At 33.0% G+C, this 72,089-nt stretch overlaps 6 protein-coding genes across 9 annotated transcripts; 3 read left to right on the top strand and 3 right to left on the bottom strand.

The window, feature by feature from the left end:
- Positions 1 to 1,168: 1,168 nt before the first annotated feature.
- LOC112803499 (uncharacterized) lies at positions 1,169 to 1,900 on the bottom strand. Its single transcript, XM_025846989.1, has one exon. It carries the CDS (start codon positions 1,898 to 1,900, stop codon positions 1,169 to 1,171), a length of 732 nt encoding a protein of 243 aa, XP_025702774.1.
- A 12,994-nt stretch (positions 1,901 to 14,894) lies between these two features.
- On the bottom strand, positions 14,895 to 17,791 carry LOC140184908 (uncharacterized). The gene is made up of 3 exons (XM_072238108.1): positions 17,677 to 17,791; positions 15,478 to 15,641; positions 14,895 to 15,425 (listed from the first exon to the last, which is right to left on the bottom strand). Exons 1-3 carry the CDS (start codon positions 17,789 to 17,791, stop codon positions 14,895 to 14,897), a joined length of 810 nt encoding a protein of 269 aa, XP_072094209.1.
- Positions 17,792 to 29,305: 11,514 nt separating this feature from the next.
- LOC112803500 (uncharacterized) lies at positions 29,306 to 30,547 on the top strand. Its single transcript, XM_025846991.1, has one exon. It carries the CDS (start codon positions 29,306 to 29,308, stop codon positions 30,545 to 30,547), a length of 1,242 nt encoding a protein of 413 aa, XP_025702776.1.
- A 5-nt stretch (positions 30,548 to 30,552) lies between these two features.
- LOC112803501 (uncharacterized) lies at positions 30,553 to 31,278 on the top strand. The gene has a single exon (XM_025846992.1). The coding sequence runs from the start codon at positions 30,553 to 30,555 to the stop codon at positions 31,276 to 31,278; it is 726 nt and encodes a 241-aa protein (XP_025702777.1).
- Positions 31,279 to 35,557: 4,279 nt separating this feature from the next.
- Positions 35,558 to 40,683, top strand: LOC112801414 (uncharacterized). Its single transcript, XM_025844123.3, has 6 exons — positions 35,558 to 35,808; positions 36,009 to 36,139; positions 37,866 to 38,024; positions 38,694 to 38,954; positions 39,351 to 40,178; positions 40,262 to 40,683. The coding sequence occupies exons 2-6, from the start codon at positions 36,059 to 36,061 to the stop codon at positions 40,349 to 40,351; spliced, it is 1,419 nt and encodes a 472-aa protein (XP_025699908.1). The 5' UTR covers positions 35,558 to 35,808; positions 36,009 to 36,058; the 3' UTR covers positions 40,352 to 40,683.
- Positions 40,684 to 49,143: 8,460 nt separating this feature from the next.
- On the bottom strand, positions 49,144 to 54,108 carry LOC112801415 (uncharacterized). 4 transcript variants are annotated; one of them, XM_072237202.1, is made up of 5 exons: positions 53,609 to 54,108; positions 53,432 to 53,536; positions 53,170 to 53,269; positions 52,982 to 53,071; positions 49,144 to 49,551 (listed from the first exon to the last, which is right to left on the bottom strand). In XM_072237202.1, exons 1-4 carry the CDS (start codon positions 53,761 to 53,763, stop codon positions 53,060 to 53,062), a joined length of 372 nt encoding a protein of 123 aa, XP_072093303.1. In that variant the 5' UTR covers positions 53,764 to 54,108; the 3' UTR covers positions 49,144 to 49,551; positions 52,982 to 53,059. The 4 variants fall into 4 exon arrangements, 2 of the variants coding, with proteins under 2 accessions (XP_072093303.1, XP_072093302.1); XM_072237201.1 differs by having other exon boundaries at positions 49,144 to 52,817; XR_003201904.3 differs by lacking the exon at positions 49,144 to 49,551 and having other exon boundaries at positions 52,991 to 53,071; positions 53,343 to 53,536; positions 53,609 to 54,105.
- Between the last annotated feature and the right edge of the window lie 17,981 nt (positions 54,109 to 72,089).

Here is a 72,089-nt window from a genome sequence, read left to right on the forward strand (position 1 = left end):
CGAATATTTTTTGACAAACGTAGATAACATAGAGGGGATGTGACTTGAATTTGACCTACAAAGCTCCTTAGAAACAATTGTCTAATAAAAAAAGAATAACAGATTAGAAAAAAATTGCTTTGATTCTTAGATTTAGACTCACTAACCACAAAGAAACACTATATATAGCCTTTAGTAATACAAAAATAATTATACAAATTAATTATTGCAATAACAATTTACCACTATGAACGTTAGTATCATATTTATAGCAATTAGAATTATAAATTTATGTTTAACTTTTTATATAATTATAATTAAGATATTTTTTAAATCAGTATAATTAGGCATTATTCATTAAATGCTAATTGTAATATAATTCTAATAAAGATATTTTTTAAAATAAATTTAGAAGAGAGAATAGTGCCTTTATTTTGAAAAGAAAATAAATTCATGAGAAATTGACACCTTACTTTCATTAGTTGGGGGAAAATCCAATTTTAGTATATTAAATAGATTATTTTATATAATTATAATAAAGATATTTTTCTAAATTGGTATAATCATGCATTATTCATTAAATACTAATTGTAATATAATTATAATAAAGATATTTTTCTAAAAATAATTTTAGAAGAGAGAATAGTGCTTTCATTACATGAGAATAGTACTTTTTAAAAATAAAGATATTTTTCTAAATTAGTATAATCATGCATTATTCATTAAATGCTAATTTTAATATAATTATAATAAATATATTTTTCTAAAAATAATTTTAGAAGAGATAAGAGTGCTTTCATTACATGAAAATAGTACTTTCTAAAAATAAAGATATGTTCCTAAATTAGTATAAGTATGTATTATTCATTAAATATTAATTATAATATAATTATAATAAATATATTTTTTATAAAATAATTTAGAATAGAGAATACGAAAGTTCATTTTGGAGGGAAAACGGAGTCATGAGAGATCAACACGTCACCTTCATTAGTTGGGAGAAAACCCAATTTTAGTATATTAAGTAGATTCCTTTTTAGACGTTTCCTGCAGAATTATTAAAAAAATGTATTATGCTTCAACCTTCATGTAAATAATTTAAATCACAACCATAACTTATGCAATAAAAAAATTAGTAACAATATTATTAGAACTGAAATAAATTAAAATTTACAACTTACATAGACAATTAAGCTCGACATTTTTTCCTTGATTCAAAGTCATCTATTATTGAATTTGTACTGAAAGTAGCTGCAATTTCTTTCTCAATGTAAATGACTAAATTATCTGCAAGAAATTCGTGTGCCATTTTACTCTGAAGTCTTGTTTTAACAATTTTCATTGCCGAGAAAGCTCTTTCTGTTGTTGCTGTAGATACTGGAAGAGTCAAGACATTGCGAATCAATCTATCAACCAAATGATAAGTTCTTGATTTTCCTGTTTCCTTCAATCTTGGACATAACTCATAAAGTGTCCCAACATCTTTTAGATGATTCGATATATCAAATGCATAATGTTGCAATTCAGCATTCAAAAAAATCATTTCATGATCAGAAAAATCTGAAGGATAAAACTTTTCAGCTAACTTGCATATATTCTGAATATTAAACAACTTAAAATTATCTTTAGGGTCCAAAGCAGTACTTAAAGTCAAAAGCTCCATGGTTTCCTCATTGAATCTACCATTTAACTCTTGAATTTGAGAGTCAATTGCTGCCAAAAACACATCAACTCGATAATGATGCTCGATTGTTATCTTTGGTTGACGAGATCGACCTCTTCCAACAGTGTATTGTGTACTCATATCAGGGATGTCAATTTTATGTTTCTCACAAAACTTCTTAACAATCTCAAGTAAATTACACCAACCATTATCCCTCAATTTTTGAAGAAGTAGTTTTGATGTGGAAACAACATGCATTGCATTCAAAATATCTTGAGATTTTTGTTGTAATTCTTGGCACAAAATATTAATCCCTATACTTTCCTTCATCAAATGTAACGAAAAAAACAAATTCAAACGAGGATAGCACTTTGTTAATACCATAAGCCTCACTTCTTTGAGCAGAAGTTGTACCATCATCAATAATGTTATTAAGAACGGTTTGAGTAGCTGCAAACATTCTTATCAAGCTACAAACAGAATGAAAGTGAGAACTCCATCTTGTATCTCCAGCTCTTTGTAAAGTGTCCATTTGATTTGCACATTGACCTGTTTCTAGCTCATCATTGGCAATCAATTTTGCATTTTCAATTTCTTGAGTTTCTTGTAGTTGATCATGTCATTTGCAAGATGCACCAACAATATTGACAATAGCAGTCAATTGTATGAAAAACTCATGAATTTGAAGTACTTCCCTTGAAGTAGCTGACGAGCGGATAATTTATACGCTTTTTGGCATTATTTTTAGGTAGTTTTTAGTATGATCTAGTTATTTTTAGGGATGTTTTCATTAGTTTTTATGCTAAATTCTCATTTCTGGACTTTACTATGAGTTTGTGTGTTTTTCTGTGATTTCAGGTATTTTCTTGCTGAAATTGAAGGACCTGAGCAAAACTCTGATAGGAGGCTGACAAAGGACTGCTAATGCTGTTAGAATCTAACCTCCCTGCACTCGAAATAGATTTTATGGAGCTACAAAACTCCAAATGGCGCGCTCTCAATGGCGTTGGAAATTAGACATCCAGAGCTTTCCAGTAATATATAATAGTCCATAATTTATTCGGAATTTGACAACGTAAACTGGCGCTCAACGCCAGTTCCATGCTGCATTCTAGAGTCAAACACCAGAAACACGTCACGAACCAGAGTTGAACGCCCAAAACACGTTACAACTTGGCATTCAACTCCAAGAGAAGCCTCAACTCGTGGATAGATCAAGCTCAGCCCAAGCACGCACCAAGTGGGCCCCGGAAGTGGATTTATGCATCAATTACTTACCTCTATAAACCCTAGTAGCTAGTTTAGTATAAATAGAACTTTTTACTAGTCTATTAGATATCTTGGTTCCATATTTGGATTTTGACATCCTGGTTTTCGTTTTGGGGGCTGGCCATTCGGCTATGCCTGAACCTTGATCACTTATGTATTTTCAACGGTGGAGTTTCTACACACCAAAGATTAAGGGTGTGGAGCTCTGCTGTACCTTAAGTTTCAATGCAATTACTACTATCTTCTATCCAATTCGATTTATTCCTGTTCTAAGATATTCGTTGCACTTCAACTTGATGAATGTGATGATCCGTGACACTTATCATCATTCTCACTTATGAACGCGCGTGACTGACAACCACTTCCGTTCTACCTTAGGCCGGGCGCATATCTCTTGGATTTCTTAATCAGAATCTTCGTGATATAAGCTAGAATTGATGGCGGAATTCATGGGAATCCGGAAAGTCTAACCTTGTCTGTGGTATTCCGAGTAGGATTCCGGGATTGAATGACTGTGACGAGCTTCAAACTCCTGAAGGCTGGGCGTTAGTGGCAGACGCAAAAGAATCACTGGATTCTATTCCAACTTGATTAAGAACCGACAGATGATTAGCCGTTCTGTGACAGAGCATTTGGATCTTTTTCACTGAGAGGATGGGATGTAGCCATTGACAATGGTGATGCCCCACATACAGCTTGCCATGGAAAGGAATAAGAAGGATTGAATGGATGCAGTAGGAAAGCAGAGATTCAGAAGGAACATAGCATCTCCATATACCTATCTGAATTCCCACCATTGAATTACATAAGTAACTTTATCTTTATTTTATGTTTATTCACTATTATTTGATTTTCAAAATTCCATAATCAATTATTATCCGCCTGACTGAGATTTACAAGGTGACCATAGCTTGCTTCATACCAACAATCTCTGTGGGATCTACCCTTACTCACGTAAGGTTTATTACTTGTACGACCCAGTGCACTTGCTGGTTAGTTGAACGAAGTTGTGGAAAGAAAGTGCTGAGTTAATAGATGCACATACCAAAGAGCCATTATTGATGAACACAATTTCGTCCACCAGTAGCCACTAGTGCTAACTGCAATCTATGAGCAAAATAATGGACATAATATGCTTGTCAGCAATCATTGAGAAATAAATCTTGTAAACCATTCCATTCCCCAATCATATTGCTAGCACCATTATACCCCTGGCCTCGAATATTTTCAATTTGGAGATTATAAATAGAAAGCACAGACACCAACTCTTTTTTCAAAGTCAAGGCACTAGTATCACTAACATGTACATGATCAAAGAAGCGTTCACGAACAAAACCATCCACATCAACAAATCTCAAAACAATAGCCATTTATTCTTTTTTAGATTCATCACGAGCTTCATCAATGATAATACAAAATTTGGCATCTCCAATATCCTTTCTAATTGAGTTTCTTACCATTGTAGCAAGAACATGTATAATTTCTTTCTGAACATCACTTGAAGTATATTTACCATTTTTCAAATTTCTTTCTATTTGACTTTTTGTTTGTTTCTTATCTTTTTCAAAACCACCTAACTACTTTTTTCTCTTTAATTTTCGAAAATATCTCATCTCTTTTTCAAAAATTCTTTTTAATTGTTTTAAGAGTAAAGTATCGTTTTTGTCCCCAACGTTTGGGGTAAGTCTCAAAGTTGTCCCTAACGTTTCAATCGTCCTATTTAAGTCCCTAACGTTTTAAAATAGACTCAATGTTGTCCTGCCGTTAGGGATCCGTTAATAAAATTGACGGCGGGACAAAATTGAGACGATTTTGAAACGTTAGGGACTTAAACAGGACGAAAACGTTGGAGACAAAAACGATAGATAGAAATAAATTTTAATTTTATTCTTCAATAATATCAATTTTTTACTGTACATAATATTCAATTATTTTAATCACATTTACACTTAATCACGTTACTTTCATTCTAAATAAATAATGTAATGTGATTAGAATGAAATAAAGTGTAAAATTAATATATATATATATATATATATATATATATATATATATATATATATAAGTAATGTGATTAAGTAATGAAAGTAAAATTACATTATTTATTTAGAATAAAAGTATAAAATTTATTTATTGATAAAAAATTGTTAAAAAAGTTATAAGTAATGTGATTAAGTAATGAAAGTAAAATTATATTATTTAGAATGAAAATGTAAAATTTATTTATTTATAAAAAATTTCATTACTTAAAATTTATTTATTTATAAAAATTACATTACTTTAAGAATAAAATTATAAAAAAATTAATTTATTTAGAATGAAAGTAATGTGATTAACTGTAATTTAAAAAATAATTGAATATTATGTACAGTAAAAATTAATATTATTGAAGGATAAAATTAAAATTTATTTTTATGTATCGTTTTTGTCCCCAACGTTTTCGTTCTATTTAAGTCCCTAACGTTTCGAAAGCGTCTCAATTTTGTCCCGCCGTCAATTCTATTAACGGATCCCTAACGGCAGGACAACATTATGTCAATTTTGAAACGTTAGGGACTTAAATAGGATGATTGAAACGTTAGGGACAACTTTGGGACTTACCCCAAACGTTGGGGACAAAAATGATACTTTACTCTTGTTTTAAATTTTAATTTTAATTATATCTTATCTTTAATTTTCGAAAATCATTAACTACTTTTTCAAAATTATTTTCGAATTCTCCCTCTCTTCTCTTCTTTTATTTATTTATTTATTTACTAACACTTCTCTTCACCTCTCTTCATCTCAATCACTGCCTCTATCCTCACCCTTGTGATTGGATTCTCCATTCTTTATTCCCTTTCTTCTTCTACTAACAATAAGGAACCTCTTTACTGTGACATAGAGGATTCCTCTTTCTTTTCTTGTTCTCTTCTTCCCTATATGAGCAGGAACAAGGAAAAAGGCATTCTTGTTGAAGCTAACCCTGAACCTGAAAGGACTCTGAAGAGGAAATTAAGAGAAGCTAAATTACAACAATCCAGAGACAACCTTACTGAAATTTTTGAGCAGGAAAAAGACATGGCAGCTGAACCTAACAACAATAATGCAAGGAGGATGCTTGGTGATTATAATACACTTACTTCCAAGTTTGATGGAAGAAGCATCTCAATCCCTACCATTGGGGCAAACAATTTTGAGCTGAAACCTCAACTAGTTGCTCTAATGCAACAAAACTGCAAGTTTTATGGACTTCCATCAGAAGATCCCTATCAGTTTTTAACTGAGTTCTTGCAGATCTGTGAGACTGTAAAGATGAATGGAGTAGATTCTGAAGTCTACAGGCTCATGCTTTTCCCTTTTGCTGTAAGAGACAGAGCTAGAACATGGTTGGATTCACAACCTAAAGATAGCCTGGACTCCTGGGATAAGCTGGTCACGGCCTTCTTGGCTAAGTTCTTTCCTCCTCAAAAGCTGAGCAAGCTTAGAGTGGATGTTCAGACCTTCAAACAAAAAAATGGTGAATCCCTCTATGAAGCTTTGGAAAGATACAAACAGATGACCAAAAGATGTCCTTCTGACATATTTTCAGAATGGACCATGATAGATATATTCTATTATGGTCTATCTGAGTTTTCTAAGATGTCATTGGACTATTCTGCAGGTGGATCCATTCACCTAAAGAAAACGCCTGCAGAAGCTCAAGAACTTATTGACATGGTTGCAAATAACCAATTCATGTACATTTCTGAGAGGAATTCCGTGAATAATGGGATGCCTCAGAGGAAGGAAGTTCTTGAAATTGATGCTCTGAATGCCATATTGGCTCAGAACAAAGTGTTGACTCAGCAAGTCAACATGATCTCTCAAAGTCTGAATAGATGGCAAAATGCATCCAACAGTACTAAAAAGGCAGCTTCTGAAGAAGCTTATGATCCTGAGAACCCTGCAATAGCAGAGGTAAATTACATGGGTGAACTTTATGGGAACACCTATAATTCATCATGGAGAAATCATCCAAATTTCTCATGGAAGGATCAACAAAAGCCTCAACAAGGCTTTAATAATGGTGGAAGAAACAGGCTAAGCAATAACAAGCCTTTTCCATCATCTTCTCAGCAACAGACAGAGAATTCTAAACAGAGCCCCTCTAACCTATCAAACATAGTCTCTGATCTGTCTAAGGCCACTTTAAGTTTCATGAGTGAAACAAGATCCTCCATTAGAAATTTGGAGGCACAAGTGGGCCAGCTGAGTAAGAAAATCATTGAAACTCCTCCCAGTTTTCTCCCAAGTAATACAAAAGAGAATCCAAAAGGAGAGTGCAAGGCCATTAATGTAATCAATATGGCCGAACGCACAAGGGAGGAGAGGACGAAAATCCTAGTGAGGAAGACCTCCTGGGACGTCTCTCAAATAAGAAGGAGTTCCCTATTGAGGACCTAAAGGAATCTGAGGCTCATATAGAGACCATAGAGATTCCACTAAATCTCCTTCTGCCATTCATGAGCTCCGAAAACTATTCTTCCTCAGAAGAGGATGAAGATGTAACTGGAGAGCAAGTTGCTCAATATCTAGGAGCCATCATGAAGCTGAATGCCAAGTTGTTTGGTAATGAGACTTGGGAAAGTGAACCTCCCTTGCTCATTAGTGAACTAGATACATGGATTCAGAAAATTTTACCTCAAAAGAGACAAGATCCTGGCAAATTCTCAATACCCTGTACCATAGGCACCATGACCTTTAACAAGGCTCTGTGTGACCTAGGGTCAGGCATAAATCTTATGCCACTCTCTGTAATGGAGAAACTAGGGATCATTGAGATACAGCCTGCCTTATTCTCATTACAATTGGCAGACAAGTCAGTAAGACAAGCTTATGGATTAGTAGAGGACGTGTTAGTAAAGGTTGAAGGCCTTTACATCCCTGCTGATTTCATAATCTTAGATACTAGGAAGGAAGAGGGTGAATGCATCATCCTTGGAAGACCTTTCCTAGCCACAGCAGATGCTGTGATTGATGTTAACAGAGGAGAATTAGTCCTTCAATTGAATGGGGACTACCTTGTGTTTAAGGCACACGGCCATCCCTCTGTAACATTGGAGAGAAAGCATGCATAGCTTCTCTCAGTACAGATTCAAACAGAGCCCCCTGATGAGCGGATATTTTATACGCTTTTTGGGAATAATTTCATGTAGATTTTAGCATGTTTCAGTTAGTTTTTAGTAGAATCATATTAGTTTTTAGGCAAAAATCATATTTCTGGACTTTACTATGAGTGTGTGTATTTTTCTGTGATTTCAGGTATTTTTTGGCTGAAATTGAGGGAGTTGAGCAAAAATCTGACTTAGGCTGAAAAAGGACTGCTGATGCTGTTGGATCCTGACCTCCCTGCACTCGGAATGGATTTTCTGGAGCTAAAGGAGTCCAATTGGCGCGCTCTCAACGGCGTTGGAAAGTAGACATCCAGGGCTTTTCAGCAATATATAATAGTCCATACTTTGCGCGAAGATAGATGACGTAACTTGGCGTTGAACGCCAAGTTCATGCTGCTGTCTGGAGTTAAACGCCAGAAAAACGTCATGATCCGGAGTTGAACGCCCAAAACACGTCATAACCTGGAGTTTAACGCCAAGAAAGGCCTCTACTCGTGGATAGCTTTAGTCTCAGCCCCAGCACACACCAAGTGGGCCCCAGAATTGGATTTCTGCACCAATTATCTTAGTTTACTCATTTTCTGTAAACCTAGGTTACTAGTTTACTATTTAAACAACTTTTAGAGACTTATCTTGTACCTCATGACATTTTCAGATCTGAATTACATACTTTTTGACGGCATGAGTCTCTAAACTCCATTGTTGGGGGTTGAGGAGCTCTGCAGCGTCTCGATGATTTAATACAATTCCTTTATTTTCCATTCAAACACGCTTGTTCTTATCTAAGATGTTCATTTGCGCTTAATTATGGAGAAGGTGATGATCCGTGACACTCATCACCTTCCTCAATCCATGAACGTGTGTCTGACAATCACCTCCGTTCTACATCAGATTGAATGAATATCTCTTAGATTCCTTAATCAGAATCTTCGTGGTATAAGCCGGATTGATGGCGGCATTCATGAGAATCCGGAAAGTCTAAACCTTGTCTGTGGTATTCCGAGTAGGATTCTGGGATTGAATGACTGTGACGAGCTTTAAACTCCTGAAGGCTGGGCGTTAGTGACAGACGCAAAAGAATCAATGGATTCTACTCCAACCTGATTGAGAACCGACAGATGATTAGCCGTGCTGTGACAGAGCATAGGAACGTTTTCACTGAGAGGATGGGAAGTAGCCACTGACAACGGTGACACCCTACATAGAGCTTGCCATGGAAGGAGCCTTGCGTGTGTTGAAGGATTTCAAGGAAGAGTTGAAGTCAGAGGACAAAGCATCTCCAAAACTCCAACATATTTCCCATTACTTCACAACAAGTAACGATTTGATTCTCTTTTATTCTTCTTACAATTTTAAATACTTTGACTTCTTACAATTAAATCCAAATAACCTTATTGGCCTCCTGACTAAGATTAATAAAATAAACATTGATTGCTTCAAACCAATAATCTCCGTGGGATCGACCCTTACTCACGTAAGGTATTACTTGGACGACCCAGTGCACTTGCTGGTTAATTGTGCGAAGCTGTGTTAAATAGTCCATTAATATTGGCCACACAATTTCGTGCACCACCCCTACAATCAAACTTTAAGTTTGGTGTTAGGAGGCCACAACTAAACTCTAAGTTTGGTGTTGAACCCCCATATCCAAACTCTAAGTTTGGTGTTGGGAGTTCACAACATTGACCTGATCACTTTTGTGGCTTTAAGAGAGCCTACTGTCAAGCTATTGACATTAAAGAAGCGCTTGTTGGGAGGCAACCCAATTTTTATTTATCTAATTTTATTTTTATTTTATTGTTATTTTGTGTTTTATTAGGTTCATGATCATGTGGAGTCACGAAAAAAAAATACTAAAATTAAAAATAGAATAAAAAATAGCAAAAGAAAAATCACACCCTGGAGGAAGGACTTACTAGCATTCAAACGCCAGTAAGGAGCATCTGGCTGGCGTTCAACGCCAGAACAAAGCATGGATCTGGCGCCGAACGCCAGAAGCCAGCAACACCCTGGCGTTTGGACACCAGGAATGTGCCCTGAGGAAAGCTGGCGCTGAACGCCAGTAACAAGCATGGAACTGGCGTTCAACGCCAGAAACATGCTACACATGGGCGTTGAATGCCCAGAACGTGCACCACTTCGGCGTTTAAACGCCAGAATGGTATGCTAAGGCATTTTACATGCCTAATTGGTGCAGGAATGTAAATTCTTGACACCTCAGGATCTGTGGACCCCACAGGATCATCTCAGGATCTGTGGACCCCACAGGATCCCTACCTAACATATTCCCACCTTACCTCCTAATTAATCATATAACACACTTTTCCAAAAACCCTTCACCAATCACCTCAATCTCTCTTTCCAATTACCCCCTTCACCACTCACATCCATCAACTCTTCCCCAAAAACCCCACCTACCTTCAAAATTCAAAAATCTTTTCCACCCAAACCCACCCTAAATGGCTGAACCTACCCTCTCTCACTTCCCTATATAAACCCCTCCATTCTCCTTAATTTTCACACAACACAAACCTCTCTTCTCCTTCTTGGCCGACTACACCTCTCCCCCTCTCCTCCATATTTTCTTCTTCTTCTTCTTCTTTTCTTTCTTCTCTTGCTCGAGGGCGAGCAATATTTTAAGTTTGGTGTGGTAAAAGTATAAGATTTTTGTTTTTCCATTACCATTGATGGCACCTAAGGCCGGAGAATCCTCTAGAAAAGGAAAAAGGAAGACAAAAGCTTCCACCTCCGAGTCATGGGAGATGGAAAGATTCATCTCCAAAGCCCATCAAGACCACTTCTATGATGTTGTGGCCAAGATGAAGGTGATCCCTGAGGTCCCTTTCAAGCTCAACAAAAATGAGTATCCGGAGATCCGACATGAGATCTAAAGAAGAGGTTAGGAAGTTCTAACCAACCCCATTCAACAAGTCGGAATCTTAATGGTTCAAGAGTTCTATGCCAATGCATGGATCACTAGGAACCATGATCAAAGTGTGAACCCGAATCCAAAGAATTATCTTACAATGGTTCGGGGAAAATACTTAGATTTTAGTCCGGAAAATGTGAGGTTGGCATTCAACTTACCCATGATGCAAGGAGATGCACGCCCCTACACTAGAAGGGTCAACTTTAATCAAAGGTTGGACCAAGTCTTTATGAACATATGTGTGGAAGGAGCTCAATGGAAAAGGAACTCCAAAGGCAAGCCGGTTCAACTGAGAAGACTGGACCTCAAGCCTGTGGCTAGAGAATGGTTAGAGTTCATTCAACGCTCCATCATCCCCACTAGCAACCGATCTGAAGTTACTGTGGATCGGGTCATCATGATTCATAGCATCATGATTGGAGAGGAAGTAGAAGTTCATGAAGTCATCTCCCATGAATTCTACAAAATAGCCGATAAGTCCTCTACTTTGGCAAGGCTAGCTTTTCCTCATCTTATTTGCCATCTATGTTACTCAGCTGGAGTTATCATAAAAGGAGACATCCTCATTGAGGAGGACAAGCCCATCACTAAGAAAAGGATGGAGCAAACAAGAGAGCCCACTCATGGAACCCAAGAGACGCATGAGGAAGCTCATCACCAAGAAATCCTGGAGATGCCTCAAGGGATGCACTTTCCTCCCAACAACTATTGGGAACAACTCAACACTTCCCTAGAAGATTTGAGTTACAATGTGGAACAATTAAGGGTGGAACATCAAGAGCACTCCATTATTCTCCATGAAATAAGAGAAGATCAAAGAGCAATGAGGGAGAAGCAACAAAGGCAAGGAAGGGACATAGAAGAGCTTAAGGACATCATTGGTCCTTCAAGAAGAAGATGCCACTAAGGTGGACTCATTCCTTGTTCTTATTTTTTTCTGTTTTTCGGTTTTTATGCTTATTATGTCATCTATATTTGTGTCTATACTTCATGATCATTAGTGTTTAATAACTATGTCTTAAGGTTATAAATAAATTCCATGAATCCTTCACCTCTCTTAAAAGAAAAATGTTTCTAATTCAAAAGAACAAGAAGTACATGAATTTCGAATTTATCCTTGAATTTAGTTCAATTATATTGATGTGGTGACAATACTTTCTGTTTTTTGAATAAATGCTTGAACAGTGCATATTTTTTATCTTGTTGTTTATGAATGTTAAAATTGTTGGCTCTTGAAAGAATGATGAACAAAGAGAAATGTTATTGATAATCTGAAAAATCATGAAATTGATTCTTGAAGCAAGAAAAAGCAGTGAAAAAGTAAAAGCTCGAAAAAAAATATATTTAGAAAGAAAAAGAAAAAGCAAGCAGAAAAAGCCAATAGCCCTTAAAACCAAAAGGCAAGGGTAAAAAGGATCCAAGGCTTTGAGCATCAATGGATAGGAAGGCCCAAGAAAATAAAATCCAGGCCTAAGCGGCTAAATCAAGCTGTCCCTAACCATGTGTTTGTGGCATGCAGGTCCAAGTGAAAAGCTTGAGACTGAGTGGTTAAAGTCTGATCCAAAACAAAAAGAGTGTGCTTAATAGTTCTGGACACCTCTAACTAGGGACTCTAGCAAAGCTGAGTCACAATCTGAAAAGGTTCACCCAGTCATGTGTCTGTGGCATTTATGTATCCGGTGGTAATACTGGAAAACAAAATGCTTAGGGCCACGGCCAAGACTCATAAAAGTAGCTGTGTTCAAGAATCAACAAACTTAACTAGGAGTATCAATAACACTATCTGAAATTCTAAGTTCCAATAGAAGCCAATCATTCTAAACTTCAAAGGAAAAAGTGAGATGCCAAAACTGTTCAGAAGCAAAAAGCTACAAGTCCTGCTCATCTAATTAGAATTAATATTCATTGATATTTTGGAATTTATAGTATGTTCTCTTCTTTTTATCCTAATCAATTTTCAGTTGCTTGGGGACAAGCAACAATTTAAGTTTGGTGTTGTGATGAGCGGATAATTTATACGCTTTTTGGCATTGTTTTTAGGTAGTTTTTAATATGATCTAGTTACTTTTAGGGATGTTTTCATTAGTTTTTATGCTAAATTCACATTTCTGGACTTTACTATGAGTTTGTGTTTTTTTCTGTGATTTCAGGTATTTTCTGGCTGAAATTGAGGGACCTGAGCAAAACTCTGATAGGAGGCTGACAAAGGACTGCTGATGCTGTTGGAATCTGACCTTCCTGCACTCAAAATAGATTTTCTGGAGCTACAGATCTCCAAATGGCGCAATCTCAACGGTGTTGGAAATTAGACATCCAGAGCTTTTCAGCAATATATAATAGTTTATACTTTATTCGGAATTTGACAATGTAAACTGGCGCTCAACGCCAGTTACATGCTGCATTCTGGAGTCAAACACCAGAAACACGTCACGAACCAGAGTTGAACGCCCAAAACACGTTACAACTTGGCATTCAACTCCAAGAGAAGCCTCAGCTCATGGATAGATCAAGCTCAACCCAAGCACACACCAAGTGGGCCCCGGAAGTGGATTTATGCATCAATTACTTACCTTTGTAAACCCTAGTAGCTAGTTTAGTATAAATAGAACTTTTTACTAGTCTATTAGATATCTTGGTTCCATATTTGGATTTTGACATCCTGGTTTTTGTTTTGGGAGCTGGCCATTCGGCCATGCCTGAACCTTGATCACTTATGTATTTTTAACGGTGGAGTTTCTACACACCAAAGATTAAGGGTGTGGAGCTCTGCTGTACCTCAAGTTTCAATGCAATTACTACTATCTTCTATCCAATTCAATTTATTCCTATTCTAAGATATTCGTTGCACTTCAACTTGATGAATGTGATGATCCATGACACTTTCATCATTCTCACTTATGAACGCGCGTGATTGACAACCACTTCCGTTCTACCTTAGGCCGGGCGCATATCTCTTGGATTCCTTAATCAGAATCTTCGTGGTATAAGCTAGAATTGATGGCGGCATTCATGGGAATCCGAAAAGTCTAACCTTGTCTGTGGTATTCCGGGATTGAATGACTGTGACGAGCTTCAAACTCCTGAAGACTGGGCGTTAGTGACAGACGCAAAAGAATCACTGGATTCTATTCCAACCTGATTGAGAACCGACAAATGATTAGTCGTGCTGTGACAGAGCATTTGGACCTTTTTCACTGAGAGGATGGGATGTAGCCATTGACAACAGTGATGCCCTACATACAGCTTACCATGGAAAGGAATAAGAAGGATTGAATGGATGCAGTAGGAAAGCAGAGATTCAGAAGGAACATAGCATCTCCATATACCTATCTGAAATTCCCACCATTGAATTACATGAGTAACTTTATCTTTATTTTATGTTTATTTACTATTATTTGATTTTCGAAATTCCATAATCAATTATTATTCGCCTGACTGAGATTTACAAGGTGACCATAGCTTGCTTCATACCAACAATCTCTGTGGGATTGACCCTTACTCACGTAAGGTTTATTACTTGTACGACCCAGTGCACTTACTGGTTAGTTGAACGAAGTTGTGGAAAGAAAGTGCTGAGTTAATAGATGCACATACCAAAGAGCCATTATTGATGAACACAATTTCGTCCACCAGTAGCCACTAGTGCTAACAGCAATCTATGAGCAAAACAATGGACATAATATGCTTGTCAGCAATCATTGAGAAATAAATCTTGTAAACCATTCCATTCCCCTCTCATATTGCTAGCACCATTATACCCCTGGCCTCGAATATTTTCAATTTGGAGATTATAAATAGAAAGCACAGACACCAACTCTTTTTTCAAAGTCAAGGCACTAGTATCACTAACATGTACATGATCAAAGAAGTGTTCACGAACAAAACCATCCACATCAACAAATCTCAAAACAATAGCCATTTATTCTTTTTTAGATTCATCACGAGCTTCATCAATGATAATACAAAATTTGGCATCTCCAATATCCTTTCTAATTGAGTTTCTTACCATTGTAGCAAGAACATGTATAATTTCTTTCTGAACATCACTTGAAGTATATTTAGCAAATCTAGGAGCATTTTTCAAAACAAGCTTCTGAACACTACTATTGTAAGAACTCAAAAACTTTAACAATTCAATAAAGTTACCTCGATTATCTGAACTCGAGCTTTCATCATGACCTCTATAAGCGCAACCTTGAAAAGTCAACCATCTAATACAATCAATAGATGCTCCAAGTCTACATCGATTATTCTCAGTTTCTTCTGATGTTTGTTGTTTCATAAGTGTATCAACATGTTGTGATTGCTTCATCAAATCATCACATGATTTCGTTGCTCTATGATGGAATGAATTGGGGCCTTTGCCAATGTGATTCAAAAGAGGACAATCTTTTTCACTATTTACCTTCTTCCAATTCCTGAAGTCGTTTTCAGTGAAAGCATTTTGAACCTGTATTGATTGAAGATTCCATAGCAAATAGGTAGCATGGTAAACAATATACAGTATCATCTTTAATAGAATACTCTAACCATGAAGGATATAATTCAAACCAAGAACCTTGAAAACGACGACGATGACTTGTATCGCTTGAGAATGGATACTTATCAAGTATTGGTTGATTTGGTCCAGCTTTAAGATAAGCTCGACGAATTTCATCTCTTTTACCTAGATGAAACTTCCAAATCATTAGTCAAATTTCTGGATCTCTTACCAAATGACATACTTGCATTTGTTCAGGATTAAGTCGTGGGCGCTTTGACTTTGAACTATCTTGTTGAGGAGTTAAAGTGTTCATGTTTGATGCCTCAAGTATTGAAGAGGTTGGTGTTGATGTAACAACATTAGAAACATTTTCACTCTTTTGGCTAGTCTTTTTGAAAAAAGTATCTATTGTTTTCATCTTACTCATGATTCAACTAAATTCATACAATTAAGAATTTATATAGATAATAAGATAAACATTATGCAACTTTACTAAACTCAATTTATTTTATTTTTTGCAAATCAATAATATCACTGTCACAAATAATTAATAATGAGAAAAAAAATTAAAAACAATACAAGGATAACATTATAGTTACATGATTATCATCTTCAATTTTTTTCAAAAACCTAAATTATTATTACAATATTATAAACTAGATAAATAAATAAATATATAAATTATTCATAAAAACAAATAAAATAAATAACTTACAAAAGAAAGAAGAGTGAAAGATGATAATGGAAGACCAAAGACTAGTTGCTATCTTCTAAGTTGTAATGATAATGGAAATATGGAGTGATGTTTTGTTTTCTAATTGAAAGAAGAAGGAAGAATAGAAAAAGTGATTTGTTGATTTTTTGTTATTGCCTTTTCAAATTCTTCACTTTTAATATGGATTGGGACTTTTTTTTAACTAAGTATATGACACACTATTCATAGCCCAAATAACACACTACTTTTTAAACTATTCTTTTAATGGAATTATGGACATCATATATTTTTCAAAGGGGGGAGGCCTACTTTTTTTTTTAGGGGGGCCACTCTTTAATTTTTTATTATTTTTGTAAACAAATTTTTTTGAGGGGAGCCACCGCCTCCCCTACAACCTAAGAAGTTTCGCCCTGAATGCAACTATATATCAAATTCAAAACACATTATTTTTAAAAAATATCTAATAACATCCATAAAACACATCATGTTCTCCTATTAATATCAGTTGAATTCACAACACTATAAGTTAGGAATTTTTTCATTAAGAATTCTCACATGTTTGTTTATACACCCCATTTAAAACACTAATAAATTTACTCCTGAAAAAACGAAAATAACTTTATATCCATGAAAAATAAATTTTATTTAACAAAATTATTCAAACCTTAAAAAATATCTAAAATTCATAAAATACCAATCTTAATTTAACCTGTCTTATCACTAATTTCTAACCCTTTTCACTTCCACTACTACTACCACCACCTAGATCATTCTTCGTCCAACTCTCATCCTAACTACCACTGCCATCGCAGCCAACACTACTGCCACTACCCAAATACCCCAACGTCACTAATAAATTACAATAAAAGCAAACCAAAGTTCAAATATAAATAGAAATAGAAAAGAGAATACAAAAGCAATAGTTTCTAAGCATTTTTCTTTAAATCATATGCATCCACAATTCTTTTTCATTGTTTGCGTGCTTAGTTAGTTCTCTATAGTAGCTCGCATCAGAGACGTACAATTTGGGGATTGGAATTTTTGGAGGCCAAGTTAAGGATTCATGTGAAGTTGGAAATAAAGCAAATTATGGAAGTCAAACATGGCAGTGACGAGGCACGATGATAATGGTGAAGACGGTAGAGGTGATAGCTCGTTTGCTTACTGTCCATGTCTATCAAAGATATGAACACGGTGATACACAAAAATACATGAAATACGTATATTTTGTGTCTCTCCCAAGTGATAAGACACAGATTTCTAACTTGAGACACAAATTGTACTATAATTTTGGACAAGTTTACCCTTAGTATTTTCTGAAAATTTCATATTTATCCTAAGCCATTTGGCCTTTTCATTTTCCTCCTCCTCTTCTTATTCTTCTTCTCCCCCCCCTCTCTCTCTCTCTCTCTCTCTCTCTCTCTCTCTCTCTCTCTCTCTCTCTCCCTCTCTCGGAAGTTTGAACACTGTCCCGCCTTCAGCCTCCCTCAACGTCGTCACTACCATTGCTAGCCGCATCCCTAACTTGGAACTCAGCCGTCTCAACCCCTCCTCTCAACATTGTGTTATCTCTCCTCTGCCTCTTGCCTCTACGCCTTTGCATCTCATCATACCTCATTTTCTCGTTGTCACGGGTCTCACTGTGTCGCTCCTCCCTTACCGTTGTATACTTGCTATTAATATGGTTACTACAGGTCAGCAAGTGTCCATTGCTTTGACTATTTCACACTTTACGTCAAGTTTTTTTTTGAATAATAATATTTTGAACACATATTTAGGTATTTGGGTTTAGTTTGACTATTGTTTTATGACACTAAATTTGTTGTAATTGGATTGGTGTTAATGTGTATATCTTTATTTTTGTCGTTGCTTTGTTTCTATCTCATTGTGCTTCTTTGCTTATTTATTTTCATTTTAAAATTTTTCAGAATATATTTTATAAATCTTATTTTGTTATGAGATTATGTAGATGAATATTCTAGTTTTGTAATTAATTTTGTTTTTAACTTTTTTAAAAAATGATTTAGGTCTGGAAGTTGCTATGAGGAAGAAGATTGAAAGAGTTGAGAGGGATGAAGATGATAATGACACTATTTTTTATTATATGAAGGAGAAAATAGACATTTCAAAAATCTATATATTCTGTCCATCATAATTACCAAATGCAATTTTTTGTATCACGTCTTTGTGTATAAGTCCATGTCTTTATGTCTTTGACTTTGTGTTTATGTCTTAATTTATGAGAGACATCAAACAAACACATCCTGAAGGACGCCAAAAACGATAGATGCAAGGCACAACGGAGATGGAAAAGGCGACATTGGTTAGTCATAACGGCGACAGTGGTAACATACTCTCTCACCTTGACTACTCCAAGGTGTTTTCTACATGGCCTACTTCTGGAAGTATTTGAGCGGTGGTAGTGGTGATAACGGCGGCAGTAGCTAGGATGAGAGTTGAATGAAGAATGACTTAGGTGGTAGTAGTAGAAGGGTTGGGAATTAAGGATAGAATAGGTTAAGTTTTTTTTTAAAGGTAATAGATATATTTCATTCAATGAGAAAGAAATAAGTATCCAAACTATAGGATTACAGCATATCAAAAGTGGGGGACTCCCAAAGCCATTACTAGAACTAATAGTTTCAATTGAGATAAACATAATTGCTAATAGAAAAAGAAAGAAATATAAGTAGAAAAGAGAAAGAGCTTAAGAATCACAGGCGCACTTCATCCTCTGGTACGATACCGATGCGACAAAGATGGTCAGCTCTCTCACTACCTCCATAGGATTTAGTTTAGTGTTCTAAAAAACAAAGCAGTTCTTCAGTTTTTACACACTCCAACAAAGATTAGCCAGTAATTATTTATCCCTCTCCCCCATCCGTTGTTACTTTAGGTAGGAGATAATTGATTCCCATCCTTGAATGAAAATATTGAATTAATAATTGCTAAAATCTAGTTTAGTGGCTACTTTTTCAAATCTTCTTTGAATCTAAGTATGTGTAAATACAATGGTTAATAGTTTTAACATTTGATTGGCATCTAGGGCAGGTTGGATTCGTGTTTGAAAAACGGTAGTGGAGTAATTTTATCACTGGGAGATGTTCATGGAGGAATTTTCATATGAAGATCTGAACTTTGTGTGGCACTTAAATTTTCCAAATACTCTTCCATACTTCAGGATGTTAGACTGTGTTTGGATTTAGCTTAGAGGGCACATGGAAAAACTGATATGCAATCCTGTATCTTGAAACTACATCATGCTGTTTTGACTTGTTGAGAGCCTATTGCAATTCATCTTCCCTTCTATCTAGTTTAGTTAAAAGTACTCTGTTATTGGTTTCAGGGGAGAACAAATCTTCAAGCAGATTTTGATTCCAACTTAAATCATCTCTAAGAAGATTTTTAACTTTGTGCACAATCAGACCTAAAAAGATGAATCAGAAAAAGAAGCATTAATTTTGAAAAGGTAAAATGTGGCAGCAACCAGGGATCTTCGAAGATACGGGTTGAAACACCATTCCCAATTTTTCAAACCAGCCCCTTCTCCAGAACACGATGTCCCTCCAACTAACTCCATCAGTTCCAAGATGGTAAGTGACCTATTTCAGCATTCATCAATTCACCATATCTAAAATATTTACCTTTTAAAATTCTGGCAAGAATTGAGTTTGTCTATTTGATGATTTTCCAACACTGTTTGCTTAGTAGAGCTAGGTTTTGAGCCCTTAAGTTTCTAAACCACCTTCTTTCTTAGGCCGCATAATCTGATTCCAACTTATCTATGCCATTCGTCTTTCTAAGCCCTTCAGACTCACCACCAGTTATTTAGAATGTTGTGAATTTCCAAAATAATGAATCAGGTAATCAAAAACATGATAGAAAATAGATAGGAATTGCTTCTCTCACCGCTTTGAGTATAATTTGTCTTTTCCCAGCTGATAAATAGTTTCTTTGCCAGCTTTGGACTTTCTTTCAAACTTTTTCTTTGACTTCACTAAAAGTAGTCTTCTTTGACTTATGAACCAGGGATGGAAATTCTAAGTATTTATCTTGAGCTCCAATATGAGTAACATTAAGTCTGTGTGCAATATTTGACCAAACTTGCTGGGACGTGTTCCTGTTGAAAAATAAGGTTGATTTGTTGAGATTGACTTGCTGACCACTAAAGCTCTCATAAGTCTCTAATACAGCCATTATCTAATCACAGCTATTGTCAGAAGTCTTACTAAATAAGATTGAGTTGTAAAAAAATGGTTTATCTTAGGACTTCTTCTATGAATTTGAATTCCAAGAACTTGACCGTTTTGCTCTTACTTGTGTAGTAAAAATGATAAAACTTCTACAAAAAATATAAATTGGTATGAGGATAGGGATTTCTTTGTTGGATTCTCCTACTTGGTTTAAAGAAACCAAAACATTGACCTTCCATAATGATAGAGTAAGAAATAGTGGTCACTAGTTCCCGAACCCAATTAATCAATCTCAAACCAAAATCTAATTTCTCCATAATGAACCACAGAAAATGCCATTCCACTCTATTATGTATTTTACTCATATCTAATTTCAAAATCATTTCAATAATGCATACATTCATGGGTAATAAGAATGTTATCCAAAATAAGTCTCTCCTCAATAAAAATACTCTGATTAAAGGTCACAAGTTTACTCGTACATAGTTAGAGTCTATGAACTAGAACTTTAGATATAATCTTGTACATAACTAAAGATAAGCTGATAAGTCGTCTTACCTGCGTCATATTGCTAGTGTTTGGTATCTTATGGTAGTTCAAGAATTTTGAATAATTTTGTAGGGTTTGGATATTTTTATCAACCAAAATCTATCTTTCATGGCTCTAAATTCTAGATGCGTCTAATCAGGAAATTGGGGTGTTTCTTCAAATTCTTGTTGTTGTTCGAAACATCAATAACCGCCTTGGAATCACACTCTACTATCACTTTCTTAAATCCCATAATCCATGCCATGTTGAGACCTTGATTTATCCCCCATAGTTTTGCTTTAAAAGCTAAGCAATTTCCTATCTGATGAGAGAATCCCTCATCCATTTGTTATTCTTGTTTCTGAGAAGACTCCCACAACCTGGTTTTCTTGTACTTCTATTCAAAGAGCCATTAGTGTTGAGGGTGACCCATCCACAAGGGAGAGGGTGCCATTTAATTTGTTGTCCATCTTTTTGATTAACATATTTTTTCCCCTCTATCAAAAGCATTTCTAATCTCCTTATTACTTTTTAGAATTTTCAATTGGGGATTTGGGGATCTGCTATACCCTTGCTCATGGCCTTCTCGGTTTCTCCAGCTCCAAGTTTTTCGACAAGCAATGAAGAAGGGTTCTTTCTATGTCTTTTGGTTCATTGTCACTTTATTTTCATGCCTATAATCCACTTTTCTCTCTCAGGTTTTATTTAGTTCTTCCTTTGTTGATTTTTCCTTCCTTTGTAACTACTATTTTTCTTCTTTTTACATGTGTGGTCGATTTATTTATTTTTAGAAATTTCTGGATGGTCAAATTTTCCTTTCTTCTTGTTTTTTACTTTTTGAAAGAAAAAAAGGTTTGTGGCCTATATTGAGTCTACGACATTGGAAAAATAAATTAATCTTGGCCAGATCATGCTTTTGGGCTAAAGGCCCAGATTAATTAAGTGGTATACTTAATAGGCTTACAAAAATAAGTTTTATTGATTAAAAAATAAAAAAATAAATTTTGTTTTTGAAAAAAAAAACTTTATATTAAATTAAAATGCAATATTACTTAGTTTATTCAGAAAGATAGCCTTACAAATATCTGAAAATCGAATAGTTTATTTGAAAAGATAGCCTTATGAAAATCTGAAAATCAAATATCAAAGATCAATTGGATAAGAAGCATGAGTTAATTCATTATTAAAAAATAAAAAGTCCACGAGATATAAAACCATAGTAAGTAAGGGGAGAATGTTATCATGCAAGATACGTGTTCCATGGTTGTTTTGGGCTTGAACATGGGGAGGAGGGGGTTCCAAATGCCTTTGGGTGGTTTGTCTGACGTCTTCTGCCATTGTGGTGTCGCCGTCTAACGTCTTGATGAAGGTGGGGGATAGTACCTGCAAGGGACTCTAATGCTTAAATTAGCAAAGGTTTAAGTAGGTTTTTAGTAGATTGGATTCAAAGAATACCTTATGGTGTTCGGGTATTTATAATTATAGGTGTAGAATCTGTAACCACCTTTTTGAGTAGCTCTACCTTTGATTGTGGATAACCATCCCCTTTGTTGGGGAGGTTGTTAAGATCTCTCTTCTAGATGAATGGGAGAGATTGTAAGAGTTTGTTTGTTGATTCGAGTAGGTAGAGCCAAAGTTGGCGTTGTTGAGCCTGATCTCCACAAGGTTGGGTAGGTGCCGTTGAAGCCCTTATATGTTGATTGGACTTTACTTATTTTGGGTCTCGCTGAACTTTGGGTCAGGGTATGAACAGTACCCCTGCTTGAGATCGAACTTCATTAGATTGGACTCGAGCATTTTTAGGTCGATTTTGTCCTTTTATGGCGTCGATTTATTACGTCGGGTACACTGCCTTTCTTGGGATCGGGTCAGGTATTCGACGTGTTTATGAATATTAAACATTGTGTATTTTCGTAATCATTCGCACGTTTTCTTACAATCACTTTGGTAACTGTACGTGTCATAAATGAGAGAGGGTGAATTTTCCACTCTGCCCCTAAAGTCTTATAAATACTCAACCCTTTTCTTTTTCTTCATTTTGCTTCTTCGTCTTGGACTTTTGTTTTCTTCATTCTCTCTTAAGGTTTTACTATAACCCTATTTTTCCTTTCAAGATTTCTCTATCTTGAGTTTCTGCTTTTAGTTTTTGTTTGCGTTTGCTTTCAAAAGCTTTTGGAACGTTTGTGTTTTTGCCATCACGTGCATTCCATCGTTTGATCTTCCATCAAGGTTGGTCTCGCCTTTCTTGTTTTATTTTCTGTACGTATACTTCTTGGATAATGCATTGATGCTGTTTACTTTTTTATGTTTGTGAAAAAATGATTTCTTGGTGGTGTTTTGTTGATGTTCGTTAAATATATCTATTTGTAGTAACCTTTTTAGTTACTCTGTAGTAGTATTATGTGTTTTTTTACTTTCTTTAGGAGTCATTTCCTTATTCTGAACTTATGTTGAGTGTGGGGCTTTGCTTTTTGCCCCTCAAATGGTGTCGTTTTCTCTTTAGATGACAGCACTATTTCAAGTTCTAGTAACATTGATTGATTGCTATAGCTGCGAGAGGGTTTAATGGCTATGGCGGTTTCCTTCAGTTTGTTGAAGAAGGCCTGGCTTCCTGTAGTTTGTTTGAATATTTGTGTTGTTGTACCTGACTTTCTGACATGTAGACATGATTTTCTTTGTTGTTTTATATATCTTTCTATGTCTCGCTCAGTAATACTCAACATGTCTTCTAAAATTCCATCCGACCTAGACTAGGTAGATATTATCGTGCTTTCTGTTGTCCTTGTAATCGATAATTAGTATGTCAAAACTTTCGTAGACAACATAGGCTGTGTAAAGATCGGAGGAAAGAGGATAAATATGAGATTTTGGTTGTTGAACCCGAGGAGAGAGTTTGTTTTTCCCGACTTGACAAGTCAGAACGTTACTTCATTTACATGTATGAGTGCTTTTTTACTAGGTTGGGGGTGAGACTCCCTTTTTTTATTTTGAAACTGAAATTCTCCATCTTTGTAAAGTTGCCTCTTCTCAACTTCACTCCAATTCTTGAGGTTTTATGAAAATTTACCAATTAATATGTCGATAGCTTGATCTTCCATTATTCTTCGAAGTCTTTTTTTTTTACCTTTTCCAACTTACCAACCTTTTAGTTCCAAAAAACAAGGTTGGATTTCTTTTCGAGCTGTTTAGGGAAGAAAAGTTTTCCCATTTTTGATGATTCTTTTCATGATTTCAATTTTTCATAGTTTGATTTGATTGACTTTTAATATAGTTGTAGCCTAATCATTGCTTTCCATTCATGCTTGCTTAGCTAATTATTTTGCATACTTATTAATTCTATCTCTTTGTCATTTAATTATTTTTAGCTCATTGAACTTCCATCTCTTCAATTTCCATCTTTATGCGTGAAACCCCCCGAATTCACAACCAATAATATGTACTTAATTTCTAGTCCAAGAGAGAACGACCCGAGATCAACACTCCTGGTTAATTGTTTTGTAACTTTGTGACATACTTGTTTAAACTTTGATTCGTGTCGTTTGTTGGTTTGGAGCTATACTTATAACAAATAAATCCTTTTAATTAGCGAAATTCCAAACCGAAATTTGGCTCGCATCAATAAGTCTAAGCCTCATTTTGCAAACGGCCAAGGTGAGGTGATACTAATAAGCTCTTCAGGTGGTGCCACATGAAAATTAGCATATTTTTGGCAAGGCTGGTATCTTTTAACTAAGTCGGCTGCTTCCTTTTGCAAGGTCGACCAATAAAAACATGCTCGCAAGACTTTCTTATCTAGAGATCTTGCTCCCAAGTGATTTTCACAAATGCCATTATGGACTTCTTGTAAGACTTCTTTTGTTAACGAGGTCGGAACACACTTTAGCAAGAGTGTGGAGATTTCTCTTCTATAGAGTACATTGTGAACTAAAGTAAAGTTCTGTGCATCCCTTATAAGTCTACTCACCTCTTTTTCCTTTTCAGGGAGGACATCGAATTTGAGGTATTCGATGATGGAGTCATCCATCCTAGATTTACGTTTGTGACTGTCAGTGTGTCTGACTTGTCGACTTTAATTACTGATGGGGTGTGGAGAGTTTCTTGAATTAGACTTTATTATTTTCCCTGACTTGTTGCTGCCTTGCTGGCCAATTTTCTGAGGGTATTAGCTCGGTTGTTCAATTTCTGAGTTATGTGTCTTACTTCTACTTTTTGAAATTGAGCTAATTGTCCTAGTATTTCCTCCAAGTATTTTTTTATGTTAGAGTCTTTGGCTTGGTAGATCTCATTTATTTGAGAAGTTATTACTTGGGAGTCATTAAACACTACTATTTTTTCTGCTCTGACTTTTTTGGCTAGCCTCAAGCCAGCAAGCATGGCCTCATACTCTGCTTGATTATTGGAAGATGAAAACTTAATTTTTTGTGAGAGCTCTATCTGGGTTTCTTCTTCATTTTCAAGAATGATTCCTGGTCCACTTTTTGCTTTGTTTGATGATCTGTCTACCTACAGATGTCAAGTAGTAGGGTCTCCTTGAACTCTGCATACTCGGCCAAGAAGTCGGCCAGGTATTGTGATTCGATCACTATACGAGTTTCGTATTTCAGATCGAACTTGGACAACTCCACATCCCATTGTAGCATCTGACTCGTGATGTTTGTTTTTTGGAGGATATGCTTCATGGATTACTTAGTTCAGACTTTGATGGTATGAGCTTGAAAATAAGGTTAGAGCCTTCTGGAGGCGAGGATTAAGGCATAGGTGAAATTTTCTATTTTTTGATAGTTGAGTTCTGCCTCTTGCAAGGCTTTGCTGGCAAAGTAGACAAGTTGTTGCCCGTTCTTGTCTTCTCGGATGAGAGCAGAGGCTATGGCCTTGCTTGCTACTACCAAGTATAATATGAGTTCCTCTCTTTCTTCAGGTCGGATAAGGATCAGTGGTTGACCCAAGAAATTTTTGAAGTCTTGAAAAGTTTGTTCGCATTCCTGAGTCCACTCAAATTGGCATCCCTTCTTAAGTATTAAGAACAAAGGTAAAGATTTTAGAGCCAACCCTGCTAGGAATCTGGATATGACTGCCAATTTTTTGTTTAATTGTTAAACTTCTTTCAAACAAGTCAGGCTTTTATCTCAAGTATTGCCTTGCATTTATCCGGGTTGGCTTCGATTTCCCGTTGGGTAAGCATAAATCTTAGAAATTTTCTGGCTTCTACTGTGAAGATGCACATTGAGGGATTCAGTCTTATCCTGTGTTGCCTTATTATGTTAAACACTTTTATTAATCGGTCAATAGATTGATTTCTTCCTTGGTATTGATGAGCATGTCATCCACGTAGACCTCTATCAACTTCCCGAAGTATGGTGAAAACACCTTGTTCATCAACTGTTAATACGTGGTTCTTGCATTTTTTAGTCCGAAAGGCATGGCCACGTAACAATAATTTGCTCCAGGAGTGATGAAATAAGTCTTTTCTTGATCCGGCTTATACATTGAGATTTGGTCGTATCCTGGATTAGCATCTATAAAGGATAAGTACTTGTAGCCTGAAGCCGAATCTAACCAGGGCGTCGATGCTAGGGAGAGGGTAAGGATACTTGGGATAAGCTTTATTGAGGTCAGTGTAATCGACATACATTCTCCATTTTCCATTTTGTTTCTTCATGAGTACTACATTGGCTAGCCATAAGGGGTACTTTACTTTCCTTATGAATCCAACTTCTAACAAGGCTTGGACCTATTCTTCAATGACTTGTGCTCTTTCAAGATCGAGCTTTCATCGTTTTTGTTGGATAGGTCGTGAGTCCAGGTAAACAGCAAGCTTATGGCTTATGAGGTCGAGATGTATTCGAGGCATATCAGAAGGCCTTCCATGCGAAGAGGTCGGAGTTGGCCCATCGGAGCTTGACGAGATCTACTTTTAACTCTTTATCCAAGTTGGCTCCTACGTTTGTTGTTTTTCTGACTTGATCCCCGATAGGAACTTTCTCAGTCTTTCTGTCGGGTTGTGGCCTCAACTCTTCTCAGATTCGGACACTGCCGAGTTTAATGGTATTAACCTCTTTTTCCTTTGTGTAGCCTCATAGATTCAAGCTTTTGTTGTAGCAAATTCTTGCGAAATTTTGATCTCCTCTGACGATAGCTATTCCCTCTGACGTTGGAAACTTCATACAAAGATCAGGAGTAGAGACAATTGCAGCAATTCAGTTGAGCATTGTCTAACATATTAGGACGTTGTAGGCCGATGTTACGTCGACCACTATGTAGTCTATACTCAAGGTTCTTGACTTTATTCCTTTACCAAAAATAGTGGGTAATGGAATGAAGCCAAGAGGTCGGATTGGTGTGTCTCTCAACCCAAAAAGAGTGTCTCGACATGCCCTAAGTTCTTTTTCTTCTAACCCCAGATTGTCAAAAGCGGGTTTAAATAGGATATCTTTCGAACTTCCTTGATCCACCAGAGTTCTGTAGAGGTTTGCATTGGCAAGTATTATTGTAATCACGATAGGGTCGTCGTTCCCTGGTGTTACCCTTGTGCATCTTCTTTTGTGAAGGAAATAGTAGGCAAGTTGGGGGGTTTCAGCCTCTTCTCCGACTTGATAGACTTCTTTCAAATGCCTTTTGCGGGAGGACTTAGTCATGCCACCTCCTGCAAATCCTCCAGGTATCATGTGAATGTGTTTATTGGGAGTTCAAGGTGGCCAATTTCTTTTACTCGTATCTTTTTCATCTCTTTTCCTTTTTTCTTGATCATTCGATCTTTTTGCCAAGTATCTTTCTAACCGACCTTCTCTGGCTAGTTTTCTATTATATTTTTCAAGTCATAAAAATTATTGATAGAATGTCTGTATATTTTATGATATTCACAATATTCTGTTCGACTCCCACCTTTTTTGTTTTTGATGGCCGAGGAAGTGAAAATTTCTCGGCATGGCAAATCTCTCTATAAATGTCAACAAGGGAAACTCTTAGCAAAGTGTAGTTGTGATACCTTCGAGACTTATCCGAGTTGTATTCATCTTTTTTCTTCGCTTTTTTCTCTTTATCCCGAGCCTGATAAGGAGGGTTTTGCCTAAGAATGAGTTCTCTTAGTTGGGCATTCTCTTTCATGTTGATTTACTTTTTCGGTCGCTCTTGTACTTCATATAAGAAGGTTACATGCCTTTTTGAAATGGACTAGGGGAATGGGCCTTCTTTGAGGCCAGGGACGAAGCTTCTTAGGTTGTAAGGAGGCAGTGGCCCCCCAAAAAAAATTTGTTTACAAGAATAATAAAAAATTAAAGAATGGCCTCCCTAAAAAAGAGTAGGCCTCCCCCCTTTGGAAAATATGTGATGTCCATAATTCCTTTCAAAAAATGGTTTAGAAAGCAGTGTGTTATTTGGGCTATGAATAGTGGGTCATATACTTAGTTAAAAAAAAACCCCAATCCATATTAAAAGTGAAGAATCTGAAAAGGCAATAACAAAAAGTCAACAAATCACTTTTGTCATTCTTCCATCTTCTTTCAATTAGAAAATAAAACAGCACTCTATATTTTCATTATCATTACAACTTAGAAGATAGCAACTAGTCTTTGGTCTTTCATTATCATCTTTCATTCTTCTTTCTTTTGTAAGTTATTTATTTTATTTGTTTTTATGAATAATTTATATATATATATATTATTTATTTATCTAGTTTATAATATTGTAATAATAATTTAGGTTTTTGAAAAAAATTGAAGATGATAATCATGTAATTATAATGTTATCCTTGTATTATTTTTAATTTTTTTCTCATTATTAATTGTTTGTGACAGTGATATTATTGATTTGCAAAAAATAAAATAAATTGAGTTTAGTTAAGTTGCATAATGTTTATCTTATTAATTATGTAAATTCTTAATTGTAGGAATTTAGTTGAATCATGAGCAAGATGAAAACAATAGATACTTTTTTCAAAAAGACTAGCGAGAAGAGTGAAAATATTTTTAATGTTGTTACATCAACACCAACCTTTTCAATACTTGAGGCATCAAACATGAACACTTTAGCTCGTCAACAAGATAGTTCAAAGTCAAAGCGCCCACGACTTAATCCTGAACAAATGGAAGTATGTCATTTGGTAAGAGATCCAGAAATTCGACCAATGATTTGGAAGTTTCATCCAAGTAAAAGAGATGAAATTCGTTGAGCTTATCTTAAAGCTGGACCAAATCAACCAATACTTGATAAGTATCCATTCTCAAGTGATACAAGTCATTGTCATCGTTTTCAAGCTTCTTGATTTGAATTATATCCTTCATGAGTAGAGTATTCTATTGAAGATAATGCTGTATATTGTTTACCATGCTACCTATTTGCTATGGAATCTTCAATCAATACAGGTTCAAATGCTTTCATTGAAAACGGCTTCAGGAATTGGAAGAAGGTAAATAATGGAAAAGATTGTCCTCTTTTTGTTGAGTTTTCCCAACAAAGTTTCAAAACTTTTGAATCACATTGGCAAAGGCCCCAATTCGTTCCATCATAGGGCAACGAAATCATGTGATGATTTGATGAAGCAATCACAACATGTTGATACACTTATGAAACGACAAACATCAGAAGAAATTAAGAATAATCGACGTAGACTTGGAGCATCTATTGATTGTATTAGATGGTTGACTTTTCAAGGTTGCGCTTATAGAGGCCATGATGAAAGCTCGAGTTCATATAATCGAGGTAACTTTATTGAATTATTAAAGTTTTTGGGTTCTTACAATAGTAGTGTTCAGAAGCTTGTTTTGGAAAATGCTCCTAGATTTGCTAAATATACTTCAAGTGATGTTCAGAAAGAAATTCTACATGTTCTTGCTACAATGGTAAGAAACTCAATTAGAAAGGATATTGGAGATGCCAAATTTTGTATTATCATTGATGAAGCTCGTGATGAATCTAAAGAAGAACAAATGGCTATTGTTTTGAGATTTGTTGATGTGGATGGTTTTGTTCGTGAACGCTTCTTTGATCTTGTACATGTTAGTGATACTACTGCTTTGACTTTGAAAAAAGAGTTGGTGTCTGTGCTTTCTATTTATAATCTCCAAATTGAAAATATTCGAGGTCAGGGGTATGATGGTGCTAGCAATATGAGAGGGGAATGGAATGGTTTACAAGCTTTATTTCTTAATGATTGCCGACAAGCATATTATGTCCATTGTTTTGCTCATAGATTGCAGTTAGCACTAGTGGCTACTTCAAGGGAAGTACTTCAAATTCATGAGTTTTTCACACAATTGATTGCTATTGTCAATATTGTTGGTGCATCTTGCAAACGACATGATCAACTACAAGAAGCTCAAGAAATTGAAAATGCAAAATTGATTGCCAATGATGAGCTAGAAACAGGTCAAGGTGCAAATCAAATGGGCACTTTACAAAGAGATGGAGATACAAGATGGAGTTCTCACTTTCATTCTGTTTGTAGCTTGATAAGAATGTTTGCAGCTACTCAAACCGTTCTTAATAACATTATTGACGATGGTATAACTTCTGCTCAAAGAAGTGAGGCTTATGGCGTCAACAAAGTGTTATTCTCGTTTAAATTTGTTTTTTCGTTACATTTGATGAAGGAAATTATGGGGATTACTAATATTTTGTGCCAAGCATTACAACAAAAATCTCAAAAGATATTTTGAATGCAATGCATGTTATTTCCACATCAAAACTACTTCTTCAAAAATTGAGGGATAATGGTTGGTGCAATTTACTTAAGATTGTTAAGAAGTTTTGTAAGAAACATGAAATTGACATTCCTGATATGAGAACACAATACACGGTTGGAAGAGGTCGATCTCGTCAACCAAAGATAACAATCGAGCATCATTATCGAGTTGATGTGTTTTTTACAGCAATTGACTCTCAAATTCAAGAGTTAAATAGTAGATTCAATGAGAAAATCATGGAGCTTTTGACTTTAAGTACTGCTTTGGACCCTAAAGACAATTTTAAGTTGTTTAATATTCAGAATATATGCAAGTTAGTTGAAAAGTTTTATCCTTTAGATTTTTCTGATCATGAAATGATTCTCTTGAATGCTCAATTGCAACATTATACATCTGATATACCGAATCATCTAAAAGATGTTGGGACACTTTCCGAGTTATGTCAAAGATGGAAGGAAACAGAAAAATCAAGAACTTATCATTTGATTGATAGACTGATTTGCAATGTCTTGACTCTTTCAGTATCTACAGCAACAATAGAAAGAGTTTTCTCGGCAATGAAAATTGTTAAAACAAGACTTCGAAGTAAAATAGCAGACGAATTTCTTGCAGATAATTTAGTTATTTACATTGAGAAAGAAATTGCAGCTACTTTCAGTACATATTCAATAATAGATGACTTTGAATTAAGGAAAAAACGTTGAGCTCAATTGTCTATGTAAATTATAAATTTTAATTTATTTCAGTTCTAATAATATTGTTACTAATTTTTTTATTACATAAGTTATGGTTGTGATTTAAATTATTTACATGAAGGTTGAAGTATAATACATTTTTTTAATAATTTTGCTGAAAACGTCTAAAAAGGAATTGAATAGTATTTGAAGATTTTAAAAATAAGTATGTAACAACTTATATTTACAATATTTGAAATTAGTTTTGAGATATTTATGTTTACTTATTTTAATATAAAATATGTTCAATTATCTTATAAAAAGTAAATTTTAAGTTTTAGTTGTTATTTTTAATTAAAATTATATATAGAATTACTTTTAACTTTTTTTATTAAAATAAAAAGTTAAAAAGAATATTGGCTCCTAATAAATATTGTCTATCTTTACTCGTGGTTGCTTTCTTCGTTAAGATGTTAAGACAATGTCTTTTTTTTAATATTCAAATATTAATTTTTGTATTGAGAGATATTTTGTTTTTCTTGTGATCCTAGTTAAAGGATAAGTGTTTGGAATATTTTGTAAGCATTTGTTGCTTGTTTTCTCTAAAAAAAAAAAATACTCCAAAACTTTGGCCTTTATGAATAAGAATATTTCAATACTAAAGTATTGAATTAAATAGTATTATTTTTGTAAAATACTTGGTCTTTGCGATTAATTTGTATTTGTAGTGCATTGTTGTATGACCAATTTTATTATTGTATTTATGACAACTCTTTACTTAACAAAATAAAGAAAATAAAAAAAAGAAAAAGAGATAAAAGAGGTCAACATAATGAAATAGAAATATTAAAAAAATTTTAAAATTTATTATTTTTAACCATTATTTTTAACTATCAACTCAATTTTTTTAATCTAATAATCCAACAATGTACTTAACTTATATTTTTAAACAATAATAACAAAGTCTTGTCCTACTAGGTGGGATCAAACGACGTCGTTAAGTTCTATCACATGTCATATATGCACAGAGACCGTTTACATGTAGATCTCGTTTGATCACCTCATGTATGATCTTCTTAGGTCTTCTTCTTCCTTTCACCCATTGTCCATCTTTCATCCCATCCATCCTCCTGACTGGGTGTTCTGTTGGTCTTCTTCTCACATGTCCAAACCACCTGAGACGCGATTCTACCATTTTTTTCATAATAGGTACTATTCCAACTCTCTCTATTATATTTTCGTTCCTTATTCTATCCAATCGTATACGATCAATCATTCATCTCAACATCTTCATCTCTATCACGCTTAACTTATGTTCGTGCTCTCCTTTGGACGTCCAACACTATGTACCATAAAGTATAGCCGATCTGATAGCAATATGATAAAATTTACCTTTTTAAATTTTAAAGGCATTTTTTGTCACATATAAAACCAGACGTACTCTATCATTTTGATCAATCTGCTTGAATCCTATAATTTATATCCTGCTCAATCTCTCTATTATCCTATATGATGCACCCACACTTTTAATTAATTAATAAACAAAAATAATAAATTCTCATATTTTTAAACATTCTTCTTACCGAAAATAGTCTGGCGCATCACTCAGCAAATACCAATTGGCAACTGCACTACTGCACTTAGTCTCTTACCCATTCTAATTTTCAGGCTTCCACAGTCATCCCAACTGTTCTCCACTTTCAATCTAATTTCTTCTCCTAAATATTTCTTCTAGCCAAACTAATGGTACTATATAATATATATTTTATTTTTATATGTAGTACAACACTAAGTTCTTGAGAAATATATACATCCGTGAGCCAAAAGACAAACAGAAGCACCTGGTTTGTTTGTCATTTTCAAAATCAAATTAAAATCAAGAACTTATCATTTAGTTGATAAACTGATTCGCAATGTCTTGCTTCTTTCAGTATCTACAGCAACAACAGAAAGAGCTTTCTCGGCAATGAAAATTGTTAAAACAAGACTTCAGAGTAAAATAGCAGACGAATTTCTTGCAGATGTTTTAGTCATTTACATTGAAAAAGAAATTGCAGCTACTTTCAGTACATATTCAATAATAGATGACTTTGAATCAAAGAAAAAATGTCGAGCTCAATTGTCTATGTAAGTTGTAAATTTTAATTTATTTCAGTTCTAATAATATTGTTACTAATTTTTTTATTGCATAAGTTATGGTTGTGATTTAAATTATTTACATGAAGGTTGAATCATAATACATTTTTTTAATAATTTTGCAGGAAACGTTTAAAAAGAAATTGAATAGTATCTGAAGATTCTAAAAACAAGTATGTAACAACTTATATTTACAATATTTGAAATTAGTTTTGAGATATTTGTGTTTAATTATTTTAATATACAATATGTTCAGTTATCTTATAAAAAGTAAATTTTAAGTTTTAGTTGTTATTTTTAATTAAAATTATATATAGAGTTACTTTTAACTTTTTTTGTTAAAATAAAAAGTTAAAAAGAATATTGACCCCCTAGTAAATATTGTCTAGCTTCGCCCTGTTTGAGGCCATTAACTGGCCCATTATGACTGCTTCTGTAGGCAAGTTTTGAATCTCCAGGCAGGTTTTGTTGAATCTTTTCATATAAGCTCGGAGAGTTTCTTCGACTTCTTGCTTGACCCCGAGAAAACTTAGAGCGTATTTGATCTTGTCTTTTTGGATAGAGAATCAGGTAAGGAAACTCCTTGCAAGGTCGTCGAAACAAGTTATAGACCTGGGTGGTAGACTATCAAACCATTTCATTGTTGCCTTGGTTAATGTCGTCGGAAAAGCTTTGCAATAAGTTTCATCTGACACGTCAGCCAAGTACATTCGCCTTTTAAAGTTACTTAGATGGTGTCTTGGTTCGGTCGTTCTATCGTAGAGGTCCATATCACGGCTTCTAAATGTTTTGGAAACCCTAGCTTGCATGATCTCTTCGATGAACAGATCTTCTCCTCCAAAAGGGGTTTCTTCTCGATCTGCATGGTTACTCCAACCTCGAAGGTTGGCTTCCAATTTCAAAAGCTTTTCTTCTAATTTCTTTCGTCATTGTACTTCTTTTCTTATGTCTATTTCAGATTCTCATTGCCTCTCTTGCTCTTACTCGAGCTGTTCAAGTCGGCCTTGATGTCTGTAAACGAGACCTATTAGTTCTGTAGGATCTCTTCTTCTTGATCCTTCAGGCCAGTGTACTTCCGAGCTTACTCCGTGTCGTTGCGGGTTTGATGGGTCTCTGGCCACACCTTTTCCTCTATAGGGTCTGGGAAGTATGACCAGTGCACGATCATCGTTGTGTTGTTCTTGTTCGTGGGTTTTAGAATCGGAAGCTGTATGTCCATTTTCTGGGATGTCATCTACCAACTACAATATTGACTTTTAGGTCCTCAGTAACGGCATCAATATTCTGTGGGTTATTTGAAACTAGGTTGGTTTGGGCTTGAACGTGAGATCCAAACGCCTTTGAGTGATTTGTCTGATGTCTTCTGTTGCTGTGGTGCCGCCATCTGACATCTTGATGAAGGTGGGGGGTAGTACCTGCAAGAGACTCCGATGCTTAAGTTAGTAAATGTTTAAGTAGGTTTTTAGTAGATTGGTTCAAAGAATACCTGAGAATGTTCGGGTATTTATAATTATAGGTGTAGAATCTCTAACCACCTTTTGAGTAGCTCCATCTTTGATAGTAGATAACTGTCTTTTTATTGGGGAGGTTGTTGAAATCTCCCGTCTAAATGAAGGAGATAGATTGTAAGAGTTAGTTTATTGATCCCAGTAGGTAGAGCCAAGGTTGGCGTTGTTGAGTCTAAGCTCCACAAAGTCGAATAGGTGCAGGTGAAGCCCTTATATGTTGATTGGGCTTTACTTACTTTAGGCCTAGCTGAACTTTAAGCCAGAATACAAAACATTACACATAATTTTTTATATCATTCATCATAATTCTAAATGAAAGGGTATATACTGTATACTTTGTTAGATATATACATACAAAATAATACTTATACTACGTTTATACTTAACGTACAAAAAAATAGTCACCAATAAACTATTACACATAAAAATACATATTTAGCATATAATAGTTTTTATTATTATATTATTATAAATAAATTTAATTATTCTATTATAAACAATTTATTTTTTGATAGTCGATTATTTAAAAAATGTGTGATATAAATATAATAAATGATCTTAATGTATATGTAAATTTAAAAAAAAAAAATATATATATATATATATATATAGGGATAATGGGTGGAAATGGTAATTTGGAGGGAAGAAGATAATTTAGCATTTGATTTTGCAAACAAAATCCACTCCGAACACGTGCAAGTTGCAACCCTTGGATATCTGGCGGGAAAATGTCCTTATGGTCCTTAGTCCTTCCTTAGCTCCACCTTAGCCCACTATATAATAACCCTAACTCCATTTTTCGCAAAACCAAAACTCACGGCTCTTCTCTGCTTCGCATTTCTACTGCTACCTTCTGCTGCTTCAAAATGTCACCTAATTGATCCAATCAAATTCTAGCTCCCACTCTCAAGATTAGGTCAGACTTCAGATTATTCTTCGCTTCTTTATTTTGTTTACCTTCATTTTCAGTTTCACCATTTGCTTTCGTGGAATCTAGGGTTTCGTAATTCAGTAGTATACGTCTATGTTCTTCACCAATTGAACTCGTGCCCTATTCGTACGCTTTATTTTATCTCTTTGTTAGCGGTAGTTCATGGATTCACTTTCATAATTTAGGAACTGATCGTGAAATTCCGAAGCCAGAAGTAACGGATTTGTAAGTGAAAATGGACGCTACTTTTGAGGAAGAAGCTGAGCAGGCTGTTACTCTCAACGAGTACCTTGAGGAAGTTGAGGAACGTGAACTGGTTAGTCATTCTCCAAATACTTTAATACCTATGTGATGTGAGGTGTTATGTGTTTCTCATGCTTGAATTAATTCTCCGATTTTCCTTGACTTTGTTTGGTTTATGTTATCAATCATCTTTATACTGTGATTACGAGCTATATGTTATATGGATTTTTTTTTATCGTTATCCTTTTTGAAAATTATATGGCTGGCTCTGGGTATTATGGTATGTTTGAAACACATGGTAGCAGAGGAGGATAGTAGGTCAAACTTCTTGCTCAATTACTACAAGTCATTTTGATGGTTAAGATTTGAAAGGGAGCTGGAGCTTCATGCCCTTTATGCGCTGTAAAGGGGATTTGGGTAAAGATACAGTGAGTTTATGAAATATATTCGGGGTTGTTGGTACCGGGCACTGCTATGAGAAAGAATCTTCATACTTGGCTTACTTGCCATCTAATTCAAGTAACGGTTGCCAAAAATAAATTATTGCCTTTATAATGTTAAACTGATTTAATGACGGCTACCATAAATAAATTGTTGCCTTTACGACGTTATGTTTAATATGGGTTATGTTTAATGTGAATATCTGGAATTACATTGTGTGGCTTAATAATACTTTGACTACGGTGGGGTTGCTTTTGCCGTTCTTGCGACTTACAACCTAGTGTCATTGCCTATGGTCCTTTAACCTGTAACACTGACACATACTTGATAGCTTCAGCCTTGACTCGAAGGACTCAGATTAGCCGCATTTTAAGTGAATGTAAATTACTTGATAGTTATATGTGAGGACTTTGACGGTTTCATCGAGGTGCTTCATTTGGTCTGTGAAATGCTGTATATTTTATGTAACTAGAAGCACAAACTGTAGTTGAGCATGTGATATCTTATTGTAGATTAATTGATATGTATGCACTTTGGCGTAGATTGGTTTCTTAGTAAATGCTGGTTATTGTGAGTTTGTTTCATATCTGAGATGTCATGGAAATCCCAGTCTAAAGCACATACTTGGTTTTATGCTTTAAGATATTTAATAAGAAATTATAGCCTCTCTGCTGACTACTTGAGTGGATCTAAATTCTGTTCCAAATAAATAGTTTTTTGTGCTTGTTCTTTGGTTGTCATTAAGTCATTTGTGTTAATGACCTATTTATTTTGTGAACAAGTAAATTGAATGCTGAATAAGCACCAAAGATGATATAAGTGCATCCAAAATAAAATAATTTGTTTCTCAAATATCTGTTCTCATAGTGTGGATGAATTTTGACGCAGCCTTAATATCAGTGTAGAGCAGTGGCAGGTTAGGTAGAACAGTTTTTTTCCTCTCTCTCTCTCTCTCTCTCTCTCTTGGAGCTAGGCTCCAAATAACTTTCAGTCTCATTGGTAGTTTTGAAATAATGATGGAAACTCACATGCATTTATTTTCATGTGACGTTGATAGCCAAAAACAGTTAGATGACAATTTAGTCAAATCATCTAATGGTTTTCGACTATCAACTTCACATGAAAACAACTACATGTGAGTCTTCACCAACTTTTAAACATTCTATAAATTTTATTCGTGAACTGTATGTTCATTGCTTCCGCCTTCCAGTATAGTTCTATATCTTAAAAGCATGTTTTTGTTGCGCTTAAGTGCTAGTTTTATTGCTGCTTTATGTTGTTGAACTTTATTTAATAATGTTGTATATGACTTGAAAATGTTGACACTTTATGTTTTTTTTTTCTTTACTCATTCAAAGGAAGTTGATTTAGTTTTGGGCGGTGATGATGGCAAAGAGTGTACCTATGGCAAAGGTTATTTGAAAAGGCAGGCGATTTTCTCTTGCCTCACCTGCACTCCGGATGGGAATGCTGGAGTTTGCACTGCTTGCTCATTGTCTTGTCATGATGGCCACCAGGTAGTTCTTATGATGGAACTTCAGAGCTGAATATATTCCTCTCCTCACTGAAATAAACCTTTCATTTCATTTGTGGGAACATCAAATGGGAACTTGCCTGTTATTGTGCATCTTTGTAAATAAAGATACTAAAAGGGATGTTATTTTTTATTTATATTAGTCATGTTTATTTTATGCAGTTTCTTAAAATCCTAAGTTGTGTAGTTGTCTGATCTTTAGTCTGTGTGGGGTGCCTAATTGCATGCAAATGATGGTAAATAATACACTTTGTTTGGTAAAATCACATACTCTCTTTTATTAACAAGTTAGACACAGTGCATGTTTGGTTTTGATAATTTTAGGGGGAATAGTTTTTTGTTTTTCTGTGGCAATATTTATTTGAAGTTGTATGAAGCTTTTGATTATGGACTGATATGAGCTCAAGATGAGTAAAATCCAAACACACAATTTCTTTGTTAGGTTTGAGACATTTATCTACAGTGACCCTTTTTTATGGATGATAATCTTGAATTCTAGATTATTTGGGAAATTTTTCTGTTATTGTTTGATTGAAAATGTTTTGTTACTAGGAATGGTAAATTTTCTAATGTATAATAACAGTCAAATTTTGTTTGCTTTATCAATGCTGACACTACTAACCTATGGTTTCATTATTTCTATGTTCCAAAGATTGTGGAACTATGGACAAAAAGAAACTTTAGGTGTGACTGTGGGAATTCGAAGTTTGGTGAATTTTACTGCAAGATTCTTCCAAATAAAGATGTAGAGAACACTGAGAATTCCTATAATCACAACTTCAAAGGTTCATATTGCACATGTGGTCGTCCTTATCCAGATCCAGATGTTGAAGAACAAGTAGAAATGTTACAATGCTGCCTCTGTGAGGATTGGTTTCATGAGGAGCATCTTGGACTCGAGTCTTCTGATGAGGTTTGTCTTCTTTTAACCTTTCTATATTATGTTTCTATACTTACAGTAAAAAATTAGATTTTATGCTGTCATGAATTAAATCTCCGACGTTTTCTTCTGAATTTAGTTCCAGCTTTTATTTGTACTCCAGACAACAATTTGCTGCATGCTTTTTTTGCATCCAACAATGTATGTTTAAGCTATTAGTTTTGCTTGATTGTTTGTTCCCCTTTTCTTTCTTTTCCCTATCATGTGTTTTAAATATAGTATTTCATATTGAAGCCATATAGAAATTTACACTATGAGCCCGTCAGTTCCTGATAGAGTAGAGCAAATTATATTTGTGAACTCTGATGTATTTCTTACTCATTATTTTTTGCACATTTGAGCTTCTCTCATACACTTGGTATATATCAGATTCCCAGAGACGAAGAAGGAGAGCCTCTTTATGAGGATTTCATATGTAAGCCATGCTCTGAAGTGTGTTTCTTTCTAAATCTATATCCGAAATCCATATGGGCTGTAGGAAAGCAACTAGATGCTACTGTTGAAGTTAGCAAGGACAAAGGTGTTTTGGAAGATAAGCCTTCAACTGGCAAGTCAGAAGAGCCAATGGGTGATACTTCAAATAATAGTCCTAAAGTTGTTGATGCAAAAGTTGATTCTGAATCTGTATCCGGCGGGCAGAGTATGCTTCAGGGTGGAAATTGTGATGGCAGCTTGGATTTGAACCAATGCCCAGAAAGCACATCCAATGGGAAGAGTATGCTTCAGGTTGGAGATTGTAATGATGGCCTGGATTTAAAACTGAATTTAAACCGAGGCACAGAAAACATATCTGGTGGGAAGAGTATGCTCCATGGTGGAAAGTGTATTGACAGCCTGGATCTAAACCAATGTGCAGAAGGCTCTGATATGAAAGTTGACTGTCTCCTGGGTGTTGACATTGCTGCTGCTTCCCCAATTTTACCCAGTAAAGCAATGTTTCTTTCTAAAAATTGGAGGGATGCTTTATGCAAATGCAACAAATGTATGGAGTTTTATCGTCAGAAGCGGATCACTTTCCTAATTGACAAGGAAGACTCCATTGCTGAGTATGAGAGAGTGGCCAAGCAAAAGAGAGAAGCAAATATTGAGCAACAACAGGGTGCAGAGTTAAGCTTTTTTAATAAACTTGGACATGTAGAGAAAGTGGAGATCTTGAAGGGCATTCAAGAGATGAAGGATGGGCTTCGTTCTTTCCTGGTATGCTCCTTGCATTTTAGTAGGGTTGCATGGTTGTTTTGTTACAGCTAAGTTGAACCTGACTATGTTCTTTCTTATGACAGGAATCCGCAGACACATCAAAGCCAATTACAGCTGATGATGTTCATCAGTTATTTGATAACATCAAGAAGAAGCGTAGACGAGATGTATAGTAAGTTTATTTCGTCTTGGCAGTTAAAGAGCGTGCGGGTCAAAACTATTAAGAACATGCAATTTCAGTGTTGCTTTGAATGATGGAATATTCATAAGGCCTGCATCGTTTGTGATATTTAAGCTACAATGTTCTACTTTGTATGAACTTTTTTTAACCTTTCCAACTCCGACCGTATTTGGGTTCTCCTTAAAGCTAGCTTAGGTTTAACGTATATCTAATTTTATTTTATTTTGTTTATTTGTATATTTATTCGTTTTTAACGAAAGGATAGCATGCGTCATGCGATCTTGTTGACTGCTACATTTGCAATGATAATGACGCGAATGCTTATGTTGTTGCCTTGCTACAAGAAGACATGCGCTGGATAAACAGCGACCTTTGCATGTGATTACATCTAATACACACCAAAACAAGTCACGTTGCTGCATATTTTAAACATTAAAAGCCGTTTCCGTTGGTTGCTACACTGCTACAGTTGGATAATTTCATCTTCAAGTCTGAAATTGCGACATTCATTCAAATTCTCACCATGGTTCGGGCTTTCGTCTTAAGTTGCATGTAATCTTGACTCATTTATTAGCCTTATTAAAGTATTTCTCACTTTGTTGAGCTAACTCTTAGCTAAGCGTGACCATAATCTATATATAAAGGGGTTTCTCAAACATTGCCATTGTTAATCGTTCGTTAAAAAAAATTTTAGAATTTAAAACATTTTTCTTTATTACTTAGTTAAAGAACCAAAACGAATATTTTGTAGGTAACACTAATATTTTTATGCGTAAAGTATATTTTTTTGTTCTTAAAGTTAGTTAAAATTTTTTAAAATATTCTTAAATTTTATTTTGTTTTAATTTTATTTTTGAAGTTTTTTATTTGTATCAAATATACTTCTAACAACTAAATTTAAAAAAAATTAAGATCAATATATCAATAATCCATAACAAGTAGGAATATGTTTAATGCAAATAAAAATTTTTTGAGACAAAATTGAAATAAAATAAAACTTGTATTTATTGTACTAGTTATTTATGAGTACTACAAAATTAATTTTAAATTAAAAACCAATAGTTACGAGTATTGCAATACTTATAAATAATTAGTACAACACTACAAGTATATTTGTTTTTATTGAATTAAATTAAATTATTAATTTAAATTATAATCATCTAAATTTTAAATTAAATATTTTTATAATTTTAAAATTTAAAATTATTTGAATTAAATTAGATGAAATAAAAAAATAAAAATCAAATAAACATAGCATCAATTTAATTACACACACATTTTGGTGATTAAAATTTCAATTAGAACTTTGTGCATATTTCGGTACCGAGACTCTTTATGAATTGGAAAAGTATAGTGTATCAACATATTATCTGTCAACAATAATTAATTATTATATTTTAAACACATATATAAAAAATTATATCCAAAAAATATATTTATAAAGACATTTCTATTAAATACAATTATAAAAAAATATTTTTATTAGACACATTTACAAAGACACTTTCATTAAACACTAAGATTTAACAGAAGTTGACAGAAATGCTGTTAATAACGTAGTCAAATTAAAATCAATTTTGGCCGTATTTCGAGTACTCAGTACCTATTTAACTTTTGTAATAGAGATCAGGGTTTAAGTACCTGAAATCTGTTCATTTTCTTGAAAATTCCTTAATAACTCATTTTTTGAAAATTCCTTAATAACTGAGACTGTAATTTATGTATTTTTATAAATTTTATATTTATTTAATTTAATAAAAAATCCAAAATATATTTTACCCTAATTTTTTTAAATCTTGTCAAAATGATACGTACAAACTACGTTTTAGAATAATTTTTTATATATAGTTCCTTCAAATATTCGCTATATTCTTTATTCATATTCACTTAAAAAATTCTATTCTGAGGAGATTTTATAGTGAAAAATAAAACACTATTATTATTATTTTTAAGATTTTGCTTATGGAGTAGAAAACAAAAGAAATGTCCTATAGTTTGAATCAACTAAGTCTCGATGGCTGGAAATTCATTCGACGATGATGTTCATTGATTCATAAACTTGTACACCTTAATTTCCGATCGGAGATCCCCGATTTGGTTGATTTGGACGTTGCATGCATGGCTGGGTTCTGCGTAATCGGAGTTATTTAAACTGTGCTTTCTGGGGTGTGGTAACCAAAATATCTGGTTTAGATCTGCCTAATAATTGACTAGAACTAGATTCATCGGTGGATCATCCCTGTCAACAACTATTTTAATTTTGGGTAGAGATAACAAGATGATTAGGTTTTGAGGATCCTATACGCGTCACGCTTAGGATTTGAGTCTTTATTGTGCATGTGCATCGACACTACTTAATTGTATTTTTCCATTATCATATATTAAACTACTAGTCATGTCTCACCTAAACTTCATATCATCATCTTAATTCGGTCATTTACTTTCACCTTGACAAGCAGAGGCATATCATTTTTTTTTTGAAAAATATAATGCATAATTTAAACATTGAAAAGTATATATATATATATATATATATATATTGCTTAGGAGAGGAAGCTACTTATAATTATAAGTAATAATGCATGGTATGTTTTTGTCCAATCTGTCACATGAGCTTTAATTACATGCTTCTTGTTTTTGTCCAATCTCACGTCAGCATGACCTCCGACTGAGGAAGTTACATTGGATCCGCCCATCAACCCGAATATTAGGAGGGTGAATTCTATCCAAATTACATTTGATCGAATTGAACTTTACGCATTAGAATTTATTATTTTTTATTATTATTTAGCCATTAACTCAATTTTTTTAATGTATTTTTTTAGGCTAATAATTTAATATATAATAAATTTTAATCACCTTTTATTATTTCATCGTATGAAGCTGCTATGCAAAGAGGGAATTGAATCCCATAGCTTCTACTCAGATAAAGATAGTGTTTAAAACACGAATCAATTCGAATCGTGGCATTAGCAACGATGAGATTATCACAACAGTAAATAAGTCATAAGAAAAAGCTTAGAAGACCAGTAACTTTTATGCTTTTTGGTCAATATTTAATCATCAAAACAAAAGTGAGTGATTCTCCATCATTAGATATAATCTTACACTATTAAAAACACTATTGATGACTAATTGATAGTTACACAATACCAAAATTGCTGTCCTCTAACATTCCTCAAGTCATAGGAGTGACACACAATAATCCCTCTTCAATGGTGGAGCGTCAATGTGGCTATTACTGATGTAACAACCAATTTCAAAGTCTCTGCCTAATTTGCCATTTTCTTCTGTTTGCTTTTTCATTTCAACCTAGCTTTTTCATTTATCTGTTTCAATTTACAACGAATATTGGTAGCATTCTGCTGGGGCTTCGCCTATAATCATTTCATTTTGGTCACAACGAGTCTCAAATTTATCCAATTTTCTAAGGAATGGAAATTATAGCATCGTCACAGGACAGGGCACGTAAATTGTGCATTATTTTGACGCCGACAAATTAAACTACGAGAAATCTAATCTAATCCAGCTAATTTAATTTATATATATGTACATTTATGTATTAATGTGACCTGTCTTGAAGTTAGGTAGCTAATATAGCTGAAATTAAAGAAGCTTGATAATAATAATAGATTATCTTATAGCTAATGCAATCTTTGTATATTATCTATTGTATTATTGTCACGAAATATTACAGGTCATATATACACCGGCGAAGAAACCTTCTCTCATCTTTCCTCGAGCTAATTAATTGTTTTCTTGTAAAGATTAGTATTCTATAGGAGTTTGAGTTGAAAAATCATTCCTTTTTTGATACATAAAACAATACATAATATTTTCTCACACACACATATACGTATGAAAAATTAAACGACATTTTCATTGAGTATTAACTTTTGAGTCACTTTGTATGAATTAAATTTTTGTAATGGCTTTGAGATTCATCACGTATATTTATTTAGTCTCTACAATTTTAATTGCATTATTAATATTTTTGAGATTAAGTTTCGGATACTATAATAATTTCTTGACTTGTTTTTCGACAATATAACTCTATAGACAAACAGAGTGATGATAGCACTCAATCAAAGCAAAAATACATAATCAAAATGTATGTAGAAACCGTTTAATTTATGTGTTAGCAGCTATCAGACCAATGACATTTTGGTTTTGATTGAACATCAAAACAAACGTCATTTTCCCATTTTTTAATATGGCATAAGCATTTTTTTTTGTTGAATTACTGTTGAAAAAAAAAGTAATGAATTGCTTTACTACAGAAAAAAATATAGAGGAATAACACTTTTTAAATAACGTAAATAATAGGTAAAAAAAAGAGTAAATTTTAATTTTAAAAATTTAATTTTAAATTAATTAGGTTTAATCATAATAAAAGAAAAGTTAATTCTAATTTTAAAAATTAAATTTTGAATTAATTAGGTAAATCATAATTTTAAATTTTTTATATTTTTGTCATAACTCCTCTTTCGCAATTTTGTCATCGCAGCTGCTACTGTATCAACTAAGTCAGATGTTTAATTTAAAGTAGATGTTTACTTGGTATACCGTTGATATTTTATTTAATTTGCTTTGATTTTAAATGTACATATTTTGCAAGATGTTCATTTTAGGGATAAGTATTGTTTTGGTCTCTCACGTTGAGGGTCGGAATCGAACCCGTCCCTGATGTATATTTTGATTTAAAGTAATCCTTAAAGTCGTATTTGAATTTAAAATAGTCCTTTTAATTTTTTTGGACAAAAATACCCTCACCACTACCAGCACAATTACCTCCTCCACCACCACCAACACCAACACCACCACCAACACCACCACCACCACCACCACCACCACCACACCACCACCACCAACCAACCAACAAACAACAACACCACCAAACAGAAACAGAAAGCAAGAAAGCATGAAACAACACCAAACAAAAAACAAAAACAACAAAGCAGAAGCAAGAAAGCAGAGGCGAGGCAGAGGCGGCGAGGTAGAGACGGCAAGGCAGAGGCGGCGAGGCAGAGGCAGAGGCGGCGATGGGACCACCACGCGATCTCCAACAGCAACGGGACCACCACGGCGACGGCGGCTCCAAGCTTCGCCGCCGCTGTCCCCTCCCCCTCTCCCCTTCCCCCACCCCACCCCCACCCCCACCCCGCGTCCTTTCCCCTTCCCCCCACCCCTACCGCGCGTCCTTTCCCCCTTCCCCCTTTGCCGCTGCCGTCCCCCTCCCCCTCTCCCTTTCCCCCCACCCCCACCGCGCGTCCTTTTCCCCCTCCCCCTTCGCCGCCGCCGTCCCCTGCTTTCCCCTTCCCCCACCCGAACCCGCATCCCCTTCATTTTCTTCCTCTTCTTCTCCGACTTCTTCCACTTTTCCTCCTCCCTCTCTTCGCCGCTGGTGCCGTCCCCCCTCCCCCTTCCCCTTTCCCCCTTCCCCTTTCGTATACCCTTTTCTACCCCCACTGAATACGTTTTCTTTTATTTTTTTAAATTTTATAATTTTTTTATTATAGGGGTAATTTAGGAATAAATTTAAAAAATTTATTAGAAATGACGATTTTAAATTCAAATACGACTTTAAGGATGATTTTAAATCAAAATATACATCAAGGACGGATTCGATTCCGACCCTCGACGTGAGGGACCAAACAATACTTATCCCTTCATTTTACTATATATATGGATGGTTCTTTTCACTAATATGTGGATGTTCATTATTAAACACTACTAAAAAAATTCCAAATTTCTTCTCCCTCCAATATATAGTTTGAAAACAGAAACAAGTGAAATAAATACGAACCCGATAAAAAACACAAGAGACTCACGGTGGAAAAGGTGGTGGCATAGTGACAGACCGGGTAGGGCTTGGCTGTTGAAGATGCGTAACAAAGAGGACGATCGGCGCTGGTTCGAGGCTACGACAGCAACCATCATAGACAGGAACACAGTGTTGAGAAGGATGCTGGGCAAAGGTACGTTAGGGCAGCAGCAGAATAGCAAAGGAGAAGGAACTTCGTTGTGGTGACGGCGGCCAAATGCGACACGCTGAGAAGCTTCATGACGGTGATAGTGAGCGACATCATAGGGGAGACGGCAATGAGAGTTCGTTACAGAAACTCCAGCCATAAAATGTTTGTAGTGAAACTAGAATTTAAAATAGATAAAAATAAAAATAAATAAAAGTGTGTAGATACCGTCTATTATTAACATTAATGGTGTTCACAACTCCATTGTCTATCTAGCAAAATTAATTACTATAATATTGGGAACTTAATTTTAAATTCAAATAAACGCACGAATCTCAAGAATCAGTTTAGAGTAGTGCTAGGGAGCCAATGGCCTAAGTGTACAATGTGTACAATGGGCTAAACCTTTGGTCCATGAATAAAATGAACATCACCCACACTATCCAGAATAACCATCCGAATACTAGGGATAATAAACATCTCATCCTAAATCGAACCCTTGACCTTTCGGATCTAGAACTCTAATACCATGTCATAAACCCACTCATCCCAAAAGCGTAACTTGACAGGACAATGTAACACTAATGGTCATATCTCTAATACTTCCTAAACCTCCATTGTACACATTGTACGTTTAGACTATTGGCTCCCTATACTTTTCCATCAGTTTATAATCTGATCCAACAAATTCATTCGTTACGTAATTTACGGTACGTAATATATACATTTTTCCGTATAAGTTGATTTGTTCAAAATGATTGATCCTTTGCAGACAAAGAATAAGTTAAATGTCTACATCACGGGCAACCCAATTGCGACCCCCATTATTGAAGCTATTAGTTCTTTAATTAAAAACAGCAACTTTTTAATTAATGACCCTAAACAAGGCGACAAATGGTAAAACAATAAGAGAGATGGGACTTTTAATTATTATTCAGTTTAGAGTAATGAGAATAATTTAGATAGAAATACGTCACTCTTTGAGCATATTATATAATAAAATAAAATATACTCCACTAGACTACTCTAATCACTAGCCATAATCAAACAAATATCCGTGAACTCTCTTCTTTTGGCTTAGATTCCACGAACCATACTCATTTCATTATTTTGTTATAGTTATAATAATAATAATTAGTGAAACAGAGCCCATTAATTGAAGTATATTTATTTATATAAATACCTATATATCTCTCTCCATTCTTCCCTCCATCCTCATTATTATTATTATAGTTTTGTTCCCCTGATTCAAATTAAAGGTCTGAAAGTCTTCACTATCTCTGGAAGAAAATTGAATCAAAGTTTGATTTAATTAGTGGTATCATTATATTATTATTAGGAGAGTGATGGGGAATTGCATGGAGACATGCACTTTGATGGAAGAAGGTGAAGAAGAAGTGAAGCAGCAGAAGCAAGGAGAAGGAGGTAAGAGTAGTGGTGGTGGAAGGGTGAAAGTAGTGTTGACAAAAGAAGAGTTGAAATGGTTGATACTTGAATTGAATGGTGAGAAAGGAGGAAGAAGAGGAGGGTTGAAGCTTGAACAAGTGCTACAACAAATTGAGAGAGCAAGACAACAACAACAAGGACCATGGAAGCCTTCTTTGGAGAGCATCTTGGAGGCCCCTGAGATGCTTGAGTTTGATACAGAGATACATACATGATCATCATCATCACCATTTTTCTTGCTCTATATAAAATATTGTTCAGTAGTTTCTTCCATTCCTTTTTTGTACTGAGGAGTGGTGAGAGAATTACATTTTGTAAATCTTAGAGGTGACGATCAAGAGGAGTAGATGAAGGTTACTTAGATATAATTATGAGGTACGTAAATATATATATGATGTATGATCCATGTAATCTAGCTAGGAATGAATTTTAATCTTACTTTGATTTATGTGTTGGCCAATTTTATGGTGCCTATGATTTGATGTCTAAATTTTGCTTAACTTTTTTTTGTAGTAAATTTTGAATTTTTAAAAATTATTTATTTTTATATCTTTTAAATTAAATATTAATTTTTAACTCTTTTTAATAAATAGGCACTATATTTTAAGCACCATAGCATTCACCTTATGTGTTTTCGGGTGTTTATGTTTATTAATTTGAGGTAGAGTAGAGAACTAGTTAGAAATTCGTTATATTTCTTTAATTTTCTTAGCTTATTTAGATCTATTATAATGTAATAGCCAATAATAATGTAGCGTGTTAGTTAGTAATCCTTTCAGGATGTGAAAAATCCACATAGAGTAGCGCTCATAAAGTGTAATTTAATTTAGATTTCTGGAGAAAAGGATATAAGATAGAAAATTTGAGTTTTGTTCTGCCAGTAATAATCTAATCGTGATTTAGCGACTAAGATTTTAACGACGATTAATTTTATTCCATTAGTTTCTTGTAGAAAATTTTGAAGGGATTTGAAAAGAGATTGAGGACGTGATTGCTGCTGCCATGCCAATCACCTAACTAGCAGCATTGTGCTGTCGGTCATTTAATTAAATTAATAATATGCAACAGTTATTGTTTTTTTTAATTTCTTGTGTCTTCCTTCATGTGATACAACTAAGAAGTGGCCCCAAACGAAGAATCTAAACTCCAAAGTGTCATGCAAATACCTAAATCTATAACGCCTCACCGATTACCACTTCCAAATAATAATTCCAAAAAATAATTACAATGTAAAAATATCATATAAAAATTTTAATTTTTTTAATAAGCAAGTAATATATATTTTTTTATTATTATCAATTTTAGCCCTTTTTAAAAAAAGTCCTTTCTCCTTATCCTAAAGACTCTCTTAGGACACAAAAAAGTGTAGTGTAAAAAATCCATACAACATCATAAAAAGATTGCCATTGTGTTGCATAATTTGAATTACATCCTATTTCATTGAGTACTTCAACAATATATCAACCACAAATGTAAAATTTGAAATACAGAACACACACTCAAAACAAGAAGAAGAAGAACCACTGATAGTGTATGACAATGAAGATATAAAGGAAGTCATACAAAACTGCAATAACAACTTAGTGAAAAAACTACTTACAGATAAAAGCATTAATAGCTCATGGTCCAATCAGCAATGCACAACATCTGGAAAAGGCCGAAAGGAATGAGAGTAGTAGAGCTAAAACCCAAGATCTATCAGTTCTTCTTCCAACATGAAGCAGATCTGGAAAGAATTCTCAAAGGCAATCTTTGGATGTTTAGAAACTCATGACTGTTGATGAAGAAATGGGACAGATCAGAAAAAATAGAAGAGACAGGCTTAGACAAGGTAGATATCAACGTTCAAATCTAGAATCTCTTTGAACACTGCAAGACCACCAAGTTGGGAAGAAAAATAGCAGCTGCTCTTGGAGAAGTAAAGAAATGTGAAGTCTATGAGATAAATAGAGAACAAAATAGATTCCTCAAAGTCATAGTGACACTAAATATCAACAAACCACTCCTCAAAGGAGTCAATATAGGAAGCAAAGAAGATGGATTAATTTGGATTGACTTTAAGTATAAAAGAATGCCAAATCTATGCTACTATTGTAGATTGATAGGACACAAAGAGAGCAGTTGTGCAAAAGCTGCAGATAATGCAGAAGAAGGTGTCAACAAGTCAAAAGACCTAGGGCCATGGCTCAAAGTAGAAAATCTGGGAACAAAGGTGAACCAAGACAAAAAATAGAACAAGGATAAAGATGGAAACACTGAAGCAAGAAGGAACCTTAACCAACAAAAACTCACTGAGAGAATGATGGAGAAATTGGCAAGCTTGACAATGAGAAAGGATGACGACAAAACTGTGGAAAAGAACTTCGAAGAGCTAAGAGCCAAAACAGCACCAAACAAGAAAACAATAAAAGAGGCAGAGGAGTTAACAAACAACCAGGTGATCATACACACAGCAACAAATACCATAATATTGAGAGATGATGATGCAGAAAGGACACAACAAAACAGCAAAGGAAACAAAAGAAACAATAGCCAAAAACAAGGAAAAGAAAAATGAAGAAGCAACACAAAAAGAAAAATAAAGGATATAAGTTAGCCAAATTGACTCAACAAACATAAACAAGGAGCTGCCAAAAACAAGAACCAAAACCTGGAAGAGACAAGCCAGACAAAGACCTGCAATAGCAACAAGGGAATAGGAGAATCTGGAGGAAGGAAACCAGAAGAGGAAGATGCAACAGCAGGATGAAATGGAAGTAGAATGGACAGGACAAAAACTAAAGAAGGAAACTTCAGAGATGATTTATACTATGGCAGAGGCTGCAGGATAGCCCTACCAGGAGCCATGAAAATTATCAGCTGGAACTGTTGTGGGCTTGGGAACCCATGGGCAATTCGAGCTTTGTCAAAGCTCATAAAACAAAAAGGACTCAACCTTGTCTTTTTAATGAAAAAAAGGAGAAAGGAGACAAAAATGATGAGAATGGGGTACAAGGGAGGCTTACCCAATGTTGTAGCAGTGGATTGTGAAGGAGAAGGTCGATAAAGAGCGGGTGATCTAGCAGTTCTTTGGGATAACTCCATTAGAGTGCTTATATGGTCAATGTCAATTAACCACATCGATATGGAAGTATAGATGATGGAAACAGAACAAAGACGGAGATCAACATGATTTTATGGCTGGCCAGAGCAGAAGAATAAGCAACTTAGTTGGGAACTCCTCAAGTTGTTAGGAAGAGAATTAAACATGTCTTGGGTGATATTTAGAGACTTCAACCAAGTAATGGGACAACATGATAAGTAAGGGAGAAACTCGGTGACATTATCACAAGTCCAAGGATTCAGAGAGATGATTCAAACGAACGAATTATTGGATCTTGGCTTTGTAGGACACTCTTTCACTTGGACAAACGGACAAGCCGGAGAGGACAATATCCAAGAGAGGCTGGACCGAGCAATGGCAACTATAGAGTGAAAAAAAGCATATTCGAAGACCATTGTACAACATTTGAGCCGTTATAAATCTGACCATAGCCTTATTTTGGTGGATATGATGGGTGAACAAAGAAGAAGAAGGAAAGCCCCCCACAGGTTCAGATTTGAAGAATGTTGGCTAGGCAATAAAAAATGTGAAAAGTGGTAAAAGAACCATGGGACACCAGCGAGGGAACAATTGAGACTAAGATAAAAAATTGTGGCAGCAGATTGGACAAATGGGGAGAGATTAATTTCGGAGACATTTCAAAAAGAATTAAGACTCTACAAAATAAGCTCCAACATCTAAACACGTTGAAATAGAAGGAAGGAATACTCTTGTAAATGAAAGTGATAGAAACAGAACTTGATGTAGCACTTAAAGAAGAAGAAATTTGGTGGGCTCAACAATCAAGAATCAATTAACTTAAATATGGGAATAGAAACTCCAAATTCTTCCACCAGAAAGCATCACAAAGAAGAAAAAGAAATTGGGTGAAATCAATCAAAGATGATATGGGAGTAAAGTTTGAGGATGAGAAGATGGAGGAGGTGATGGTGGACAAGCTCTTCATGTCGGAGGTGGGAGAAGGAATTCATGAAGCGGCTGATATAGTAAAAGGGAGGATAGATTCAGCTAGGAGAGAACTCTTGGACTAAGAATTCACAGCTGAAGAAGTCCTACAAGCACTTAAACAGATGCACCCTACCAAAGCCCCATAACTAGATGGAATGCCGACTCTCTTCTACCAGAAAATATGAAAAACGGTTGATAACAATGTTCTTTATCAAGTTCTTAAAATTCTAAACCATAATAATGATCTCACCCCCATAAATGCAACACATATCTGTATGATTCCCAAAATTAGAAATCCTAGTCATACTAAAGATTTTAGACCTATCTCTTTATGTAGTAATTTTTAAACTTGTTACCAAAACAATTGCGAAGAGACTCAAACAAATTCTTCCGGATATTGATGGAGAATTCCAAAGTGCTTTCGTGCAGGATAGGCTAATCACAAATAATAGATTGGTAGCATTTGAGATTTTTCACTACATGAAGAAGAAAACAACAGGTCAAAAAAGATACATTGGATTGAAACTAGACATGGCAAAGGCTGACGACAGGATTGAATGACCGTTCTTAAAGGAAGTTATGATTTCTATGGATTTCTCATCAAGATGGGTTAATCTCATATGGAACTGTATCTCATCAGTGTCATTCTCAATCCTAATCAATGGTATACCAAGCAAGAACTTCAAACCTTCTAGAGGACTAAGGCAGGGAGATCCACTCTCCCCATACTTATTTGTTTTATGTGATGAAGTTCTCTTAGAACTACTAATCAAGGCTCAAAACAGCAAGATAATACGGGGGGATAAAAGTAACAAGACAGGCACCACAAATAAACCACTTGTTCTTAGCAGACGATAGCATCCTATTTTCAAAAGTTTCGGACCAAGATATTCAAGGAATAAAGAAAGTTCTTATCTAGTACCAGACAGCTTCAGGCCAAAGAATCAATCTTGATAAATCAGAAATCTCCTTCAGCCGAAAAGTACCAACTACCAGACAAAATTTCATTCAAGAGTGATTAGGGATAAAGGCAGTAGAACAACACTCTAAATATTTGGGCCTTCCTACGTTTGTAGAAAGATCCAAAAAGGAGGTTTTTTATTTTATTCAAGAGAGAATTTGGAAGAAACTTAAGGGCTAGAAAGAAGGATACCTTTCAAGAGTCGGAAAATAAACTCTTATTAAAGCGGTGGCACAATCCATTCCAATATATATAATGAGTTGTTTTCAATTATCCAAGAACCTATGTCAACACATAGATAGTATAATCAAAAAATTCTATTGGAAAAGTAAAGAAGGAGAGAGAAAAATTCATTGGATCAAATGGGACAAATTATGCACCAGTAAAATGGAGGGAGGCGTAGGATTCAGAAATTTTGAAGCATTCAATTCAGCTCTTCTAGCCAAACAAGGGTAGAGGCTCATGAGAAAACCAAACTCCCTGGCAGCAAGACTAATCAAAGTCAAATATTACCCAAGAACCAACTTTCTAGAGTCATCAACAGGATACACACCAAGCTATACTTATCAGACCCGATACAGGAGTCATCATAGAATTATGAAAGAGCAGAGCACTCGATAGAGGAGCGAAATCTCATCAGACCTGAAAGAACCCAAATGGAAAAGGCTTTGAAAAGCTAAGGCACACCCCAGAACAATCAACTGCGTATGGAGGCTGATGAACAATTCACTGCCAACTCGATTGAACCTGCAAAAAAGGGGAGTTAATTGCACAGCCCTGTGTCCAAGATGTTGGAAGAAAGAAGAAACCGAGACTCACCTCATCAAGGATTGCGAGTTTGCTTGAATTTTCTGGTACCATAGCCCCCTAGCCATACGATCATTAGAGCCACCTGGAGCCCAAGCTTGTGAGTGGATTGAGAAATTGATGAAAAATTTAGATTCGGACTCGCAAGGTCTTCTTTGTATAAGCATCCTTACTCTTTGGCAAGCTCAAAACAAGCACATGTTTAACGAGGAGAATCAATCCCCAATTGAAGCAGCGGAATTAGTAAGGAAAAATCATGAAAATTACATCAAAGCTCATACGTTCAATTTGAATGAAACCGTAGATTCATCTCATGGAGCTACAAGCACTAAAAATTAGAAGAGACCATCCATCACAAAAGTTAAAATTAATGTTGATGCCGCTAGTATTGATGATGGAGTAGTGGATATTGGTATGGTTGTTAGAGACTAATGGAGACATTTTGATGGCATCCACATGCAAAGCTTTCTTATCCATTCAATCTCATGAATCTAAAGCACTTGCATGTGTTATGGGCTTAGAAAAGATATGTAAATGTTACTTTTTTGATGTAATAATTGAGAGTGTCAATGTTAAAGTCATTCAAAGGCTTAAAGAAAAAAAAAGCCCATAAAAATTATTTTGGTTAATTTATTAGTAATTGTTTAAGTTTAGCTAATAGGTTTAGATTAGTAGGGTACTCTCATGTAAAAAGGAATGGTAATAGGGTAGCTCATGAATTGGCTCAAATGACTCTTAGTAATCCAAATACAGTACGGATAGAAGATGCACCTTCCTTTATATGTAATTTGGCCTATTTAGATATTATGGGTCCTATTCATGAATGAAGGCTACCTATTTACCTTATAAAAAAACATATACTTCCTTATCACTTATCCTCCTTATTACCTACCATTTTACTGCATGTTTGGAGTCATTAATGTTCTTTCTAAAATCAATTTCAGTTTCTCTCAAATCAAATTCTTAACATTAGGGGTGTCAAAAATTCTCAGGAGACGAAAATATCCGCGGGGACCGCCCTGAATGGAGCCCCGATGGTGGAGAATTTTTCCCTTGGGGATGGGGATGGGAGCGAAATTCCCGCGAGACATGCGCGGGGACCCGAGCGGAGATCCCCGCCTCATCCCCGATAATTCTCCTAATTGTTAAACTTACTTAAATACCCTTACTTTATTTCTAACATATGGGGTATTTTAGTAATCTCACCCATTAAAAAATCCTAACCCTATCTTCCCTTCTCACCTTTGTTACTGCGTTGTCTCTAAATCTCTATTCCCACCCAAGTCCCAACTCTCCAGACTCCAGTTACTCACTCACTCTCCACTTTGTTCAAACTTCAAAACCTTCATAGCACCATACGCTGTCGTCGATCTCCACTCACCACCGGCCACTCTTGCGTCGTCACCCTGGCAGCTTCACCGCGTCGTTCTTTCTCTTCAGGCGTGGCGTCCTTCCCTTCTCCACTTCTGCATCTACGTGTTTGCTTCCATTTTTGTCACTGTATGTTAACGTATTTATGTCTCTGTTGTTTTAATAGAGAATATGGAGATGTTTGTTGGAAGTTGTATGCTGACAATGAAAGAATATTTGATGTTAAAGACTTTATTTATTGCTTTCTTTAGAATGGAAGTTGTATTTTAAGATTTTATTTTATGGACTATGATTTGCTATGTTGTATTTCTGGACTTATAATTTTAGATAAGATATGTTTGTGTGTTTGTAATAATATTTTGTAGTTTGTTTTTTATTTTTTATATTTTTATTATATTTTCTATATGAATATTAAACATAGGGAGATGGGGAATGGGGCCCCGCGGGGAACGCGGAGAACAGGGATGGGGATTAATTCTAGGGGCGGAGACGGGGAGCAGAGAGGCATCCCCCACCCCGTCCCCGCCCCGCCCCACCCCCATTGACATCCCTACCTAACATCTCTCAATCACATTATTATCCATTAAATACAATAATTCTCTGCAAAAATTATAGAAGTTAAATTAAATTTTTTTAACAACTTTTACTACAAACTTATATTTTACATATAAATTATTAAAAAATAAAAAATAAAATATAAAATATAAACAAAAATTTAAAAATAATTTTTTAAAAATAATTATTAACTCATCGTATTAAAATCAATAAATAAGCATACATATGAATATTAAATAAAAATATTAAAATAATTAAAATCATGACCTATTAGTGCATATATGAGATAATTTGAAGAATACAATAAGACATATAATTTAAAATTTGATAATATTAATTGTAAAAATTTATTAATTATAGACATCATATAGGTATGAAATTATGAATATTATAAGTACAAATTATGGATGTTATTAATATGAAATTATGGATATTATGTGTATGAATTTATTATGGATGTTATGAGTAAATTTATCAATTGAATAAATTAATTTAAGAATTTGATATTTTTTAAATCCAATTATGATAAAATTTAAAAACATTTGTGTTAACTTTATAGTTACTTATGCAATAACTAAAAAATGATATATACGTGTATGAATATAATATCTAATAAACATAAATTTAATTTTTAGATGTTAGTTGTATGTAATTATGCATGTTATGTGTATGAACATAGAGTACAATGTAATTATAAATAAACATAAAAAAAACAGTTTATTACTATACCTCATCAAAACTAGTGTAATTTTTCATATTCTCAAAAATTGGTTGATTGACAACAACTTCGCTGGGTGAATCTGTCTGTTGTTCAAATTCTTCATCAGCACCTTCTACCATAGGTATCATATTAAGGTCGAATTCAATTGCCATACTATTTGCAATGATAAAGATAACTTCTTGTAAAATTTCTCGACCTATTCTAAATTTCTAATTGTGCTTGCAATGGTATTAGAGTCGTGAATTTTGAATGAAAATAATTGAATTAACAGAAATAAAACTATACTAGTGTATGTTCCCGTGCCTGCACAGGATGATACATAAAATTATGTAAAAAAATTTTATTAAAAAATTAAATAAAAATTATATAGTAATTATTATTATAAATATTTAATAATTTAAAAATATTAAAAATAATTAGTATTTGTTTCAATTAATTTAGATTGGTTGAATAGTCATTTTATTTGTCCATTTAAACAAATATTTTGAGTTCGAATCTCGCTTTGTGTGTATAACAATCCATTAATTAACATCAGACTCTTAATAAATAGAGCACCAATATGTGATGGATTAGTCCTCGACTTGCCGAGTTAAAAAATCCGTAGAAAAAAAACGTATTTGTCTTTAAAATAGATTAATTTCTCATTAATAAAAATACTTATAGTCTTTTGTCATTATTGAAATTTACCTGGGACAATTTTATTTGTTGGTATTGTATTCATTTTTAAAGTCAAAACAATATGATCAACATTATTAGTTGTTGAAACTTCACATTTTATAAAATAATTTTTAAATTTATAAACTTATGTCATTACAAAAGTTATTATATGGATTAATATTTCTTGGTAAGATAATGTACCAAAATACCATCGTTAAGTATTAATAAGTGTGAAGAGAAACTAATAACAACTTTTGTTATTCAATATATAATTTATTCTATTTAAAAATAAATTAATATTTCTTGAACTGGTAAATACATTTCCTTCTAATTTCTTATACCATTTTATTTGACAATATTTACCGTTAAAAAATAACAAATGACCATACTATCTTACAATATATATAATATACAAAGTAATTTCTTATCAAAAAATTAATTATAGTCAGTGAGATTAAAATTAAAATATTTTTATTTTCTTATTCAAATTTAAATTTAAATTTAGAATTGATTAACAACTCATTCTTTTTTAATTTCAATAACAAAAATAAAATTAGTTAGATACAAAATATTCAACATTTAATAATTTTAATCATTTAAATTTTAGTTACCAAAATTTAGGTTAAAAATTAATTATAAACTTAATAATTGATAATATATATTATATTAGTACATAAATAATAATATCTAACGTATTAATTATTTTTTTACAGGACTAATGTATAATTTATTGAACTGATTTATTATCCAATTTTTTTCATTAACTTTGTAATATGTGAAAATGATCTCATTTTTTAATTATTTAAAAAATTATTCATAATTTTTTAATTATATAATTAACTTAATTAATAACTTTTATTATTACTTTTATACTAAAAAGTATCAATTTATACTATTTACATATTTAAATTAGGATAGATCAGTAATTTTATATTTGCGTATATTTAATAGGTTTCATGGGGCATGTACTTATGTCCGTATTCCTATTAGGAGTGGCAAACGGGAAAGTCCGCCCTGCCCCGCCAAAAGCGTGCCATCTGCCTAGCGAGACGGTATTGAATTCCTCCCCCATCCCGCGCTAACGGTAGACTGGCGGATTGACAGACCAAACCCGCTAAATTTCTTTTCTTTTTTTTATAAACTATTAAATATTAAATAATATATATAATTTCACAACTATTTCAATAAATTTATAATTTTTAAAGATATTAAAAAATTATAATTTCTAAATTTACAAACATTAAAGTCTTTATAATTATAAATATATAATAAATATAATTATAAATCAAATTTTTTAAAACAAAATAATAAAACTAACATTGTCCAAAACAAAATAAATATGATCCAAAACATAAAAAATGGCTCTAACAAAAAAATGCTTGGCCCAGCAAGGAAGCCTGCCCCACCTCGCCCCACCGAAATCCCGCCAAAATCCATTTTTAAATTTGGCGGTCTCAAATTTTCAGTCCATCCCACCCTTTTGGCAGATTACACGGGCCGGCCCGACGGATTTCATCCCATTTGCCACCTCATAGTCCCCATCTATTTTCGCGTAGCAGGTCGTGAGGATTTCACAGTCCCATCTAACCCTAAATCACGAGTAATTCCTGCAAATACATGTTTCCGTTGTTTTTTGTTTCCGTCGTGACGTGGAGCTATTTCAGCCCCTCAATAAATTCTCAGATAATCAAAATCTAAGATATATCCCTTTTTATAAAGTCACATGCATATATTATTGTTATAAAAATATTAATAGGAGATAAATGGATAAATACTAAGCTATTGTTTGGATATAAGATGAAAAATAAGAGGAAAAAAATGAAAAGAAAGAAATGAGAGGAAAGAAAAATGAAAAGAAAAATATATTTTTTGTGTTGTTTAGATGAAGAAAAAATGAATGAAAAAAAATAGAAGAAAATTTTTCTTTTACTTGGATGGAAGAAAAATTAAGAGAGAAAATTATAATGGAGTAAAATTACATTAATATTTTTATATATTATATATAAATTATAATTTAAAGGGTAAGTGTATACTTTTACCCATGTTTACACTTTTCCGTTAATTTTTTGCAACTTTGAAGAAAAAAAATTTACATGAGTTTCACATAAATCTTTTTTATTTTCCATTCGATTTCTTTGTTGATCCAAACAATGAAAAATTGATTTTTTTCATCCATTTTCTTCTCCAACATTTTATTTTCCTACAAATTCTTCTAATTCAAACAATACGTAAATAAGTCATATTTTTTATATATATAACAATAACTAATATCATATATTATAACTTGTGAAATCATAATATTTTGAGAAGTGGTGTATAGATAACTTAAATATTAATAAGTCTGACAAATTTTAAAAAAATAAAAATATAAAAAATTGCATCTTGATCCATAAGATTTTTTTTTAATTTGTCCATAATTTATCATTAAAAATACAAAAATTATATATATGTTATTTATCTTATATATTTTTTATCTTATAAGACTTATAATTTTTTTTATCAGTGATATTAGCGGTTATAGAAAAAATGTTACTTTTAAATAAATTTAAAAAAATTAAAAACAAAATTAGTTGTACTCTTTTTTACGATTTATTTAATTTTTATTTTGAATTAAAATTAAATTATATATTTAATTTATATTTACTTGTTTATCCTAAGGATTATATATAATAGATAATATATTTAAGTCTGTTTTAAAAGAAATTATTAAATTTTATATAATTGAATTTTTATATAATTTTATAGCTAATATATTTAAATTTAAATTTTTATAAATTAATTTATTTTTGTTAAAGTGAATTATACAATAAAAAATTCATATATTAAAGTAGAAAATAATCTATTTATAAATAAAAAATTAAAAAATTACTCTTAAACGTTGAATATACAGATAAAAAATAAATAAATTATAAATTACAAAAATTATCTCTAAAATTTATTATAATAAAAAGTAAAACTGTAAAAATCATGTATCTATATAAATTAAATTATATTAAATTATAAGATATCTATATATTTAACCAACCTAATTAATTAGTTGTAATGTATTTGATTTAATAATTTAAAAAAAATTTGAATAACCTTTTTTAAAAATATGTCAATCCAAATAATATAGATTGATAAAAAAATATAACTAAATTATATAATACAACATAATATTTCTAGAAGTTTGTTTTATAGCAGATCTAATGCTAAGATATTTATCATTATCTATGGTATAATCTAATTTCACAATTATTCAAACGTTTTTATAAAAAATCGCATTATTTACTTTGAAACAAAAATTTACTCACTATTATAATTTAAATAAAATATATAATTGATATTAAACCAATTTATTTTAATAATTACATACTCAGTCATAAATATTTATCAAAGATATGAGATTTAAGAGCATACAAAATAAATATAATACCTACAACTTTTACACTACTACGACAATAAGATAATTATCATAAGTCTTTTTAGCATAAATTTAACAGAACAACATATAATAATAAAGAAACAATTAAATCAAAAAAGTTATAGAACACCTATTATACAATACGACTGTTAACCTTGAAAAAGTTTTAACAATTTATTCTTTTATTAGCTATCTTTTTATCTATTCTGCACTTTATCTACAAATGCTTCAACATTTTAAAATCTCATATATTCTTGCCAAAGACAATATAATATTATTATGCGTCGTTCATATTTATCAAATAACTGAAAATAACAAAAGTATCCATCTGTTCTTTATAGAAACTATTGAATAAAAGAATCGTTGCTAAAAAGATGATGTTTTCTTATAATATGTATGATTTTTATGATGATAAAATAAAAATAAAAGGCATGGAATAATATTGCATATATTTAAGTTGATCTTAATCTTTTTTTATAACCAAATTTGTTATAACGTAATTGATAAACAATGACAGTTGATACTGAATATATATTTTAAGTATAATATACATTTTATGATTTTGTATAAAACAATATTAGTTTTAATTTATATATTTATTATTGGGTATTAAAAACAAAAAGTATTTGTATTGTTAACACTTTTCAGTTTTCAACCCTTTCTCAACTCCGACCGTGATTAGGCCTAAAAGGTTACCCACCTCGTCAGAAGTAAAGTAATTTAATCAATTTTTATCTGATAGTACTATACATTGGCATAGTCATAGGAGAATTAACTTTAGCGAGATAACAATATGGTATTTAATTACCACAGGAGTATTTTTATATATAGAATTATCAACCAATTATGTATGGCTTCTGATGAAAATAATATATTCAATATGGATATTGTTTGTTAGGTAAAAGAAAACATATTGACAAAGAAAATTAATTACAATGGATATATTCATTATAAAAAATATTTTTCTACGTAATACTATAAAAAATATCATGGTCACCCTGAATTACTACAGGTTAAACTTCTATCAGCAGAGCAGTAAAATACTTAAATTGAGACATTTTCGGACTATAATATTTGTCAAACAAACAATTAATAAAATACTCATCCATACCTTCTCATTTTAATTAAGTACATTTATACATAAAAAAAAAGAAAAGTTGAAATCGCAAAAGCGATAAAAATGATGGTTCTTATAATTCTATGTGGCTATCTATATATATAAGACCAAAAGACCATGATTATCTAATAAAATTAATTTGTATTTATTGCATTCAATTTGAATAGATAAAAAATTATCTTATTTTAGTTTAATCTTTAATTCACATAATTTGAATCAAACTCAATATGTATGATTTGATTTGATTATTAGTGGAAAATACCTGGAGAGCCTATTTTATTCATAGATTTATTATTTTAATAATTAATAAACTAATCTAGTTAATTAATTAATACAGATAATTAGTATAATTAATTTAGTTTAATAAATTAAAAAATACTAACAGAATATTAAAAAATAAATTAAGAAATACTACTAAATCAAATTGATATAAATTATAATAAATTGTGTGATACTTAAATATCTAATAAAAATTTATTAGTTGATATAGTTAATTTATCGTAATAAATTATATTTAATGAATTAAAAAAATAAATCGTTAAATACTCTCAAAAGCATGTCACGTCAACTCCATCATTAAGTGCAGAAACCTAATTTTTATATAATAGAATAGAATAGACAATAAATAGAAGAGCATAAATATGATATGTGACATATTTTAATTATAAAATTGGTAATATGTAATAAATTTTTTTATGAACCTTTATTGCTTGTTCTTTGCTAGTTTTAATGTAATTATTAATAAATTCTGCCAAACTACCTAATATTATGATTTAGTTAATAAGAACGTTGACATTAATATTTTTTCATAAGTCTTGTTATTATTTATAATTAGAAAAGAGTCTATATAAATTTATTTCCTTAATGAATGTTAATTTATTTTGTTACAAAATTCTATATTATCTTTAAAATTTTAGTGTAATTGAGTCTAATTTTTACATTTTGAATGAATTTACTTAAAAAAATTAATATGTAAATCACATTAGTATTACAAATTTATTTAATTAATATAATTAGTGGTGCTTATTTGAACCATTATATTTAGCTTCTAATGATATTAAAATCAACTTATTTTATTATCTTGTACCTTCAAAGAATTTAACATAAAAAGCTAATAATTGAAAAAAATCATTACAATGAGTATATTCATTTTAACAAATATTCTTCTATCTAATACTATAAAAAAATATACGATCACCTTAAATTACTATGGGCCAACTTCCATCTACAGTGGTAAAATGCCGAAATTGAGATATATCCATCAAACAAACAATCAATAAAACATCATCCGTACTTTCTTATTTTGGATGGTACATTTATACATAAAAAAAGTATGCATAAAGGAAAAAAAAGAAGAAAAGAAGAATTGAAATAGTATTTGCGATAAAAATCATGATTCTTATAATTTTGTGTGGCCATGTATATATAGTAGACCAGACGACTATAATTATCTAACAAAATTAATTTGTATTTATTGCATTCAATTTTAATAGGTAAAAAATCATCTTATTTTAATTTAGTCCATAATTCATATAATTTAAATTTGGCTCAATATATATGATTTGATTTGATTTGATTTAATTATTAGTTAAAAATATCTCAGTTGTCTATTTTATTCAAAGATTTATTATTTAATGACTAATTAATTAATTAGTACAAACAATAAATTTGGCTTAATAAATTAAAAAAATAAATTAAAAATACTAATAGATCATTAAAAGGAAAAAATAAGAAAATATTACCAAATCAAATTTATATAAATTATAATAAATTATGTGATATTTAAATATCAAATCAAATCAATTAATTGATATAATTATGTGATATTTAAATTATTTTTGTATTAATTTTTATATAAAATACCCATAACATTATAATTATTCAGAAGTTGCATATAATTTGAATCTTATAAATTCAATTTGCCTAAATTGAATTTATTCAATTCGATTTATATAGAAATAAAAATTTGATTTATTTAATTTAATTTATTTTTTATGTGGTATGATTTGATTGAAAGAACAACAATTTATACTGCTTGGTAGATTCTTCTAAAGAACAACAATTTATACTGCTTTGTAGATTCTTCTATGATTTTATCTAGCATTAATAAAATTCCACTATCACTGGTTTAAAAAAAATTAAAATCTAAAACGATGGTTAAAAATAGATAGAGAGGATAGATTTAATTCTTCTATAATTGTATGCGTTTTTTTAATTTGCATTTTTATCACAATCCACAAGTTTTATGTTTTATAGATTAACATTTATTCATATATAGTATATAAATAAATTTAATTAGAATAAATAATAATTTATTTATTTTATTTTAGACTTTATAAATGAAAAGACTAATTCACTAATATAACAAATTATAATTAATGTAGTATAATTAATTAAGTAATATAAATTATAATAAATTATATTAATTATACTAATATTTAAATATCTAATCAAATCAATTAGTTGATATAATTAAGTCAGTGCAATAAATTGTATTGAATGAGTTAAAATAATTAAATTGGGAAACACTCTCCGAAGCATGCCACGTCAGCTTCATCATTAAGTGCAGACATCCGATATTTATATAATAGAATAGATTAGGGTAGCTTTTAGGTTATGTATCTCCATTGAATGATGATAAATGACTTAACAAAAATAAAAAATTAATTACAATTAATTCATTTAATACAAATTATCATTACCGTTCTTTATAATTATTATTATTATTAGTCTTTATTGACTATTGTATTCTTAAATATAAAAATCAAATCATAAAAAGAAATATTAAGTATTGATTATAAGAATGCCTAATAGTAAGGAATATGATATTATAATTAATGTCATTAATAAATGAGACTGATAAGAATATAATAAGTAGATTGATAGGAGGGTGAGATAAAAAAATAAAATTGTTGTTAAGTTATATAAATGAAATAAATTATAAAAAATTTTGGCTAATTATGACTGAAAATTTTTTGTTACCAGACTTTTTTCATTATTTATTTATTTTATTTCTCATATCTAAGCTTAATTTGATAAAATCTTATTACGGAAACTTCATTTTTATATTGGATAAATAAAAAAATTATTTATTTATTTTTGTAACTTTTAAAAATTTAAAATATTTTAAAAAGCATTTTGTAAAATTAATTTATATTTATTAAAATTCAATATAACTGTGCATTTTATTTAATTTTTTCCTAATTAAATAAGTAAATTACCTCTTATGATATGTTTAATTATCATTAGATGAAATGAATTAGTTTATCATAATTAATATTAATTTTTAATTTATATTAATCTATGTTATGATAACTTAACTAATCAACTAAGGTATAATTTTTTTTACAATTTATTATAAGAATTATTAAAAAAGTTCTATTATGTGACACTATACATTTATTATTTAATTTTAAAAATAAAAAAATAAAAAATTCAAGAAGTTTCAAAAATTTTAAAATGTTCAAAATTCTCTTCTTACCGTGCTTTTTACAAGAGATTGAATCCTTTTATTTTTTTTTCAATTAAAAAAATAAAATATTATTTTTTATAACTTTTTAATATTTTTTTATATTTTTTTAGTTTCATTTACAAAATTAATTAAAATAAATCACTCTTTATCTTCTCAAAAAAAAAAATTGAAAGAATCAATTTTCTCTTTACAATTACATCACCAACACCTAAGTCCCTTTCCTCTTTTGCATTTTGAATGAGCTCCTACTGCACAGTTGGAAGACCTTTACTGCTGTCAACTTTCTCCCAAGAAACTCTCGTTTGTAGTGAGTAGTGACACAATTTTTGATGCCACCTTTCTTAAAATCTTAAAACAAACTAAGACAGTACATAAAGAGATTATTTAATACCTTTTTAATAAGAATTGATTTCTCTCTCTTAGTAAAATTTTTGCTCTTCCATCCCCTCAATCTATCCTCAATTTTGTTAATAACTGGCTACCAACCACCTATCCATTTTCAATAAATTTGCTCCTAGCAGTATTCTCAAATAGAGGATTGGTAACTTCGCTTTACTACACCCCAGATTTTTGCATGCTCTGTATGTGCATAGTTCTAGCTTCTCATAATTGAGACCAATAATTACTGACTTGCCATAGTTGATACTCAATCCCACATAAGTTCAAAATCTTGTAATAATCTCTTGTAATTGACAAATGACAACTATTTAAGCATCACAAAGACAAAATGCAATCATGTCATTCACAAATTACAAATGAGACAATTCTATATTAATTATCCTATCTAATTATCAACGGCTTCGCCCTTCTCTGAAAAAACACAAGTTAGAACCTCACCTACTAGCACAAAGAGAAATGGAGCAAGAGGATCACCTTGCTACAATCCCGATTGAAGATTAAATGGCTTTGTAGGATAATCATCATTTACAAAGATTGACAGTGATGTGGTAGTAAGATATATTTGGTGTTAGTGTTGAAGTTAGTCCCACACCAAAAAAAGCAAAGAAGAGTGAAAAATTTATAAGATGAGAGATTTATTAATTTGACATCTTAAGGTTTTAAGTTGGACGTGGTGTTTTTTCATTTTATATTCTCTCACTTGATTCCTCCCACGGTTGGCCCAACATTTGGATCTGCTTTTTCCAAAATTTACCGAATCCCATACATCGTAAGACTTTATCAACAAATCCCCACCTTTTTTTTTTCCAAAGATAATAGGTTATATTTCATTAATTATTAAAAAATGAAATACAAAGATGTTCAAAAGCAGGACAACATAATAAAAGGTGGGAATTTCTCAAAAACACTACATTGAAGGTATTCATCCAACGGTGCGTAGTCGAAAAACGAAGAAAAATCTTAAAGAAGAAATAATGATAAATCAAATTGAATGCATCTAAGAGCTTGTCTCATGGAGATGACGACTTAAACTGGGAGTTCTTTGAATTTCACGGAGCAACTTGACAGAGCTTGCTAGAATGGCAGACGGCATAGAAGTAGAACCTTCAAAAATCAACTGGTTGCGAGCTTTCCAGCAGTTCCAGCAAATGATGGCAAGCAATTGAGGATTACGGTCAGCATTCTTCAACGGGTTAAGTATCTCTATTGATGCAGTCCACCATGCCCAAAAGTCGTTAGAACTCTGAGGGGGAAGACAGTCACGAAGATAACTCTGAGACCATACGTCTTTAATTCTAGAGCAATCGATCAAACAATGAGTGACTGTTTCCGTTGCTTCATGACAGCAAGGGCATATTGGTGATATAGATGGGATGTGGTGATGAATCTGAGCAAGCACCGGAAGTCGGCCATGGAGAGCTTTCCAGATAAATAGCTTAATTTTGTGAGGCAAGTTCAACTTCCATAGATCAATCCACGGCTTTTTCTGTTGCATATAATTAGGGCAAAGCTCCAGAGGCGGATGGTAAAATAAATAGCCAATTCTGTAACCTGAAGCTGTATCATATTGCTTGGATTTGTTCAAATCCCATTGCAATTTGTCCCTACTCTGCTGAATTTTAACTGACAAAATCCTGTTTGCAACGTCTTGGAAAAATAATTCTTGAATGAGATTCTGATTCCAATTTCTATCTTCAGTAATTAGATCTTTAACTCTTGGAAACAACTCAGAAATAGCCTGTCTATTTGGCATGTCAGAAATCATTAAAGGATACGGAGGAGGCAGCCAAGGATCCTCAAAGGTTCGGATATCCTCACCAGTACCCACAGCCTAATTAAGACCTTTTTCAACAATCTTTCGGTCTTCCAGTATGCTCCTCTATCCCCAAGAAGGTAAGACTCCAATTTCTGCTGTTATAGCATTACCATTGCTAAAGTATTTACCTCTTAAGATTTTGGATAATAAGGAAGTAGGATGTGTTACAAGTCGCCAAAATTGTTTGCCTAAAAGCGCCAGATTTTGGATTTTGAGATCTTTAAATCCAAGGCCTCATTCTTTTCGTGAGCGAGTCATAGTGTCCCAGCTAATCCAAGCCATCCTCCTTTCAGAACCTTTTTGTCCCCACCAGAACTGAGAAAGTAGAGAGTGAATTTCCGAAATTAAACCATCAGGCAACTTGAAGCAAGACAATGTATAAATAGGAATAGCTTCTCCCATTGCCTTAAGCAATACGTGTCTACCACCTGACGAAAGAAGATTGCGCTTCCACCCTTGGATTCTTTTCCGAACCTTTTCTTTGATCATACTAAAAGAATCCTTTTTCGATTTAGAGACTATAGAAGGCAAACCAAGGTATTTATCTTGAGCCCCAATATGATTAATATTCATAGAGTTAGCCAGTAGTGTACGAGTAGTGGACGGAGTGTTGTGGCTAAAGAATACAGCAGATTTATTAAGATGTACCCTCTGGCCACTGATGCTTTCATAAGAATTCAATAAATGCATGATATTTAAACATACTTCAGGATTAGCCTTACAGAATAAAATGGAATCATCAGCAAACAGAAGGTGGTATATTTACTCGATCATACGCATATGTATATAAAATGAAGTCAGTCAACTATTAATTATACCATTGTTCGTATATTTACTCGACAAAAACTGAAATGAAATAAATGCCAGAATAATCAATTCTCAAGCTACATATTAACTAGGGTAGATGGAATTCAAGCATTGTCCATTTAATGTAACAGATAAGATATACATTTTTCTATTAAAAAAATGTTTATATTATCCTTATGTATCATTTTTTTAGTATATAAGATAATATATTGTTTTACTTTCTACTGATTATTTTAATACAAAAATATAAGAAAAATGGTACACACCTCGGTCCAATTTCTTCTCCATATACATATATGGATATTGTTTGTTCTTAACCTGCCTGACAAATAGTAGAAAAGTGGCGTGCGGAGAAATTTGTACTCGTTTCATCTTGTGAACTTATCTCTATGCTCAAGGTTTTAAATTATTCTAGATGTATGTGTGTATATATATTTACAAAAATAGTGTTCATTTATAAATAAAAGACACCAAATAACTGTTAGATTTGTGATTTAGTGAGAGAAAATGATTCTTACAATATTGAAATGAATGAAGAGTAGCTAATTTATACACAAGGTAACTTACTGGTGTAGTAAAATAACGACTAACTACCTTAACAACTTGTGCATGCAATTAACTATTTCTATAATTGATTTTTAGTAGCTGACTTATCAACTGTTAAATTACAAGCGAACTTTAATATTGTCCTTCATGTTGGAGCATACAAATTGTAAGTACCTAACTTGGAGATGAGGAATGGAAACTAAGGTGTTGGAATCGCTTTTCTCAAATGTTTGCTAACTGGTGTGTAGTTGGCACATGAACAAGTTTGATGAATCCTATCTCAACCTTTTTTCTCTAATAAAATGGTAGACTATCTCAATATGTTTGTATCTTTGATGGAATGTGGGATTCGAAGCTAATTATTGCATGGCTGAGACGTTGTCACAAAAAAACATGGCAGAGTTGATGTTGATATCAAAGAATTTGAGTAAGTTCAAAAGTCACATAACTTCACAGACAGCATTGACTATAGCTCTATATTCTACTTCAGTAAAAATTCTAAAGACTACATGTTTCTTACTTTTCTAGGTGATCAAGTAATCTCTCAAGAAGGTGCAATATCCAATTGTGAATCTTCTAGTGTCTAAATATATATAGCTTCCCCAATTTGTATCAAGAGAACTCCCTGGCCAGGTGCTGCTTTCAGGTATCTCAATACTTGATGGACAACATTGAGATGAGGAGCTTTGGAATTAGACATGATTTGAGCAAGCTATGTTACTACAAAAGTGATGTGAGGCCTCGAAATTGTGAGGTACATTAACCTCCTAATTAGTCTCCTATAAGCTGATGCATCCTGAAGTTTATCACCCTCTTTATCCCTAAATTTGATAATAGCTTCCATTGGAACTGAAGCTGGCTTAGAGTTCAAGAAGGGACATGGTGTATTTTCTCTAAGTTAAAGAGATCCCCTTTGCTGATTTCGCAATTTTCAAACCCAAGTAAAATCTTGAGTTTGAAGATTGATTGCAATTTTTGTTGCACTTGTTGAATTATTGTGGAATCTGTCCCTGCAATAATGATATCATCAATATATACAAGCAAAAAGATGATAGATGGCGCTGCTACCATAGAGAACAAGCAATAATCACTCTTACATTGATTAAAGCCATGTTGCTTGAGTGTAGAGCAAAATTTGCAAAACATTATCTAGATGTTTGCTCATGATATATAGTGAATGATTCAGCTTGCAAACTAACCCTTCTTTACGATTTGGGTGCCCTAATGGAAGTTCCATGTAACTTCTTCATCGAGAAAGCATTGCTGATGTTGAGTTGGACAAAGTTCCACTTCTTAATAGCTGCGATTGATAATAGAACTCGAACGATAAAGACTTTAGCTACAGGACTATATGTATCCTTGAAGTCGATCCTAACTTCTTGTGTATAGCCTCTGGCACAAGTCTAGCTTTGTATCGTTCTAAACTACCATCAGCCTTGAGTTTTGCCTAAAACCCATCTGCAACCAATGGTTGTTTTTCCTTGTGGAAGAGGAACTAAACTCCAAATGTTATTAGCTTCTAGAGCATCTAATTCTTCTTGAATTACTACCTCCATTCATGATGTACTACTGCCTGATGGTAAAACTAAGGTTCTAAAATGACCTTAGCTTGATTTATGGTGTCATGGTAAGTGTGATTCGATCTATGGTTACTTATATAGTTGGAGATCGGGTACGGTGATTTAGTATTGCAAACATAGTTATTTAGGTATCATGGTGGTAGGATTGTTCTATTGGATCATCTTAGTTATGGTGAGTTAGGTTGAATTGGTGTTAGTGGTGGGTGGTAGGGTTGATCAGAAGACATGGTGTTTGTGGGGCTGAATTATGTTGAGGTGGAGTTATATTTAGGGTGACAAAATTAGGAACAGAGTGGGGTAAAACTAAGTGATCAAAGAGGTCAGAGGCAATGAAGTGTGAGGGCTTTTGGTGAAAGGCAATATGTTTTCATGAAAAATTACTGTCTTCAAGTTATATAATCTGTAACCTTTGTAGTGAATAGGATATCCTAAGAACACTCTTGGATCAGCTCTGGGGATAAATTTTGGTCCTAAATCTGACCTTGTGGCAACATATATAAGGCATCCAAAGGCCCCGAGAGCTTGATAATTTGGTGATTTTTTGAACAAAACTTCAAATGGAGACTTCATGTTGTGTAATGAAGTTGGTGTTCTATTTATGAAGAAAGTAGTAGTGGTGATACATTCATCCCAAAAAGCCATTGGAACTTGGAATTGAAAGTATAGTGCTCGAGCCACATTTGATAAGTGTTAATGCTTTCTCTCCACCACTACATTCTGTTGAGGCTTACAAGGGCATGAAAATAATGCAACACTCATCGTTCTTGCAAAAAATTAGTGGTAGCTAGCTCCTTAGCATTATCAAACCTCAAGCACTTAATCTTACTGTATAAAACTATTTCATGTAAACTGTAGCTTTAGAAGTTAACAAGTAAATCTAAAAAAATCTAATAACATCATCTACAAGTGTTAGAAAATATCTCTTTTCATTACATATTGAGATACGATATGTCCCCCATACATCACAATGCACAAAATCAAAAGCATGTAAAGAGAGATTGTTGTTGGATTCAAACGGAAGAGGACATATAAGACAGGTTGAAGATTCATTTTTGTGCAAATTATTTTTATTGAACACTTTAAAACTAAAATGAGAGATTTTAGAACTTTATTGGAAGCATGTTCTAAGCGAGCATGCCATAGTTGTGAGCTATCAACAGTCATTAGCCTTTAATTTATTCTCAATTGATTGGAGAGAATTGAATCTTGTAGGATGTATAAGTCATAATCCAGCTCACCCTTTTCAATAATCTTCAGTTGGTAATAGTAAGATATGTATTTGATAAGAAAGAAGAAACTAACAAGAAATTTATACAAAATTTAGGAACATGTAAGACGTTTTTATTGAGGGTTATATTAGGGCTGATCAAAATAGTGCCAATTTAATGTATTTGGCTTGAAAAAATTTGCTCATTAGACAAAGAAACTGAATATTGTTGAGTTGTGTGAATGGAGTGAAAAAGGAATAAATCGCAAACAATGTGGATTGTTTCTCCACGATCTAGAATCCAATTTTATTTTAATAATTTTGATCTCTAAATTGAGATGTTGAGGACAATACCTTTTGGTGTGGTTACTTCAGTTGCTGTAGTTGAGGGTATTTCTTGAATTTTTCTGATTGTTTATTAAATTCATCAACTCCTGAATCTGTGTTGCACTTAGTGTCAAAGTGGAGTTATCTTCTTGATGATGTATAATGTTCTCCATTGTGATGTTTTGTGTAGCTTTCTACCACGATTTGGAAGAAAATCATGCAATTTATAGCATTTTTTCACTGTATGACCAAGCATTTCACATTGTGAATACATTTGTTTATCCTTGTTCACATTTTTTCTTCCTCTACCATAGGGAGTGTACGTGTTTAAATTTTTAGTTAAGAAAACAACCTGAGTTGAGGATGAGGCATTACCAAGTGATCTATGTTTTTCTTCTTGAACCACCCAAGGACAAAACTTTGTTGATAGTAGGGAGAGGCTCCATAAGCATAATTTGACTTTAATTTGAGAACAAGAGTCATCTATACCCATGAAAAAGCAGTGTCACACACTC

This window comes from Arachis hypogaea, chromosome 5, assembly GCF_003086295.3.
Source record: "Arachis hypogaea cultivar Tifrunner chromosome 5, arahy.Tifrunner.gnm2.J5K5, whole genome shotgun sequence".
Classification (NCBI taxonomy): domain Eukaryota; kingdom Viridiplantae; phylum Streptophyta; class Magnoliopsida; order Fabales; family Fabaceae; genus Arachis; species Arachis hypogaea.

Excerpts from the sequence above, each read along its gene's own strand:
- LOC112803499 (XM_025846989.1), bottom strand. The coding sequence starts at position 1,900 with ATGCATGTTGTTTCCACATCAAAACTACTTCTTCAAAAATTGAGGGAT.
- LOC140184908 (XM_072238108.1), bottom strand. The coding sequence starts at position 17,791 with ATGAGGTATGATGAGATGCAAAGGCGTAGAGGCAAGAGGCAGAGGAGA. Across the intron at positions 15,642-17,676 it reads TAGGGATGCGGCTAGCAATG|GTAAAAGAGATGAAATTCGT; the intron begins GTAGTGACGACG and ends AGTTTCATCTAG. Across the intron at positions 15,426-15,477 it reads ATTCTATTAAAGATGATACT|GTTCAAAATGCTTTCACTGA; the intron begins GTATATTGTTTA and ends CAATCAATACAG.
- LOC112803500 (XM_025846991.1), top strand. The coding sequence starts at position 29,306 with ATGGAAAAGATTGTCCTCTTTTTGTTGAGTTTTCCCAACAAAGTTTCA.
- LOC112803501 (XM_025846992.1), top strand. The coding sequence starts at position 30,553 with ATGCATGTTATTTCCACATCAAAACTACTTCTTCAAAAATTGAGGGAT.
- LOC112801414 (XM_025844123.3), top strand. The coding sequence starts at position 36,059 with ATGGACGCTACTTTTGAGGAAGAAGCTGAGCAGGCTGTTACTCTCAAC. Across the intron at positions 36,140-37,865 it reads AAGTTGAGGAACGTGAACTG|GAAGTTGATTTAGTTTTGGG; the intron begins GTTAGTCATTCT and ends ACTCATTCAAAG. Across the intron at positions 40,179-40,261 it reads ATGGGCTTCGTTCTTTCCTG|GAATCCGCAGACACATCAAA; the intron begins GTATGCTCCTTG and ends TTCTTATGACAG.
- LOC112801415 (XM_072237202.1), bottom strand. The coding sequence starts at position 53,763 with ATGCTTATACAAAGAAGACCTTGCGAGTCCGAATCTAAATTTTTCATC. Across the intron at positions 53,537-53,608 it reads AACTCGCAATCCTTGATGAG|GTTCAATCGAGTTGGCAGTG; the intron begins GTGAGTCTCGGT and ends CCTTTTTTGCAG. Across the intron at positions 53,270-53,431 it reads TTCCATTTGGGTTCTTTCAG|GGAGTTTGGTTTTCTCATGA; the intron begins GTCTGATGAGAT and ends TCTTGCTGCCAG.